We start from the raw sequence: 62,419 nt of genomic DNA, 5'->3' as shown, positions 1-62,419 counted from the left end.
TTTTTTTTTTTTTTTAATACCAAGTGAAGTTTTCAGTTAAACACATTAGGTTCACAAGTAGAGCATGAAACAAGGAAAAAGGTGATGCCTCTCTTCCTTCAGACCCAAACACTGGCACATTTGTGCAATTTTACTCCGAAAGGCATTGAATATGTGGCTTCAGTCACATCTGAAACATGAGAAGATATTTGTCATTTCAGCTGCTACCAGCATACAGAAATAAGTGACTAACTCTTGCTTTTCATTTTAACTAACTCCACTGTTCTATATTTTAAAAGGCACTTCTGGTTTAAGAGAGAAGCCAGGTGGGTTCCATTGTGACTCTGAGATAACTCAGTTGGCCAGAGCATGGTGCTAACCCACACCAGGGCTGTGGGTCCAATCCCCCCAGGGGCCATTCACTTAATTGGACTCACTGGGCCCTTGTGAGTCCCTTCCAACTCAGAGTATTCTGTGATTTGGAAACTGATCTCATTGCTGTGCTCTCCAGTTCACTCACTCCTCTCTCTGTGTGCAACAAAGTGATGTCACTATCCATCTTAACCTGGTATCAGACACCCACTGACACCTGAGCAGCTGCCACATGGCTTGTAAGAACCCATTCCACACACCTTCCTAGCCTGCCACTTGCTCCTCTGCCAGAAAGGAGGATAAAAACCTCCATTATGCTGAACCAGCTTTAGTCAGGACAATGAGACTTTACTGAGGTAACACGACGTTACCTCACTGACACTGATGCGAGCTGCAGTGTCATCAGCAGCTGACCGATTTCATAATCCTTAAAATCACTGGGGATTACTGATGCTTTTCTTTTTCTAAAGCTACAAGTGACCTATAGAATGCCAGACATTCACGTTTTCTAAAATTACCTCCAATGTAAGCAGAGATTATGTTACAGGGCTTCTTTCAAGGTCACTTGCAAGATCTATGCTTGCCATGGCTTTAGTATCCCTCATTTCAGTTTTGTCATCGGCAGCATTCTGTGTTTTGCAAAACATCATCAGCAACCATGCATGCCTGTGAGCTCCAAATAGTAATAAATTCCATTCCCAGAATGGGGTATCGTACTCTTTTTCTCACCTCTGATCAGCATTCTGAAGGGAAGGAAAACAGCCATTGCAATAGAAATTACTTCTTTGTTCTCAGAGTGCTTTGTCAAATACAGTGCACTCCACCTCTCCTCTCAGGCCTCATATCTGAATGCTATGATTCAAGAAATAGCATACACTAGCTGCAGTATTTTCTCTGATGGGGGATGAAGAAAATCAATAAAAGCACATTCTTGAAGGAGACCCAAAACCACAGGGACAAGCAAAATGCAAACCTTCCCCTTCTTAAGAAACTACCTTTACTAATTTTATATGATAGAATCATGCACAGCACTTACCAAAGGTTACAGCTACAATGCTGACTTATTTTACCTATCTGCTGAAGAAATCCCATGGTTTACTACTGCAGACTTGACTGAGTTTCTTCTTGAGCCTGCTAGTCACCATGATCTGCATCCCTCTGCATCCTTATATGGCAGATAATGTTAGCTGTAACCAGCTATATTTAAATGTCTTTATTTTGTGAGAGGTTTGTGTGCAAAGAATTGAAATTAAAACAGAGATTTGGCTTAATTCTTTACATCATTGCAGCCTCTGACCAGCAGCATAGCCCCCTGTTGTAAAAGTAACTGCACCCATACTGACATCCCCACACTTTCTAAAATGCAATTATGTGTACTAATCCAGCATCTTACGGCACTAGCTTAGACTTAAATATAATTTTGAACTCATTATACCCAAATCTGAAGTGGACACAAGAAGTGCCTTATAAAGCCCACACCTCCCTCCCCCATGAAGATGGTGAGTATACAGAATAAAGTTATTCCAAAGGGATAAAAACATATGTTAGTTCATTCCCTTCATCTTTGTATGGAAAACTGCTGGGACTATTCTCATTAAACAGCCAGGAGCATACAGGGATCACAGTACTGTGGAAAACAGTACAAGACTTCTGTTTCAAGGCATTCAGTGACAAAAGGGTAGATCATGCCATTGACATAGAAGTAAGTCATTTCTAATTACTAACAACATTTGCAATACTGCTGATTACAAGGCCACGAAATTTGGAGTAACAATGGACAATGCAATCAACAGCATGCCCGACACCATGCACATGTATTTTCCCAAATATCTTTTGAATAGTGTAGCACGAAAAGGAGGCTGACAAGAGACCCTATTGCTCATTACAACTGCCTGTAAGGAGGTTGTAGCAAGGCGGGGTTGGCCTCTTCTCCAAGGTAACAAGTGACAATGTAAGAGGAAAGGGCCTCAGGGGAGATTTAGATTGGATATGAGGAAAACTTTCTTTGCCAAAATGGTTTCAAGCTTTAGAACAGGCTGCCCAGGGAAGTGGTTAAGTCACCACCCCAGAGATATTTAGAAGATGTATGGAGGTGGCTCCTGGGGACATGGTTTAGTGGTGGACTTGGCAGCGCTGGTTAATGCTTGGACTCAATGACTTTAGGGTTTTTCCAACCTAAACATTCTATGACCATGTGAGTGCAGGGCCTGAGGATGCAATGCTGCACTAGTCCCAGGGCAGCAGCCACCACCTCTGCACTGTACCACACCATTTGCTGCATTACATGCACACCACACATGCACTAAACACGGGATGCCCAAAGTATCAGAAAGGGCCCAGAAACACTCAGCAACTTCTCCATATTCTTCAGCAAATCACTTGGGTTATGGCCTGCACTGTGTAAACTGCAGCTTTATGAAAAGCTTGCCACCTCTTCTGATTACAATACTTGCTTTTTCTGAAAGACTAGAACTTGCAAAGCAGTGAAAAATGTTACATTTAGTTTCCTTTACCATCCTGGTTTGTTACCAGGGTTAGATTCTCCAGCTTCACAGGGGCTGAGTGAGCATCTCCAATTTCATAGTGGAAAACAGCAACTCCCATTCTAGCTGGTGGCATCTACTTTTTATTTTACATGAGACTGGACTATTCAAAACAGCGCATCCACTGTGTCATAAAACTTCATAATAAATTTCACTATCTATAAAATGTTGATTAGTCATGCAGCAATCTGTAATAAAATCCCATAAATGCCACAAAGCTGCACCCTGCTGATTTACATTGCACTTACAGAGAAAAAAGAGCCCAATATACAACTTCATGCTTTATTGTTGCATTATTGCCACATTGACAATTACAGCAAATTTCTTTTGCAGATATTTCAAGGTAACATCTGAACATCTCCTATGCTTATATGCTATTGCAACATATTTTAAAAGTATCAATAACCATCAGTAAGAAATCCAGTTCACCAGTTATGATTATTTTGGAAAAGGTAATGCTTTGGTAAGGACATCTATGTATAAACATGGATACCTCCCAACAATATATAGCTTTCATACAGAGACATTTTCTAATCATATAGGAATTTCTGTGCTCTAAAAGCCACTAAAGCTATCTTAAGAGCCATACCTCATTGTACAAACTTACATATCTATCTAAGTAATCAAAGACAAAAATCAGGTATTATCTATATATGCTGTATATATTGCATAAATAAACAGGAGCAGTAGTTTGCAATTTGAAAGCATCCATGCTCCTAACTTACTGTCAGAATGGAGATGTGGTGTGGCTTTCAAAGCTGTTTTTATCTATTACAAGGCATGGAGCAGAGGTACCCAGCCCCACCTCACCGTGTGCCTCCACGCTGAGGTTTAGTTTCCCACAGCAGTCAGTGGAGCCAGGAGCGATCCAGCTCACCCTGAAACTCTTCCCTTTGGGCAATGGTGCCATGCCTAAGCTCTGCTGACCCTCCTGACTGCACCGGGCTCCAGGCACTGCTCCAGATGCAGGCACAGCAGGAGGCAGAGCTGGATCCCACCCAGCTCCCCTGAGCCAGCAGGTACTTGAGGTGACGGTGACGCTCTGCTCTGCTCCATCGCTGACACAGCCCTCGGACAGCTGCGGCGGCACCACCAACCACCTCCTGTGCCCTGCCTGCAAACATTCCTGCCAGCAAATCCTCTCCTGCACACAGCCCAAGAGGCTCAGCCATGCTGCCCTCATGAATGAGCTGCTCAGGTGTGAATCACCTGTACACTCACAAGCAGCTACAAACAAGGCCTCTGCTGCACCGACATCAGACACAGACAGCAGATTTGAAAAGTTACGCATACTCTAATACAGAATAATTCTTACAAACAACACTCGTTCCTTAGGGCAAGTATGGTTTCCAATCAAATTGAAAATAAGCACTGCATATGTAGATTGTAGATCTTTCCTTGGGTTTAGAATAAGTATGTCCGTGCATATAATTTGTAAAACATCATTTCCATTTCAAGCCTACAAAGAGATGGAAATGTCAGGTCCCTTGCACCTAGACAAAGTGAGTTGTTCCACTTGTGAAATGGGCCATATTTCCCATTATTTGGTTGCTGTTGTTTAAAATCAGCTGCTCAGGAAATAATTATTAAATCTACAGAATGTTTAAAAAATAATAATTTCTAAACTTTCCACACAGTTTTTTAACCACAAATGAACTGCTAAAGCCCCAAGTGACCTTACCATTTCAGTGATTTGCCAGGTGAATGGCTGCAACATTAGCTCCCACTTTTCTGACATCATTAGAAACTTTATAAACCTGGAGGCTTTATAAACCAAAGGCTGTATTGTATTTATAGTCAGTTAAAAACAGAAGGACACTTTAAAATAGGTAGAATGTATAAAACTTTTTTCCTGTTTTTTACAGAGGTGAGTTATGGAAGGAAAATGACAGAGCTAAGTGATTTTGAACTGAGAAATTAAATGATTTGATTATCTGGCAAAAATAAACTGATTGCTCCGTTTGGAAATAACTTTCTTTTTACTCCCTCATATCACTACTGTATTTCAGAATAAGAAGACTAGGAAAAAAAACGATGTACAAAAGAGATTGGATCATAAACATATTTACTAATGGTACCTCTTAGTTTCAAAAGGTGATCTCAAATTCTAAATTAAAAAAAGGAAACTGATTTTTCACCAACTTATTATAAGTTCAACATGGAGGGTCATTAACTCCTTTAGCTTGCTATTGGAATGTGAAATAATCACCTCAAAAATACAGCCCCCAGTGAGACCCATGAGATTACAAATGAGCTGTCTACAGCAGCAGTCTTCTTGTAATTCTGATTTCTCTCTCCTCTCCATTCCCACAGACCACCAGAGGGAAAAATCTCAGCAAGACTGTGTGAGTGCAAAGGGGTGTAAAGAAGATTCAGCTGCATCTCTGCCCACTTGAGAATGTATGGGGGCCCTGCCATCATCTCCCTGGCTGAATCCAGAGGGCACTGGGGTGGAACACTGAGGACACTGAAGGCTGCAAGGGTTCTACAAAATCAAGACAACCACCGACTTCTGTCTCAACACACCCAACAAACTCCCTCCAGACAGTAAAGGTACCAGTACAAAAGGGCTGCTCTTCCTCACTGGCTTAGCATAAAAACTACATTAACTATCTGCTACTCTGAGTCCACAACTAAAAGTACAGATTTTAAGCTGATTAATCATATTATTCATACTGAAGTTTTTATCTTGGCAATAAGAAAATCTTATAAAAAAGCACCCCTGATCAGCAAATACCCAATACAGAATTTTCCATCTGGGATAACAACTGAACAATGTCTTCATTCTTATTAACCCTTGAGAATTAAAGTAAAAGAAACAGCATTTTATTTTAGATGTCAATTTTACAGACTTGACAGTGTGGCTACTAGAGGGTTTTTGTCTTCTCTTGCACACATTCAGTGAAGCAGGCTGGCAGAGGTCCTGGTGGGAGCTCACTTGCGCGGCTGGTGGATGTGCTGTTTGACGTGCTGAGGGTGGGGAAGCTTCTCCACAGAAGGATGTGGCTTCTGATGAGCCACCTGAGCTGCAGCTGGAGGGAAGTCCTTATCACCCTGTTTGAAGAACACAGCAGGAAAAGTTTAAGGAATCTTAAAAGTGTACTTTCCAGTTCAAATTGATGTAAATTCTAAAAACTGTGAAGATCAGATGAAAAACAGTGTTGCATGTCACTTTGAGGTCCCCCTTTACACATTCTATGTTTTTATTCTTACTAGCCAACTTCAAAATTTTTCTTATGCAAGCTTCACTTCTTCCAGTTACACACACTATCCAATAATAAGGTATCTTAATGTGACCCCAGGGGAAAAAAATCTAAATATTCCTATCTTCAGATGTGTTTGGTTTCAAAGAAGCCACTAGAAAGAATAGACTGTTTTAAAAGTAAGTTAAGGCAGCATGAAAAATACCTGCACAAAAAGCCTGCTGCAGGTATCAGAGTTGTGGAATGGCCTGGGTTGGAAGCAATCTTAAAGATCATCCAGTTCCAACATCAATGCCATGGGCAGGGACGCCCTCCACTAGACCAGGTTGTTCAGGACTCCATCCTGAGGGATGCAGTTAAGTCACCCAAGGCCTTCTCTTTCCCAAACTAAACAAAGCCAGTTTCTTTAGGAAGAAAGCAGGATCTAAAACTACTTATGACTCAAATCTTAGGGATGGCTGGCTTTGAAGTTTCACATGCTCTTTTAACCAGGTCTGCTAGTGTTGGCTCTCAGGTGCTGCTGCTGGGCAGCCTCAGTCCAGGTGTAACCCATATGTCACCTACTTACCATTGCCATTTCTAGGCTCAGTCCTGTGGGGCTTTCAAAAAGCAACAGGAAACAAATATATCAGTGCTCAGCCACAAGGGGACAATAGTGAAGGGGGACACAACTTCCCTCTTCAGAAAGGGGGACAAACATCATATGCCAGAAGCTCTGGGCATTCCACTGGCTCACAGGGCAACAACCATACACTGTTTTGTTTTGGTTTCATTTTAATCACTTTGTTAACTTGTTACATTTGGTAATTTTTACTCTTCTCCAACTTGCTTCCAGTGTTCAAAGATCTGCTTTCCTCAGACCTGACATTTTCCGCCTTCCCTCCCCCGATGCTGCCAACTGCCCATTCCTTATGGGCCAAGGAAAATGGCATCAGCTCACTCCTTCCTATGGGATCTGACACAAGCACAGCATCTCACAGTAAAGCACACTGCAACCCCCAGTGATGTAAGGTAGCCACCACACAAAGCCATGATAAAACCCTGCCACAATGCAGGAATTACTGATCACATGATTAATGGCTAGTTAATACTAAGGATTTACAGGTCCTGCCTGCTCCTAAAGTCCAGGGAATAGCACCCTAAATCCCAAGTACCTCAAGGCACATATGGCAGCTGAAACACTCAATCTTCAAGCATGTAACCTCACAGGCAGGAGGGTTGCTCCTCATCACAGATCAAGCTACAGCAGCAGTTTAATATGCAGCTGCCTCCAAAGGAAATGAATACAGTAATATCTAGCTTAGATATAAAAGGATGATCCAATAAACTTAAAGTGCTAAAATTCAAAGAAAAACGGTGGAAATAATTTCAATGAATAATTTCAATTTCACACAAACCCAGAAAGAATGCTCAAAGGGCCTTACATGAATATAGAAAACACAAAGCCTCCTCTCACAAAAGAGGAAGGGGTATGAAAAAGATTAATTTTGCTCTGATTGGAGGTAATTCTGAAAAGCTTACAGTAATTTTGCTATGGCTGAGAGAAATTTACTGATAATCTTACCCTAGCAATGACACCGGAGATGAACACCGCTGGCTTAGGTGGGCTGAAAAAAATAAGAGAGATTATTTGTATCACTTATTTAGAAGGTAAAAATGAAATCACACATACAGTGCAAAAAAGAAATGTGGCGTTTTTGGAAACTGATTAATTTTTCAAACAGACAAGACAAATTTTCTCTTCAAATGACTATTGCCTTAGTAGTACTTACTGCAGCCAAAACCAGACCTTTAGGTTTTTGCTGCTATTACTTCACAATGATTGTGACAGAAGAGGCTAGTCCAACAATATTGCTTCTTAAAGCTGAGTCTTTGTTTGCGCTGGTTTCTTAATCCTCAAATTTTTTACATAAACTGCCAGCAGTACTTTAGACACAGTGTATTTGTACTGCACAATTGAAACTGTAGCTGGACTGAAGTCATTGCTGTGTTAGAGAATAAAAGGAATTTCAAGTTTACATCTGTCAATCGAAAAAATGAGGATTCTGAGCCTCAGAAAGAGCAACAGACTGCACTTTAAATCACAGATTTTCAAGCAGGTAGTCTATTACAATAAAAAGAAACATGTCTGCAATCAAACAGATATTGAAAACATAAAGCAAAGCCTTTCCTGGTTTCTCATTTGCAGCCCCTCCACCCACACCAACAGGAACAGACTCTCCACAGCCAGAGTTCTCTGTAGCTTGGTCAGCACAAGCCATTGGTTTCCCTGGGTCAGCACAAGCCATTGGTTTCCCTGATCTCCTGAAGTGACCACCTCTACCTGGAGGCTACAGCACAGCCACATCCAACTGCTCGCCCTGCTGGCACTGCCAGAGTCTGAATTACAGACACAGCAACCTCAGTGCCTCTGGGGCAGGTAAAACCACACATCTGCATGGAGTCTGCAGAAGGGCTGGGGCCTGGAGCTCCAGAAAATCTCCACAGCAGGGGTAATTCTCCTGTAAGAAATCCAGGTAAGCTGAGGCACTGCAGAGGGAAGCAGAGTGGGGAGCTGAAGGTGTCCCTGCCCTGAGAACACCTGTAACTGAGAACTCAGAGCAGCTCCATTAACCGGGACCACAAGAAGGGTTCTACCCTGAGATGTTACAGCTCACAGGGCTGGAACAACACAAGGCACACACAAATCAAATGACTTATTAGAGGAATGATAATGATTACTATGATGCACTTTACAACTACACAGCTTGTAAAAATTTATTAACATGATGTTGTGTGAAGTTAAGATAACAAGCAGCACAGTATTAGACTAGTTATAATGAACTCATAAATATTGCCTGAGCCCTGTTTAAGTGATGGTATTGCTGCTCAGTCTCTGAACAGCCTGGTTATTTAACAAGGCTCAGAATCCCTCCTAGACATTTTTAAAAAGTCAGAAAGACAAGGTTAGAAAAAAAGGAGAAAGGAAAAGAGTTCTGCTCTAAAATACTTCCATGGAAGAATAACAATGATATTTCCTGCCATGAGAAATAACATTTTAATAGCTGTATTAGACTTTTTCTATCCAATTTTCTGTCAGTACAAGCTAATAACAAGCAAAGATCAATAGCAAAACACTTCCATTTCATTCTAATTATACTGAGCCAATTAGTATGCTACAGTCTGCATGAGACTTACTGGATGCTGAGTAACAAACTCAAAGAAATAACTCTGACTGAGAAAATACAGATGTACTGCAGTGGCTCAAGGTACAATTCACACATTTACACCATGACATTATAAAGGAAATGAACAGTAAATGAAAAAAAAAGTATGATAATTTATTTTTCAACTATACATGGAATCTGGCTTTAGTCACACTCAGAGAAACTGTTTTTTGCTTGACATTATATTATTAACAATACTGGATGGTGAAAAAGTCAAATCAGATGGATTTTTTTTTTTAATATTCTTAACATGACCTTTCAATGTTCATTATGCTTGGATGATGCATGAAATTCAAATCAACATTTCCCCAGCAGAGCCTGTATTTGCTGAATGTGCCATGAGCTGTTCTTCAACTACCACACTGTATTACCTGCTGTGGAGTTCATAATTCTTACTTTAAAAACAAGTTCAATGTTCTATGGCTTTGGCCAAAAATGACAATCAGAAGGAATCTCTTGCATAATGGTCATTTCAAAAACATCTTTTACCACTGCAAATTACAAAAATCTGCTTAGAAACCCCAGCCTCCTGTTAAAATGTCATGCTATTCATGTTCACAGGGCCCAAACTTGCAAGTGTTAAGTCTCCCAAGTACACAATAGAGCTGGATATGGTTAGACTATTTGGCAGATTTCTGTATTTATTCTAATTTGTATTTATTTTAATTGTACGTTCTTTTGTCTCAGGAATTAGGCTGAAGATCCTGTAAAGATCATTGTCATTTTCAGGTAAACTAAAATCCAGTCTGAAGTATATGCTTCAGGTAGTACTTCAAAAGCAGCTAGCACATCTTTATAAAGAAGATGAAAGTCAGCAGTACCATTTTCCTAGTAAAAACTGTATTTTTCAGACACAAAGCATTTGTGTTGAACACTATCACAACACAACCTTGCAGCCTTGTTTGTATGCAGTGGGTTCTGTGACTGCCTTTAGTTACACTGCCTTGGAAACAGGACACTGATTAGGCTCTCCCAAAGGTGAGTGGTAAGCACCAAAACACCTCACTTAGAGTTCATGTGGGACACTCTAGGATAGTGCTGACACACAGACAACAACCTAACAGGAATTTAGAGTTGCAAAAGGTATCTACTCCCTGATGCAGCTGGAACAGTTTTCTCCTTGACTTTCCCCCTTGTTTGTCATCTTCATGGATTTTCTGACTGGACTCCCCCTGCTCCATACTAGATTTCCAGTTTTTAAATGGAAGAACTAATGGGAATGCTGACCAAGCTTCCAGCTCAAGCACCTCTACCTTCCATCCACAAAGATCTTGCAGAAACCCTGGCATTTGTCTCTGGCTGCCCCAGGTTTCCATGATCAGCTGCAGGTGCACACAGTAATGAGGCTTCACCTCTCTATTTAACTTGTTACACAGGAAAAATGCTTCCCTCCTACAAGAGACACACCAGCTTAATAGGAAGCTCATTTCCATGTATTAATTATCCAGTAGCAGGGAAAAGGACCAAAAGGTGGCCAGAAATTGGAATGATTGAGTGTGTTGGTATTTATGTCCCATGTCAAGCCACTGGCTTTCCTTACATTTCTACCAGATTACATTGTTTCAGAAAAAATCTTAAAAAAATTAGTATTATTCATTATCTTTGATGATCTATAGAACCAGAACCAGGCCAGAGCATATATAATCACACATCTGTACTAATGAAGAATTCAACAGATCAGAGAAAGGCCTGGATAATCAGTCACTGATTCATGCTTTAATTTCATTCCTAATGAGAGAAATCTTTCCACAGATGAAGTTTGTCATAATAAATTCAATCTCTACTGCCAGACTCCCAAATCATGGGCTTTTGTGGACTCAGATTAGCTGCCAGGACCATAACTCTCTAATTGCACTCTGAGACATCTACTGGGATTGCAGTGTTGCAACATCGCTCATTATCTTTCCCAAGAACTTCCTGAAAATAGAAACAAAAATGGAGAACAGGCACAGGCTATCATTGCTATATTTATACAACACTTTTAAGTGCTTTAAATTCTATTGGTGTTTTATACAAAGCACAACCTACATTTCCAGTATTTTGTAAGCTGTGATGGTTTTTCTGAGGATATACTTAATCTGATGAAAATCGGTTTGACAGATGTTGTTTTGAAGATGCAGCATTCCTTTGTCTAGGCATCAGTAAACAAGAAAGCAAAAAAAAATTATTTTCTGACAAAACCTGATTTTGTTTATACATATTCGTGCTTTACAGCTATTTAATGCACACATTTATTTAAAGTTAATGAATAGTCACAGCTGATACTGTGTAAGGAACACAGTTTTGTGTTTGCCAAGACTGGTTAGTGTTTGTGTCAATACTTTCAAAGCAAATCCTTATTTTGTTCTAACATATGGAGAAAAAGAACACATCTGTTAAGATCTAAGTGTTCAGAGAACTTACCCTGATTTTACATGTGCGATGCTGCACCTGTTTAACATCAGATTCTCTATTGGATTCATTTCTCCTGACTGTTCAAATAGAATAGATTTCTATTATTCCAAAATACTTAGCTCAAATAGGATCTTTATCTGACATGGAAGGCAAATCACAAAGATGAAATAACTTGCAAAGATCATTAACTAGATGAAACGAGGCATTGATAATACTAAAATCTTGTGCCTTCACCTCAGAGGGATTGGTTGAACTGAAGTATGACAGACATCCTATAAAGACAAACACAGTGACACAGGAGTCACTGTGAAATCTCCTAGAGGCCACAGAACACACATAGAGCAGATGAGCATTTATCCAACTCCACTAAAACAGAGATCCTGACTAAATCAGTTTTGTAACTCAACAGGGAAATTTACAGTTAACTGTATCTCTCTCTAAAAATGCAGTGAAGGTGTGCACATATGTGCAGAGGCTGTGCACGTATGCACACAGAGATGACACAAATTCACAGTTGTTTCACAGCGGGCCCAAATGCAGAACAAAGCCGAGCACATTGCTGTGGGGGGGATGAACACCTGCAGCCACTCTGGGGTTTGGTGCACCCAAATTACCTACAGCATCCCTTACCTGATAGGATGGAATGCATATAATGCTGGCTTCCAGCAGAAGTTTGAAGAGCAAATCCAATCTGGAGGAAGGATTGTGAACACTGCTCACAGTGCAATCCAAACCAAAGGGCTCCATTCAGAGCTGACAAAACCAGGAAACACCCCCAAACATTGCTGCTGTCCACACAAACATAAAAGCTCCTAAAATGGGAAGTGGGTCTCACTGCAGCCACAGTGGAGAAGGTAAGTGCCCCATGTACGCTGGTGATCAGAAAAATCAAAATAACGTACCAAGACAAAGAAAGAATGAGAAAAAGCAATAGTAAAAATAGTAGCTTACAGTATACCTCTATTAAAAGATGGTATTCAGACCAGGAACACCATAGGTGAAGAACAAGAACAAAAATATAGATGGAAAAATAGTTTAGAGAGCACAAAGACAAAGAACCCACATAAGGAGACAGCTAAGAACTCTTAGCATACAGTATACAAAGGAGTAGGCAATAGTGCTCTCATCTACCTCGTTACAGTACAAGTAGAAAGTGACACTTGCAGAAGACTAAATTTAAAATTATTAATAGCAGATACCTTTAAAATAGATTTAAATGTAGACTCTCCTGAAAATAAGGCATCAATCTCAAAATTTCCACTATGCCAACATTCAAAACAGGTTAGCCCACTTTAAAAAGGACAAAACTACATAGATGCAAGGCTTTTATTAGACTGGATGATTTTTTTTGTCAAAATATGTTAGACTAAAGTTAAATCATTAAAACTGCATTAAACTAATCTTCTAGATGGAATTATTCATATTTAGGATTAAAGAATGGGAATGATTCATATTTATCTTTTCATATTCGTGGGAATTAATGGTATGTCTTAAAACTGGTGATCACCTTTTGCTCTTTTAAGTAAGCCTGGCAAACAGATATATGGAATCTATAAATACATGTTTTTCAAAGACTTTGGAACCAGAAATTACATCATCATTTTTAACTACCCAAGAATAATGCAGGAATTTGTGACTTGATGTTTCCTTGTTTTAATCAAATCATCCACTGGCATGTACTGTGACTCACAGTTGGCCTATAGCTGTGGAAAGCAAAGGAGTAATTACTGTGACAGGCAGGGAAAACACAAAGGAGAAATTCCTGCAAACCAAAGAGATTCCAGCACAGCACCTGGGGCTGCACCCAGCTCCCTGACCCTGCAGGTAAAGGCAGCACACAGACAGCATACCCTTGCCCCTCCAGCACCCCAAAACAGCAAGGACTTGAGAAGTGAGCAGAACCTTTCACTGATCAGCTTGCCTTTATTTCCCTGCTCATTTCCAAATAAACACCATTCACTTTCCTGACAATTAACTTCGGCAAGCAAAATGAAAACTATAGATGAAATACTAAGAACTGTAGTTACTCATTGATTCCCCAACTGCTTCCTAATGAGAGCAAGTTTTGTGGGTTTTTACTTTTTTTCCTAGCATGATATCCACTCCATGAACAGGTTCCCCAAGTATTCTGAGCAGAATTTCCTTTTCAGTCAACAAAACATCATACTTTAAACCTGCCCTTCTATTTCTGCAATTGAAAGTATTGTGCCCAGTTGTTCAAATCATTCACCTTAATCTTCAAGGTTGTTTGGGAATTTGTATTTTCTGGTTATGAAACATGAACATTAACTAGTCTTAGTTTCAATCTAATGCTTCTCTAAAGATGTCCAGATATGTCATTACAGGGGTGCTTATTTGAATTTACAGAGTTGCCTTTGATTTTGGCATTGTCTGCAAAAACAAATTCTAAGATGATTAAAACCACACTGAGATGATTAAAATCACACTTCTCAGCAACAGAACAAAACTAACAAGCCTGCTCATCAACTTGCTTGAAATAATTTCCCGTTAGTTGTAATACGTTTAGGTTATCAATTTTATGGACAGAAAAGTAATAATTAGTCTGACTGACTACCAGAGGGAAATGTTTTAGCTGATTGCATTGGGACATACAGTATCTGATATTCTACGATTATTTATTGTGTTGAGGTCATTTATCTGCCAAAGCTTTCAGATCTTTAAGACCATCCACAGGATGGCACTGTTGAACCTCAGAGTCTCCTGCAGACGAAGAAGGGAACAACCTCAAAAACATCCAGGTGCTGCAGAAAATACTAAAACAAGTAAAAAGCAGTACTTCCCCTTGATGACAAATGCTGACAAAACACAGTGCATATACAAATACACACAAAATTCTTACACATACCTAGAGATGCTACTTTGGGATACAACTTTCCTGTCTGCGTGTCTTAGGCTGTGCCCTGACACACCCCAAGAGAATGCAATGCCCTATCAGGAAATTATAATTACTATTTATTTTGCTATTCACACACAAGCAAATCGGGTGTCCTGATCTTTTAATGAGGTGGTAAATGACTGGCCATTACATTTAATAGCAACTGATTGACATTCACTATTCTAAGATTCACTATTAAGGCATTGCAGCATATGGCCTGATTAATCTCACCAGCCTCTCCATTCATCTTTTTAGTTCAAGTATAACCCATAAAAAGAAATTATTTAAGAAAGAGATCCCATCTCTTATCTATATTGTTATACATGATATTGCTATCAGAGAATAAATTTCTCTTTCAAGCTGCCTTCTGATAACAAAATGAAGATTTAAGTATTTCACCTTTTCCATAGACTCAGAGGATTTAGAAATAGTCTGCGATTCTCCAACTGCTGGTTGATTTATAAAGGTTCCATCCTGTTATTGCAGTATCTCCATTAGCTCTTAGTGAACACCCATGATCAACTTCTCACATGCAGCTACTGCAGCATCAGCCCACTTAATAATCTTTAACTACTTGACTGTGGAAAAAAGAGAGCTGTGAAAACTTACATGAAGAAAGCAGTGCTTAAATGGTGATGCAACTCCAAGGAAACTCTAAAATAAGGAAGGAAATAGGGTAGACTTCAAGCATTTGCAAAATTACCAAAGACCATGGTTCAAAAGGGAGAGAAGACCAAATTTTCCACGTGTTTGTCAGGTGCTGAAGTGCATCCCTGTGCACGTTCCCATGACAGCAGTGCACTTCCATGCTGAGAATATCATGAGCATGGGCCTGCACTGCAGTCTTGGCTGCAGAGATGTAGGAGTCAGTTGTGGCACTGTTGAACTCCTCCATCTCTCAGCAGATGAAAGATGGAGTGCAACTGGAAGAACGGCTTGATGCTGTACCAGGAATAGAGGATGTCAGTACAGTGAGAAAAACATAAGAAGATAGAAGCTGAGAAGGTGAAAATCTCATCATTTCTGCCCAGGTGAAGCTGTGTTTGTCTCAGAGCCACACAGCAGTGGCCTGAAATTTCCCAACCTTTCCCGTTAAGAGTTCATAACCTGAATCTTGCTTTCCAATGTTTCACAGTATTAATCATTCAGTAGATGTGCACCTTTCACTCTCCTAGTGCTTTGAGCAATTGCAGTACCATTTGTTATTATCCCCAAAACCAGTGCAGACATGAAGTCAAACGTGCAGGCATTGCACATGCATAAACACTACATCACCTTCCACAGCCATACAACTGTAGTGAGAAGCCTTCTCAACCCAATTTTACACTCTTCATTCTGAATGGTTTCCATTCTACACTCACACCCTACTGTTATGTGAAGCTCTCCAAAGGAAATCTCTGCCCATGGCAAAAGGGACCATAAGGAATTTCCTGTCCATTTCAATAGGCCACTCCTGGGGAAGCTCTGAACATGATAAAGGATGCTGTTGGAAGGTCATGAAGATGCTCTGGTAGTATCAGATGCCAGCTGAAGGTTGTGTAAGCTGACTGTTCTTAGTCAAAAGCTTGCTTTAGTTCAAACCCTGCCAAAGTTATCGACACAATTTTCCCTATTCTCCAGTGGCAAGTGGAGTCATAAATCATGTCATCCAGACATAGAGAACATTCTTTAAATATGCAATTTTATATTCAGAGCTCACACAGGAGCAACAGAAGACGGAATTAAGAAATGTTTTTAACTTAACAGCTTACTTTTAATAGCAAGAAACCCCCTAGTCCCTAATACACTTAGCCCAGATAGGTTTTTACTGTGACACAAGACAAGGAACTAAGTTCTCTCAAAAGGATTCAGACACAGGTGCATCTTCATTTAAATGAACTTGTTGAACTACAATTTCTCCACAGAGAAGCTGCCCTCCACTGCCCTGAGAGGAAGCAACCACTCGATTCCTCCACTACCATTACAGTGCCTGTGCTGAGAGGTGGTGGCTGGAAAGGCATCATCACTTTCCATCCAGAAACATCCAGTCCCCTGAACACTACCAGAACAGGCTGTTTCTTCCTTCCATATTAATCTTATGGGTTTAATCTGGAAGGTCAATATCAGATATTACTACAATCATCTGCAAAACTTCCACTGTCAACGGGACTGGGACTTGGTGCCATGAAAATACACAGAAAATAACCTTCAGGAAATCAACAGCAATGGGATTCAAAGCATTGTAATCTGAAGGATGTCAAGAGGAGTTCTTAGACACTAAGCTTTCACTCCGTGTGAAATAAATGTCTAGCTTTGTAAAGTGATAACAGAAGCCATGACAATTCAAATGGATAACAGATCAATGTGTTGTTAAATCTGAATATAGTACTAAAGTAGTACCCATTCATTTCAATAGGCTGTAGAAATTTTAAAGCAACTACAAACTCCTGAATGTCAATACCACTAGTGATTTTTCTGTTAATCAAAGAAGAATGACTGCTACTTTTCTAGTTCAAACTCTTAGATCTGCCACTTCTTGGTGTTCTATTTGTTTGAATGGCTTTAGTAACAGCAAAAGCAGTTCATTTCCTTAAAGAAGCACCATAGCACCCGCAGGATAGCAGCTGACTACCTGGCAGAATTACCTGCTACCATACAGAGCAGGTTAGACTACATTTTTTCTGTTTGTGGTGCACATCTTTGCTTCTTCACTTTGCTTCTATGGGACATATAGATCAGCCTCTCTGAGGAATGAAAATAAAACATGCATGCACAGTCTCAGCTGAGCTTGCATTTATTAAGCAGCAGCAGTACTAGTGGTACTTCATGCTGCCAGTTTGTACAAGTATTTTATACTGGTCATTTCCACACACAGCACAACAGAAAAGAACGAAGATGCACTAAAAGTTACTAATTTTACTTTATCCACTACCTGGTGGGACAGTTCTGGCTAGAGTACTGTCTAAAGCTGCATTTCCGTCCTTCCAGCTGAAGGATGTCCCCAGCAAGAACACCATTTTTCCAAAATAACTGCCTGGTGGCAGTACCTTTGGCCACTGTCTGGATGTTATAACAAATGACAATATAATAATGGGAACTGACTTAAGAAATCATTACCATACTCACCTTTGAAAAGTGTACCTATCTAAGTATCAGCTTAGATTTGTTTGGATTAGCAAAATTAACAATACCATTCCTCTGTACGCTTCAAAAACCTATTTCTGTAATTCTGTGCATATTTGGACATAGAACCATTTTAATTAACGGCTTTTTATTTACTACTGAATTGCAACATGCTTTGTAAAAGCCTATTAACATGCAAATGCACATTTCCCATGATTCAGGTAATCTTTACTTTTATGTAGTAATGTACCCAGTACATCATGTGAAGATTAATGAAAACATACAACACCACAATCAGATTTTCAGATCATTAAAAAGTGAAATAGCAATTGTCACAATAACTACACTATCTATCATACTCACAGCCAATTTGTAAACACTACTTTTTATAACTTTTCATAATGTGGGGTGACTCATAGCCTATTCTTTTCAAATTTTCCTATTTGGAAGAAACATTTTGTAAATAGGAGCAATTTCTACTACAAAAATGTATTTTTGATTATTTATCTCTTGATTTGATTATATTTCCTTATTTCCCCTCACACCTTTAAGACTCCTCAATATGCTGGGACTCAGGGCTAAATATGTGTGGAATGCTGATTATTTTAAGAGTTCAGTATAAAACACATCCCTGCTGAGTTTTCATTATGAAAGCAAGTGGTTAGAGGGAGCTCAAGATCTGCACGAACAAGTACCAGAGGAAATTTTTCAATGGTACTTTTTTGGCAGAGGGTACAGGGGAGGTAATGATCCTGTCCTTCTCTAACAGCCTTTTAGCCCCCAAGGACTTGATCCCAAACCAGTAGTTTTTGTAGTTGTTTTTAATGGCAAGACATTAACGATGCAACAGTGGCAAGTTAATCACCACTCTCTTTATTTTCTATGATGTGATGACTTTGGATAATGTATTTCCAAAGTCAGTGCTTTCCTGAGAAAGCATCTCTGTAACTTGCAGCATAATCACTTCACATGTAAATACATCAGGAATTTGGAACCTGTAGCAACCAAATTTTGCTACAGGCTGGAGTGTAAGATGATGCACTGCCTGACTCAGCTGAACTCTTCTGGATTCACATGATCTTAGACACAGCTGAAAACCTTTGCAACGAGAAGTCCTAAAAATACTTTAGAGGAACAACAGCACCAATGTAGATCGTACAGTTCTTCCTCTTTTTTTAATCAAAGACTCAGGAAGAGGACAGAAAATATACTGCCCTGGGACTGCTAAGTCAAAGAACACAGGGAAGGATTCAGATGGTTATCCTGCTTTCATTAGAAAAACATCTCATGGAGAGCGTGAGACACGGGAGAAATCATACTGACAGAAATGCATGTATCTGAGAGAGGCCTCAGATTCCATTAAGGCTGTACATTCTGGTTTGATATCCTACAATACAGATAATCTTGAAAAAGTGAGCCCCCCCCAAAAAAATAAAAGTTTTCATTTAACTTAGGTATTATTAAAATAGAGGTATTATTTGAATATTTTATTTAGCAGAGAGCTGCAAAACATAAAATAGCAAAGGTCAGCAGAATGCAACAATGCTAGAAGTAGCAATAATGTATTTTTGGTGTCATTTGTTGTCACTTCTCAGTCTCTGAGTGACTCCCAGAGCACCTACTCATGGCAGGTGCAAATAAGCCATGAGGCCAGACTGCGTTTGAGGCTGCTCAGACACAGAAAGCTGTGGTTCAGTGAAAATGTATTCGCTGAACAGAGGCTGAAAAAAACCCAACGCATGCACTACAACAGGTTTTTGGTAACAACCAGATAGCTGTGACCTCAAAAAGCTCAAACTAAGAATATAAGAAGCCAAAACAGTGTCTGAGATATTTACTGTACTTGTATTTACTTATAAGTCTCCTTTGACATTATATTCTGAGATCACATTTTATAAATTGATACATGTAAATTTTTGACCAACAAACAAGTTTGCACACACCTTTAACATCAAATGCCTACCCATTCCTTATGTGACCACAAAAAAAAAAAAAAAAAGGCAAAAAGAGCAGGTGTAAAGCGAATGTCCTTAATTTATCAAAAGGACAAATAATTTTCTAATTTTCATCCTCCATATTTATGGAAAAAGTTTCCATTAACCAACACGGCATTCCTATTATTAACCTGCACTGTCAAGAGAGGAGACAGATTCTCTTGTGTATTCTTGCTCTGAGTACTTGCTGCTATGACATTAAAATTGACAGAAGGGTATTGGGCTCCTGTCATATTTATTTAAAATCTTCATACAGAAGAAGCCCACAGAGACATACCCTAGGCACCCAGATGACAGCAATGCTATTGCTGCTACATAATAGCCAGCTGCAAACTGAAGTTTAATTTCATTTTTGCCTATCAGAGGGATCTCTTCTAGTGACTTCCAGTTGTGAAGAAAGGTCCATGAATTTTACAGCACCAATCCTCATTCAAAACCGTAGCACATCAAAAGGAGTAGAAAGTAAGGCATGCAGGAGCTTTAGGGGAGAATAGCAAGTTTTGTAGTGAAGCTCTGCTACAGAGAACAGCAACACTTCCTGAGGCAACACAGAGGGGACAGTAGCACAATCCAGAGCTCAGAGGAAACACGGTGCAATCATGCTACTTGATCCGTGAATAAAGCAAGAAGAGAAGGGCCCATTCCTCCTAGGTTCACGAGTTTTTTGAGTATTGGGCAGAGGTACAGTAGGAAAGGAAACTACAAGGAGAGGGAACAGAAAGTGAAAAGAAAGGGAAAGGGGGAGGGGAAGGAAAAAAAGAAAGAAAAAATGAACATCCTCTCCTTTGGCAGCACTGCTGAATATGCATCAGGAAAAATTTCCTAAAACACAGTGGAAGTGTAAGCTCCTATGACAGGCCCCAATAACAGGGCAGGAGAAATACCCAGGGATATGCTCCATGTCAAGCACAAGCTATCTTGTGTTAGTAAGTAAGGCTAGAGAAAGGCCATGAAAAGACAATGCAAGGATGCCACTGACCCGCCTATGAAGTGCCTTATGTAGGCACCCCAGGGTATCAGTGACAAGTTGCCATGGACTTCCCACCTCAGGCAGACAAAGGGCTCAGCACAACCTTGTTACGCACACAAAGGGACACAACACTGGTGCACAAATATTCTTTCCTCTCCCCCTTTTCTGTGTGGGTGGGCTAAGTATAATCACGTGTATGCAATTCTTATCCCCAATCCCCTTCCCCCCCAGTTTTATAGTTGTGACATGGAGAAATGATCCAAGTGTTTTGTAGCCTATGCAGAGATGAGAAACACTGCCATTCCTCTGAAAGACCATCAAAAGGCAGATTTGCCACTCATATGTAAAGCACCAATAAGCTATCAGCAGTAATGAACTACCAGACATTTATTTTGGTACCTCTGCTATTTCCTGAAGCCCAATTTCCATACAGACCACTGGAGAGCCTCAATCTTTTATGAATCAAAACATTACGACTTTCACATGTGAGAGAGGAAGGCCACATCTCTCCTGAACAGAAGAAAAATGAATGGAGAATTTCCCACTCTCTGTATCTGCCTGTGCTGGCATGACAGACCACACTGTGTGACAGAAAGCAGCTACCCAGCATTATGTCAAAGGGAGAGCTATGATCACCCTTGGAAGTGGCAAAGTCATGCTGATTTTAGCCTGCATTCGCTTTGCAGAGCTTCAAGTAACAGTAGGGTGTTAACAACGAATGGAAACACTCCAGAAAACACGAGCTAAGGCAATTCACTATTGCAAAAGTCCAGCCTGAAGTAATTCCTGTCCTTCTCTAGGTATCACAGACTGTAAGCAGCCCCTCGTAACTTTCTCATAAACCACTCAATGCTCAGAAAGTTTCATTTTTTATTTCACCAAATGTTATCTCACTGTCACTCTTGGCACATGAAGCAATTTCATCATCTGTTACCATTTCTTTTAGGTATGGTAATCTTAAGGAACAAATTAATTAAAAGCTTAAACCAGACTGACAGGTGTGACTTCAGTAGCAGTTTTTTAATGAAAATGTGTATTTTAGAACTTCAGGAAGGCTGGTAATTATTTCAGGTAGGTCAGGTTTTAGACCAAATCAAAACATTAACATAACAATGGGAAGATGTAATTTGGTGATGTTTATGTCCTTGGAAAACCTAAGGAAACCCATTCAGCATCTTGGCTATTGTCCACATAACACAACAGTTTCAAATGCAGTTTGTAAACTTGAACTCTGGCTATTTTTATTAGTATACCCTGCTGCATTTTTCAAAGGGCTTGGGCCTTCACAAATGTGACTGATAAAACAGGAGCATCTGTACCTCTGAAAACTGAGTGAAGATTATTAAGTACGGTACTTGCACTTGAGAAACCACTTCTGCATTTTCAGTAGAATGTGTGACTGAGCCTGCAGAACCACTATCACAGAAGCATGAGAGAAGTGAAATATCTGATATAATCCTCAAGGAAAAGATGAAAAGAATTTGAGCACAAATTCTTTGAGAATAAATAGGATAGTGCAAAAGAGCTGGCTGTTCATCTTCTCACGTGCACTTTTTAACGATTAACAATTTGGTTGTAATGACAAAGAAATATAGTATTCTGCAAAATGTGGACTTGACAGCCCAGAAGATCATAATCCTTTTAAGCACAGAACAGGCAATGCAAGCAGAGGCCAACTCAAACATTGTTGCTACTGTGACCTTGTCCCCAGACCTGCACTTCAGTGTCTTCCCTAGTGGTGCATCTGGCTGCAGCTCAGGCTCAGTCAGCAGTGCCCACACACAGATGCCAAGCCACGGATAACAATCCCATCACTGCAGCCTGTGCTGGGTCAGTGCTCAGGGCAGCCTGTCTCTCTGGAGGTTCACATGCTCATGACACCAGCTTTGCTCTGAAGATCACCAGCTTTTTCCTCCTCCATGGAGCATTTCATTGTGAATTTATTATTTTTTTGCACTCATCTGACACTGGCAACCTACTGATCAGAACTCTGGTCACTTTGGACCAACACAACTGTACAGACAACCAAGAGTAGGTTCCACATTGCCCCATCAGATCATTTATAAGATGTGGGGATGGCTGTACAAGGCCACACTCTGAAAAGGCTAGATGGCTCTCCTGGATCATCCAGTCTCCAGTACGTGCTGCTTGGGTGGCTCCTCCTGGACAGCAGCACAAAGGACAAGCTTCCTCTAATATCCCTCTTAGCAGAGATCTGCCACTACACTTCAGATAGAAACTGAAAATCAATCTTAGATTATAACACTTCAACCTAAGAGAGTCTTGGAAACACTCATTCCTAACCTATTCTCTGGACATACACATACAGAGTTCATAAACCAAAACTGCCTTCAATTATTTGAGAAGAGAGTATAGTCTAGACAGTCTAAAAGTCTAAAAGACAAACAACACTGAAAAAAACTAATGAAACAAATTACAGAACTGTAATTACAGAGCACTCCACAAGAGAACCACAGAAGGGCTGAGGTTGGCAGTGACCTCAGGAGATCATGTGATCCAAGCCCCTGCTCAAGCTCAGCAATCAAGAACACAGGCTGCCCAAAACAATGTCCAGGCAGCTTTCTATTATCTCGAAGGATCAAGACTCAAAAATCTCTTTGGGAAATATGTGCCAGTGCTCAGTCCCTCTCACAGGAAACACCTTTTTTTTTGACTGATGTCCAGAGAATTTCAGTTTGTGCCTGTTGTCTCTGGTTCTGTGACAAGGCATCACTGAAAACCACTGTCTCCCTTTTCTTTGTGCCCTACCTGCAGGTATTTATATATATTGAAAAGCTCTCCCTGGCTCCTTCAATCTCTCTTCACAGCAAAGGTGCTCCAATTTCTTCATCCTTTTTGTGGCCCTTCACTGAGTTGACCATCTTCAGTCGCTCCAACTTCCTCTTGTACCAAGGAGCCCAAAACTGAACACAATCCTGTGGCACATCAGCCCTTCCTCACAGTTTTGTGTCGTATGCAAACTTGTTGTGGGCAAGGTCTGCCCCATCACCTGGATCATCAATGAAGATGTTGAAGAGGATTGGACCAGATCCAGTACTGACCCCAGGGATACAGTGCTAATAACTGGTCTCTAACTAGACTTCCTTTAAATGATCAGTTCTCTGGCCATGGCTATTCAAGCAGTTTTCAACTGACCTCACTCTGCTCATCAAGCCCATGCTTCATCAGATCCTCTCCATGGAGTTCTTTCAGCAGAGAGCTTTGAAGGCCTTTCTGAGACCTAGGTAGAAAACATCCAACGCTCTCCCCTTGTCGATCAAGCTGGTATTTTCACTGCAGAAGTTTATTAAGTTTATCAAATATGACTTCCCTTTGATGCATCTATGTGGACTTTTCCATCACTTTCATGTCCTTCTAGTACCTGAAAGTAGTTTCCCTGATTGCCTGCTCTATCAGGAAGTGAGGTAAGGCTGACCAGCCTGTAGCTCCCTAGCTCTTCCTGACTGCCTTTTCTGAAGTGCTTCTAAACACTGGGAAATTTTTTAATATTCCAAGAGTTTCTGTTAGGTACTTCAAGAAAACAAAAAAGCTATTGTAAGGGTGGGACTGAAAAGTCAAAATTATGAATAAGGTATTTGATTCTTCAAAAGATTTTAACTTAGCTGAATCTTTTAACTGTCAAATACAGTTCCATATAAAGCATTCAACACTTTTAAAGTTGAGGCACAGACATCAGATTATGCAGTGATTATTCTGAATTAAATACCAAACATAATTACAGAACTATGAACTCATGAAGTGATCAAGATACTCACATTTGCATTTTATAGTTTAGAATTAACCATGTACATTCCTCTAGGAAATACAGATTGGTGAATTTCAGCTGTATTATTATTGTATTTTGCTATAGACATGGTTATTATCTACCAAAATAGTTTTTTATGTAGTGCTATTGCACAGTTAAATTCAATTTCCTCCTTTCCTGCATTTATGAAGTCAAGTTCTGCATAAAGCAATTCAACAATTCTAATATAATCATCTAACAACTGAGAGACTTCTGGGGTATGGAAACTTCAGGAATTATTATATGAAGACATATTTAAATTAAGCAGAACATGTAACACTAAAAATATACTGTAGCACTGATACAAAGTCTAGACAAATCATGAGCTCCTAAAAATGGAAGATTCATGTAAAATTTCTAGAACGTAGACAATATGGAAAACAATGGGCCTCTGCAGTCAATGCAATTCCTCTTCACAGAAAATGTGTGGATTAAGAGACATTAAAAACTTAACAGAAGACTGGTGAACTTTTGACTCAGCAGCAACTTAGTCAAATCCCATGAAAGTTAACTTGTAAACTGCTTTTTTTCCCCCATTAGCCTTTTTACCCTAAAATAAAGCTGTCCAAAGGTTGGCTGGTTGCTGTTTAATCCCCTTTTGTGTGAGACCAGAATCATGACAGAGGAAGCAAAGTCTCTATCAGAGTTACCACAGTAAAATTTAAGTAAAATGACTTTAAAAGTCCAGTTCTGAGAGCAGAGAATAGGGAACCACTGATAAAAATGACACCCCAAAAATAATTCTCTAACTGCAATATGTAAACAAAGGCAAACAAATGAAATTAGATCCTAGGAACTGCCTTTTATTTTGGTGGGCCTGAGATGCTTCATCCTGTCCAAGCTTGGGCACAAGAACCTACAACATCCCCTTTAAAAGGAATACCTAATACCCTTCACAGCACAGTTGGCTTTGGCTGACGTGAATTCCACAGCCAGGAAGAAATGCACATTTCATATATAAGGCTGATATCAAAACTTCAAGTAACAGGTTTATCTTACTTTAAGACACAGGGCCAATGTTTTTCCTATTGAAAACACAAAGCTTGTAACAAACATTTCTTTCCATTTTACCATGGTATAGATATCTGGACTTTAGGCTTTCCACTTGTCTGTGAGCCCAGGTCTATAAATCTAATTTTAAAAAAATCCAATGCATATCTAGATGGCCATTCCTGTGCTGTAATTTGACAGCATTACTTCATTCATTGCAGACAATTTCAACTATGAGAGCTTCATCCAAGATAATGTCTCTCTCAGTACGAATGAACCCCTTATCCATGGCAAGAAGTGCTCTCCAAATGCTGAGCTGTTTGGTTGCAGCAGACTGATGAGAATCTTACATGTTCTATATTATTATCCTTTGAATTAAAAAAAAAACAAACAGCAAAATTACCTCAGTTTCTCCCAGGATACCTTAAGACCAGCAAGCTGATTAGGTAAGGGTTGTTTTCTGGGATCAACTGGCTCTTGCAATCCAGCTATAAATGCAAATGAAGATCTTGAAGAGATGCACAGCAGAAGTCACAAGGTGGGACTCAGATGACATTACTTACTTGAACAACACCTATATGTAATTCAGAATATATTACCTCTTAGCTTATTAAAAATTCATCCTGATACTTCTTGAAATATTCCTGTGTGATAGATAGCTGAATTAAAACAGTTCCATCCAGGACTTGACTTCCTCCACAGCAACAAGGCTGTCCACCCTCTGCAGGTAGAAGTATCTACTCTCATAAAGTGCAGATCCTCTGGAAAACAGGGATATAGCCTAAGTCTCTGAATAACTATCTTCAAGGAAGATCAGCTGCTCTGCCATACTGAGAATGAAAGCAACTTTAAGAAGATATGGCAATGCCCCGGCTTACCAGGGACTCTCAATTGCCACTTGTTTGTCAGGAACATTCTCTGTGGCATTTGTGCATGTGGCAAAAAATGAGGCATAGAGGACACAGTCCCAATAATGGGACCACACTGTTCCAATGATGTGACACAAGTAAAGCAAGATGTGTAGGAATCTTCAGGCATGAAACAGAAGTCTGAGTATTTCAAATATATAAAGGTTCACAAGACCAAGAGGTCATCCAAATTTTCAGCTCTGTGAGTAGGTCTAATGAGATACACCATCTGTGCTTGCAGATAAGGCATTTCTGCTTGCAGGTATCTGCTCTGCATGGCTAAGGCCAAGAAAATACAGCTTCACCTGCACAAGATTTTCAAAGCTTCATGAGCCAAATGAGACTGTCCTGCAATTTTGGCAGACAGCAATATCCCCAAAAACAACACATAAAACACCAGCTACTCTTTATCACCACTGCTTCTATTTGTTGTCCCTACTATACACAGTTACAAAGGAAAGTCCCAGGAGATCCAAGGGCAGAAAATATGAGCTTCACAGGCCAGGCAGGCACAGATGCAGACAAAAAAGACAAAAGATTGAGATTTGTGAAAACAGAGGTAAATACACCTAAAGCTAATCTGGAGAGAAACTTGACATAGAGTGATAAGTTATGAAACACAGGCTATAGACGATGAGGCTGATGAGATCAGACTAAATTTTACAACTAATATAACTAATTTCTCTCTTGGATTCCTGGTGAACAGCAAGCTGAACATGAGCCAGCAGCATTTTCTAGTAGCCTAAAAGCTGGCTTTATTTTGTGCTGAAGATTAACCCGCTCTGCTGAGTGCTCACTAGACCATGTTTGGAAAAATGTGTCCAGTTCTGGGCTCCCAAAACATCAATAAAGTAGTGTGAGCTCAGGGAGGGCCATCAGGATGCTCCCATGGTTGGATCATTTATCCTCTGAGGAAAGGCTCAGGGAACTGGGTTTGTTCAACCTGCCGGAACAAAGGCTTTGGGAAAACCTAACAGCAGCTTGTCAATGCCTGCAAGGATGTTACCAAGAAGCCAGGCTTTAAACAGTGATGCATGGCTGCAGGATGGGACAGCAGGGAAAAGCTGAAAAAAGGGAGGTTCTGCGCAGACAAAGTTGCCATGAGGACAGTGGAGCAGAAGAACAGGTTGCTTGTAGGGATTTCACAGCCTCCATCTCTGGAGATTTACAAGACCTGGGTCAATAAGGCCACGGGTATTCATTCTGGTCTGAGCTCTGCTCATCCCTGCTTTGAGCCTACACTACAGATCTCTCAGGCCATCTCCACCCTGAGTTATCTCATGATCCAGAGCCTGGACTGTGTCCATAGATGCTATGGCTTATAAGAAGCTCAGAAATTTAACCCAGGCAATCTGCACCTAGCAATTAGTTTCTAATAGTGACCAATTGCAAAAGTTTAGCAAAAGTGCTAATGACTAAATTAAGTTCAAAGTGATCATTTCCCTGCTATTCATCTCATAAACAGCTCATTGTCTTAATCTGCTCCCATCCATTTTGGCAATTGGATGAGAGATTTCCAAAGTCTCACCATGGTCTGCACACATCTGAAATCATCTTCAATTAGTGCACACTCCCATCTAGCATGTAACCAGTAGAAAACAAAATTCTGCTAATGGTATGTAAATTGTTTTAAAATGAAAGAGGCTGAGAAAGCAAAAGAAAAGTAGCATGAAGGTGTGGATGAACCAGATGTTACTTACTGGAATTTAGATGATTCTACACAGTTTGTCTACTAATAAACAGAACTCACAAATTGCACTGAATGCTCCACTAATTTCTTTTACGTTACCCTCACATAAACCCTTTCTTCAGCAAACAGAACAGACCTCTGGTTATCAATGAGGATTACACAAGAGGTGCCCTTGCTGTAACAGCTGGAAAGGATTTAGGAAAAAAGCTAGGGAATGCTCAAGAAAGAAGACATCTAGAACTAAAGGAGTCTAGTAATTTCCCAGAAAATATTCAAAAGCTATACTTAGCAAATCACATAATCACGCTTTTCACAGATTAAACTTTCTTTTTTTTTTTTTTTTTATAGCATCCAACTTGAGATGTTAAATTCAATGCAGGAAAGACCAACGCAAATAAAGGCAATAGGAGCTATAGCTGGAAAATACCAAGTGCTACATGCAAAGTAAGTATTCTAATATGACTGCACCTTAGGGTCAAGCTGGCCAGCCCATTAATTATACTTTAACTTCAAACTTGGCTTCCTTATACCTGAAGAACATTTTAAAAATAAACTCATTCTGAAAGCACCACTTATAAGCACCATCAAAAAGCCCATAAGGAAATTATTCAGAGACTGCTGTGAAAAAAGATTTTTAAAGTGTAATAAATAGGAACTAGACCCACAGGAAATTCAATAGGTATTATAAAAAGTTGGGCAAGCACCTTCTTAATGGCATAAATTCTGGAGAATAAAGTAAGTTCTGAAGAAAACCTGGAGAGTTGATCAGGCAACTAAAGTTTCTCAGTGAATATATAGATGGAACAGATTTGACCCCAATCCTTAGGTTTGAGGGGATTTGTTCGCTTTAATGAAGTCATACTGTTATTTTAAGACAACTATTGCACATATGGAGCTTCTGATTGGTATAATTTCAGTGTGATGGTCTAATAATTAAGAGAAGTTAAATCTGAAACAGTTGTTATTGAATTCTCAAGTCTGAAAGAACTGACAGGTTTTTTGCAGCCCCCATTTCATTTAAAAGAAAACACCAAAACAAAGATCAGTGAAGGTCAAGTTGATTTCTTTTTTTTTAAGCTTGGCTTAGCCTACCCTAGTAATATCATTTAGGCTGAAATCTTTCTTGCAGCGGGGTAAGGAAAAGGGAGAAAGCTTTTTTTGCTCTTCCGAAGATGGCTTTCACAAGGGGTGCAGGGCTGCACACAGCTCATTAGATGGTAAGCCTGCATGGGACTAAATCTCCTAGTCTGTCTTTAACAAGTGAAGTTGGAAAACAGAGTTCATCATGCTAATCATCACACTGATGAAGGTTAGCCACTTAAGCCAGAAGGGTGATAATAGTAATGAGCCCTCTGCACTGGCTAGCACTGCATGAGGTAAGGACACTGCTGACATCTTGTGTCTAGTTCCTGGCCACAAAGGAGAATGAGCAGAAGTATTAGGAGCAAATCCATTTTCCTGCACTGAACTCCCTTCTGTTTCTCAAGTTTAATCCCTTCTGCCATTCTAGTAAGTCTTGATTTTGATCTCTTCCTTCCTCTCCCTCTTTCTATCCAGCTCTTTATTAATTTCAGTAAGCCTATCACTGAGTTTTCTGCCCTATCTAGTACAGTTCAGGGGTCTCTTTCACACTCAAGACAATCACCTTCACATTATCTTTCCAGAAAATAGTAATCTTTTCTTCCAAGAGTCTCCTATTCCTTGACCCTCCCTTCTTTGTCCTAGAAAGATAGTCATCCCCTCAGGATCTTTAATTCCTTTCCCTTATTATCTAGCTCTGATAAATTACTGCTCGGAGACATTAGTCCCTGGATGTTTCTACAGCAAGGATCCTCTGCTGATTTACATCTTGTTGCAGGATCAAAAAGGAACTTCAGAAAACAGAACATTTCCCTGCTGCCACTAACCAGTACCCCTCCAGAGATGACAGCAGACTGCAAAACAAGAGAAAAAACCCAATTCCTTAAGAAAGAAACAAATGCTTACACATATTTAGGAGTCAATTCAACTTGAAAGCTGCGCTGAAAATCTTTCTGGTACTGTTGCACAGTTTTGGCTACTGTCACAAGGCAATGTTAAGTGACTTCTTCAGAAAATCAAAACAACTGCTGGAACAAAGCAAAGAGAAGAAACTGGTGGCAGCAGTAAAGACAGCTGCCTACAAAGACAGTACTTAGCCCAGATTTGTGCCTGAAGTCCTACCTTCCTGACAAACCACTGCCTTTTCTATTTCAAAGCCAGTCTCACAGCAAGCTGCTTTTAATTTTTGAGAGGGAGACTACATTCTGTGTCTGCCCAAAAGGTAATGCCTAATTACACCAGTCTGAAGCCATAACAATAAAACTTTGATGATTCATACAATTGGTTCCAAGTTTATCTATGTGATTTGCCAGGCAGTTATTTTCAGTCTTCACTTTGATCAGAGAAAGTGACCTTGCTGTCCTTTTAATACCAGCTGTAAAATAAGCTTGCAATTAGTTCTTTAAAGTTCAAGTGATTCTAATGAAATCTCTTATGACCAAAAATGCAAATTAATTCTTTAGTTCTACATCTCAGTAGTTTAGGGAATTCAGATTGCTCTCTATCCTGGATATGCTTGAGTAGGGAAGAAAAACAGGATAAACATACTGATGTTACCAGAGCTAGCAATATTTTTATGCCTATGTTAATTAGCAAAGATTATGAAACAAGAGTACAACAGTTTTTAAAAGCATTTGATGAAAAGAGCCCAAAAATCTTGCATTATTTCTACGTAAGCAAAACTTATAGGCAGCTGTTCCTAAAAACATTCATGTTTCAGCTCTTCCTTTCTCATTAAGTCAAACAACAGTTAGATAATAGAGCTGAAAACGATTTTTGGTACCAATGTATTTATCACGTTTCCCAGCACATCAAGCTGTCAGACTAACAATTAGTTTCATTTCAAATTAGACCTGACAGGCAATCCCTTGGTGACAGAACACGCACTAATTTAACTAAAACACATACCTCTTCTCTTTCAAAATACTGCTTCCATCAAGCACACAGCTTTCTTGATACTCCTCCTGCTAGGTGGGACTGCTCTTCCTGTCATTCCACAAATTCTTACAGTGAATACAGCAAACCTCTTAGTTACCCTTAGGTGGTAAACAAAACAGAAGTATTCTCTGCCCCCTAAAGAAGCATACATGAAATCCAGACTTAGGTGTCACCATCATACACTAGTGACCCTGCTGCTAATGTACAGAAAACAAGACAACTGCTCCTGTATTACCCTGTTAAATAAGGATGGCAGCCCCTCTGAGGAACTGACATTCACTAAGCCAAATACCCTCTACACTTCATTGCTTCTCCTCAGACAGATTCTTCATCTGTCCATGCCCTTATCCTTTTGCAGCTGAGGTCTACAAGGTGCCTCCAGGCCTAAGGAACAATAGCCAAAGTCACGCAATGGGAACCCTTGATGTTTAACTACCAGAAACCAAAGGACACTGAAGGACAGCTGTCTTCCCACATCAAATGAAAAGAAATACTCAAAGAAATGCCAGGAAAATCAGCCTTGAAGACTTGGTATTTTTAATTCATTATCAGTCAGTGTTCCCTTTCCTTCACAGCCTCATCTTGCCTCAGGAAGAGGTGTCAGACATACAACAGCAAGCAAACTGTACCAGAATCTGCTTATAAGGAAACTTCTTTCTACTGTATCATATGGAGGCTGGTATTTTTTAACGAAAATGGTTTATACATAAATGAGGCTATAAACATTGCTACTCCAAGTCTTTCTTTTTCAAATCTTCCACAGCTCTTGTTTGCAATAACACCAAATCTCTGCATCAAATGTGCTTCAGTTAAACATTTGTTTTTTGCCTGGACTTTTAAAAATACAGTCATAAGTCAATGTCTGAAATCCCCTCCTCTCAAAATATTAAACAACATAGGCACTACCTGTAGATACAGAACCACCAAATGGTTTGGGTTGTAAGGGTTGTTAGACATGATCTAGTCATGTTTAAACATGACTCTCTGCCATGGGCAGGGACATCTTTAAGGTTGCCTTGAGCAGTCTGCTCAAGGTCCCATCCAACCTGATTTTGAGTACTTCCAACAACAGAGCACCCGCTACTTCCCCGGGGAACCTCTTCCAGCACCTGATGACTCTCACAGTAAAGAATTTCTTCTTAACATCTAATTTAAATCTACCTTCTTTCAGCTTAAACCATTGCCCCTTGTGGTAGTTGGTCCTATTAAAAAGTCTGTCCCCATCTCTCTTGTCAAATCCCTTTAGAAGATGAAAAGCCACAAAGAGGTATCCTGTGAACCTGCTCTTCTCCAGGCTTAATAACCAAAACTCTCTCAGCCTTTCCTCATGGGAGAGGTGCTCCAATCCTCTCACCATTTTTGTGGCCTTCCTCTAGACCAACTCCAACAGGTCCACATCCTTTTTACCTTGAGAGTCCTCAGAGCTGGATAATACTCCAGGTGGGTGCAGACTGAGGTACAGCTTGCCTTCTGGGCAGCAAGTGCACATGTTCAGCCCCTCATCCACCAGAATCCCCACAAGTTTTTCTCTGCAGGGCTGCTCTCAATCCATTGATCACACAGCCTGTGTGATGGCAATTGTCCCAGCCTAGGTGCAGGACTTTGCACCTGGCCATGCCATGCTGCACTTCACCATGTTCACAATGGCTCTCCTCTCCAGCCTGTAAAGCCTGCCAACCAACCTCAACTCCGTCCTTCTGCTCACTCAGGCAGGAAGTGCCAACTTATCTGGCAAAGCTGATTCTTTTTTTAAGAGACTTGGAGCATGTCAGATTTTCATAACCTACTCACAACACTCTTGCAACATGTTTTGCTGAGGAAACTCAAGTTCCAGCAGCTGTGTTTATTGCATGCCAGGTAATGAAGAACAAATAAGAAGGACTTGCATTTAAATCCCAAAACTCCACAACTGATTAATGAACTTCAATAAGAACAAGCAGAGATCTCAGCAGTGGCACAGATGCAGAAGATTATTTCATAAATATTTTAAGGACCTATGCACTGGATACAGCTTCTCAGTGAGTGCTGATAGAGCACACAGCACCACCTGCACCAGGGGTCAAAGATCCCATGTTTAAAGGCAGGTAAAAAAAGGAAGATTTTAAAGCTGATGCCTCCACACCTTTGCTTACCCCAGGAGTGCAACACCAACCTGACTGCCTTGCAGGGCTCCTCAATAATATCTTTTCTTATCTCTGCTGGCCTGAGTACAACCCGGCTTGCAGTCTTTAAAACGTGCCTTAGGCCCTGAAGAATTTTTCCATATATTACCCAGAGCAGGAAACAGATACCCATAGATAGCAGCTCAGGTGGCCTCTAGGGCAAATACTCAATTGCCTGCAATTTCTCTTGGATGATCACAGACAGGTGGGAACACAATCCAACAGTTTCCACAACCATTTGTTTTTTCAGAGATTGCTTACAGAAATGAACACTTATGCGGCATCATTTTTTTACTATGACAAGATCATAAATTTACAGTTTGTAATTTCTAACTCACAATTGGGCTCATATAAAGCAAATCATTCACCTCTACAGAAACGTGAGAGAAGTAGTAGCCAACTTTGTTGCCTCACAAATTTATTTCTCCTCAAGAAGGTATTTCAAATTGAAGTTAGAGGGTTAGCAGTATAGTCTGCAAACCCAAAACCACTACAAGCTTGTTCCTGGCTAAGCTGAAAAGTAAGCACAGAGCTCAAATGCTCTGTAGATAACCTCAGGCAACAGATTATTCCTCCTCGCTGGTGCAATTAGGGGAAGTAGGTTATTTCTCACTCCGGCTGCAGCCTAGACTTCAGATATTTTATTTGTTAACCAGCACAAAACTGTATTAGCCCATGGCCAGGGCTTGCAACAGCAGCAGAGCTCCCACTGCAGAGGAGATGCTTAACTGTTTTACTGTCTGACCTCGCTGACAGCATGCTGCCCCCACCTCCACTCTTCCGTCTCTCCCTACCATCATGCCAGAGACAGGAATCTAGTCAAGATGCAAAGGTGCCACATGAATATTTCAGACAGTAACAAGACTGCCAGCAGCCTGAAAGTGTTCCAATCTGCAAGGCAAAGCAGGGACGACAGTGCAACTGAAGGGATTTTCATCTTCTGTTTCTCATGCTGTTGTGGTACTTGATCATAAAAAAATCCCTCCCTATCCATAACTCCTGGATTAAGACTGGGGGAGATTAGCAAAACCAAAATAATGCAGGTTCTTGCTTATCATGAACCTTATAGGAAAGGGCTCCAAACCAGGGCGCTCCAAGAGTGGAAGTGAACAGGAAGGACAGGTCTTTCTTGAGCTCAGACTGGTCTTCCAGCTTCAAGTTGGGTTTACACTGGGTGCTTGTGACCTTGTTCCCAAAACACAGTACCACCCACAGCCCAGGCACCAATGCCACTCACCAGCCTACCTGACAGCCCTTCAGATAAACGCCCTACCAGTGGAGAGGAATTCCAGAATGGCATCAAACTCTGCAAAAAAGTTTGGATTACAAAGGCCACTGAAAAATTAATAGAAAATGGTTGGTTGAAGGATGCTATATACAGGGATACAAGAAGACTTGTATCATGCTTTCAGAAGACTCCTCTTGCCTCAGGAAATGCTGCTGTTGCTCCAGTTTGAAGAGATTTACTTTTGAATGCTGCTGAAGAAGTGTCTCTGCGCGGGCACGTGACAGATGTCAGTTCTGATCATCTCTGGCTTGCCTGTAATTACCAGCTGATGAGTGCCGCAGACAAGCACCACAAAAGTCAATATTTATGCTGCCAATAGCACTCCCACCAAATGTGAACCCTTCCAGGACATTGTACCTAAAGGAACATCTCCTACGAATGAAATATTTCAAGATGCCTAGCAGCAGATGGACAACAGACTTACATCCAAAATGAAAACCACCAGGGCTGCAGGGGCAGGTGAGTGAAGAGAAGTTTATTACTGAATATGAAAAGTCATGAACATCAAGTACTACACACTGAATTAAAGCAACTCAATTCTGCATAAAGATTTTCCAGGCTTCTTTCCATAAAGCAGTATTTCATATCTTCCAATGGTTTACTTTAGGGAAGTGAAAGTAAAAGATGTATGCACAGAATCAAATTAAACTTTAACATCAAAACCATCCATATCTTGATATTCATCCAAAGATTGATTGATCTTACTAGAACTTATTTGCAGAGACTGTGCTAGTTAGACTAACATGTGGTACTTAAATTTTTCATCTCTATTTACCAGGTTGTTTTCTCAATTTTCATCTGCAGAAACACACACATTTCTCCACAAAAATATCTGCCAAGTTTGTGGTAAAATCCTTTTTTTGTGAGAACACTTATATTTCCTTCCTTTTCCATATTTTGAAAGCTAAAACATGACTTTTGGGTGGGCTATTTTTCCCCTCCTCTTTTAGTCAAGCTTATTTTGGCAGATCATGAATCACCCACTAACACTGCAACTCTTACCTTCCTTAATCTTATGAAAGAAAAAATCAAACTGAAAAATGTATAAATTGAGGCTCTTTTCCTCTCTTCGCTTTTCATTCCTTTCTTGTATCCGCTAGAAAAGCTCAGTGCATATTTACATCTGTGACTACAGTCTGAAGAAACCAGAGAAGAATTACCCATTGAATTTATACCACATGTTAAAGATAATGGATACAAATCTAAGGAAAGCCTAGGAAAATCCAGGTGCTAATTCATACACTGTTATGCCAAAACTGAACCTCTGGAAGCACTTCTTGGCAATGACATCTTAAAAAGAAACCAAAACAAACAAACATATGTATGCCTTGAATTCACCCTCCCCCAAACTAATTCTCAGAGTCTAGCCAGGAGACACGCTCTGAGGTACTCTAAACAGTATCAGTGTTATGTCTGAGCAATTAAGATTTAAATTTTTTTCTAGCCCTTTTCGCCTAGGGAATCTTGCAAGATTAAAGGTATTATTAATATGTGCAGCAGTGGTGAATCCAGAGAGCAACACTGCTTTTGAGTTGTTCTGTGAATTTGCTCTATGTAGAGCCTACAGACAGCGCACACAACATAGGATACAGAGACTCAATCCTCATGTAAGGCTATGGAGGCAGGCCTGTCACTGCCTGAGACTCTAGCCTATTTATCCTACATCCAGCAGGGCTAAGAAAAGCAGCAGGTTATTAGAATAACTTAGAATCAGTTTTAAAATGCCTTCCTAGAAGGTGCTTCTGATTTTTCAAGTCCCTAAAAATCCAGTGCAAATGTTTTGCAGCCCAATACAGCAGTACCAGGTGACCTCTGTAACCAACCAATACCACCACAGCTACTGAGAAGAAATTCCCAAACATTTCCCTTACTCAGTTTAACTACATAAAGCTTTCATGAGATCATCACTTCTTCCCAACACATCTCTCTATTGAAACAGCAACTCATGTTAACATGAACTCAGCCTACAATCAGCGGGACCACATGCTCCCCTCAGTGCCCCTGAGATGAAGATGGAGCATGCAGAAGCGAGCTCCTGAGAGCACTCTCCAGAAATCTGCAACTCAGAACTTCCCAAGCCAGAGGCTGTGTCCTTGTATCGTCCTATAGTACCAACTGCATTCCAAGGATTTTGTAATCCAAAATTGTTTTTTTGCAGACTTTACTGATGCACTTCTGGAGTTCCTCACCATTGGTGTGGCATTTAACTAAGCAAAACAGCTATTTACTATTAGCACACTTGAAGATTCACTGTTTACTTCCAAGGTCACTGACAACAATCAACCCTGCTACTGTTGCATAGATCAAGTAATATGCCCACCATTCCCATAAACACAGCTTTTGTTTATTTATTCAAATCCTAATGCATGACTGTTTGCCCAGAAGCTTGGCTCAGCACTGCCTTCTCTACTGAAAGGTGGGACACACCACGGAATCTCATGGCTGTAAACACTCCCTGAAATTATGGCAGACTAAACATCAACTGTGATGATTCAGTAACTCCAATGTTAGAAAAACATCACTAAAAAGGCTGGGAAAACCCAAGGCGATGTCTGATGGAAATTTTGCTGCTAGGTTCTTTGCACAGACACTTTGTCCCATTTGATGATATTTTCACCACATTTGTAGTAACATAATTAAGTTCAAATAAAAACAAATGATTAAGTTCAAATAAAAACAAATGAATGCCACTTATCTCACAGAAGCTATTTATTTGCCAAGGTTTCTCTCAAGTATGTACATAAAGACAGCTTAGAAAAGGAAATACTAAAAACAAGCAAATAAAGATTTCTTTTTTTTTCAGCAATATGAATGCTATTTTAGATTCAGCAGATGAATCTATTACTTAATAGCTTTGTTTGCATATTTTTGCATGCTATCTAACAATGTAGTAGTATTAGGAAATCTTAGCTGAGGATTTTCTAGCAAGAGAATGAGTGTTTAAGGTAAAGTTACTGTAAAATACCCCCAAACAGAGTTTATATTTGTTGGCTAAATATTTAACAGGATTGGTATTAAAATTTGAATCAATGATCAAGTGAAAAAAAAAAAAGTCAGTCTATTTGGTATGCACAGAATTCCAAAAAATGCAAACAAGGCTCCTCAGTAGATAAACTGAGTTATCGTGGGATATGGCAGAAGACACTCTGGAGAATCACAAACTGAAAATAGAGCAGAGGAATAAATCAAATATCATAATGATGGAGGTTAACAGTGGGATCCTGCAAGAAACTTGAAAACAGGTCTAAATAGATGACAATATATGCTAATGTTAGTGAATTATTCAAGACAAAAAAAGCCTGAATGTAAACAGTTACAAGAGATCTCAGAGGAATGACAGAACAATAAAGGGAAAGAAGAAAGATGGCACCATGATAAATGCAGAAAACACACACTGAGAAAAACAATCTTAACTGAACCTACATGATGATAGCCTCTACCACAGTTATTAAACTCAATAACAAATGTTATCGCCGGGAAAAGATTTTTGAAATCGGCAGTTTAATATCTAAAAGGCATTTAAAAAGACAACTGTAACACAAGAACAATTAAGAGAAGGAAAACAAGCAGAAAAATAGAACTTTTTCAGTGCATATGTCTGGGGCAGGCTTTTACCCTCCACACTGCAGTTCTAGTTATGACCCCAAAAAACCAAACAAACTGATAAAAGAGAACTCAAGAAAAATATACAATAAAGAGGAGAATGTAAATTATTCAGTATTTCTTAGTATGTAATACTTGAGGGACACAGGAAAAAGTTACCAGGCATGCAAAAAGAAAAACTTTTTGCAGCACGCACTACTTGGAGTGTGATCATCAAGGTGAGAAATGTCCATATGGTCGAAAGAGGGATAGAAAAACAGGAACTAGGATGAATGTCAGTACTTTGATTAGCAAGTTCCTCAGGAGTAATTTGGATTGCTAGATGCTGGGGGAATTTATGGGGCTCGTTGTACACAAATTCGCCTTGCACACTGCCCCGAAGGACCATCTGCTGGGGAGTGCTGCACAGGCAGATATTTGTGCTGGCCCTGCAGAGACATCCAAACTCTCTAAAACAGAAGAGAAAGATAGAGACTATAACAAGGTTATTACTCCCTCTTTCCTTCATTGTATTGCTACTTATTTATTGTTTTAGAAGACATGGGAACAGGCAGGGATCCAGTGTCTTAAAAAGTCATTGTGTAATTAACCTACAAAAATTTTTAAAAAGGTAGAAAGAAAGACAAAATCTGGCGCATTAACTGTGAGCAGTTATCTTCCCTTTTCTCCTCCCACAGCAGAGGACAACAATGTGCATTAATTTGGCAAGTTTCTCTTCCCAGTAAAAGGTATTAAAACCTGAGGGGAATTATCAAAGCAAAAAAACACCCAAAAATCTTCTAGCCTACTGGGTATGCAGAGATTTCCAAAAACACCAGTAAGACCTCTCACTAAACTGAGTTAGCATGGGATAAAGCAGAGAGAAATGGCAATAGTCAAATACAGAAATGACACATAAATGGCCTTAAAACATATGACTATTACCATCTAGTTCTGTTAGAACTTCACAGCTCCTAAACAGCAGATTTATTTATTTCTCAGTCTGACACATAAAATTTTAATATAAGAGCCAAGTCCTGATCATCAGACCAGCTAATGTGCTAGCTCTGCATAGGAGGATGAAAAGTATACAGGTCTCTCAACATTAAAACTCTTCTCAGGAGTTAAAACAAAAAGGTGATTTAGGAAAATACAACAGGATGACAATAACTGGTGATCACTAACTAATAAAGAAATCACTTAAAGAGTCAGACACAACACAAAATAAGAATTTGAACTAGGAAACAAGGTGTTATAAAGAGAGATCTTCAAAGGAACTGCAGAAGGAATAGATAATACATTATCAGCAGGAATTCAAATTTTCGCTAATAGCAATTGTTCGTAAGATATGAAGGAAAAATGTAATATTAAACTTCGAAGCCATACAGAGGTAATCCAAACCATCCCAATACAGGGAAGGAACCAAACCAACCAATGTCATCAACCAGAAAGCCTATGCTTGGAGAAAACAGCAGAATACAAAGCTCCACTCCTCTGAAGCTTTTTTTTGTTCTGGACTTTTTTCCCTATTGTAAACTGGAAGGAGAATAAAATCTTTCAAACACACCAGCAGAAACAGAATCGTGTAACCTCTGAAAACAGGAAATTAATTCTACAGCCGTTTTCAAAGAAAAAATAAGAAGGCTAAATTTCATTTAGTCACAAGCCTTCTAAACAGCCTTATGTGGAAGAATTTGTGGTAATGCTATTAGTGTCACTGTTGATATAAAACAGCATACACATGGCTAAATACACTTTTCCTCTAGAATCACTGGGTAGCATGATACCAGAAATAAAGGAAGAATTACAGAAGTGAAAAATACTCAGTTCAACTTAGAATTTCATTCCATCACCACCCATACAAAAGCAACATTTGAACAAGCAAGCCAAATGGGGCTGTCACTTAACTGATTGATTAATTCCTTAGTGCTCCACAAAACAATTTTACATTACAAGCAAAAGAAATTTGCTTATTAGCAACAATAACATGTTGCACATGAGCACATATGTTAATAAGCTGCATGGAAAAATAAAATATTTAAACACAAATAAAAATCTAGCAATTTTTAACTAGCAACCACTAAACAGTAAACACAGTTTACAACTGCATGTTCTAAACACTCATATGAGGTTGCAGTCTCAGGAAAGTGATCATCAGCACTGGAATGCAGTCAAGCTTATTAGCAACATCCAAGGTGTACAAGGATGGACACAGTGAGTAATGAGATTTTGGTTACTGAATTATTTTGCACATTTTTGGTAGTTTAAATACTCTCATAAGAGACACTTCAACTTAAACTGTTCTAGCAAAAAGTCCAGCCTAGCTCTTCCACTGTAACACCCAGAGCTCTGCACTGATTTATTTATTTAAAGTAAAAAAGAAGGCTTTAGAATAGGGTTTGGAAAGCAATGGGCAAACACTCAGCACTCAAAAGTACCTGGATCTCAAGGACTGTTTGATTCAGTACTGCAGTGTGAGGTGCTAGATGAAGCTAGACATAACTGAGAGCTAGCCTAGTATTTAATTATAGCTCTAACAAGCTGGGGGAAAAAAAGAAGAAGAAAACAGTTAAATTTCAAGATTATTAGGGAAAAGAACTAACCACTTTGGTTGTACCCAGCAGCAACAAAGCCAGCTGCCCTGTGAATACAGTACCAGCTCCAGGCACTACATATATTCTAAGGAATAAGTCCCAGAGAAACTGAAATTTTCCAGAACTAAGATTTGTGTGAATGTTGCTAAAGTATTTTTACTAACTGCCATCTATTTAACATGATGTCTGTGACCAAGATGTGGTGATTAAAATGTTACAGTAATATCAGAAGGCTGCAAGCCTACTGCAGTGAACACTCCCCCAACAAGCAACGACAAGCAGCCACAGCAGACTAAATAAAACTCTAATGATGACAATGTAACAAATGTTTTCAGTGTTGTTCTTATCAATCTCCCATGTATCTCTTGCTTCTTTTACCAGTGTTCTGGGAGCAGCTGGGAGTGAAATAAATTCCCTCCTGTTTGGAACAGTGACAGTTAAGAAACGATAATTCAAAGTTTATTTTAATATTAAACTACTTCAAAGTTTGGTGCCTGATGCAGCTGAGGCAGAAGAAACTTAAAGGAGAGAAAGGTGCTACTGGAAAAAGACCCCCCTCCTTGGCACACAGTGACAATCGCACGGACCGCCTACTCATTTTCAGCTCTTGGTGACTTCACTTCAAACACAGGGCTGTGATGCTAAATAAATGAGTAGCATCTGGTCCTCTGCAAGCTTTTGCTAGGAGAAATTAATACCTTTAGCTTTAGAAATACTCTTAGTGTTGTTGAACACTTAAATAATAGAGATTTGGGCTCAGTTAGCATAGTGAAATGGATTTGACTGTACTTCTGGGTTTGAAAATTTTTGTGCTTTATAATACCTGTGCTTTTAGACAGACTGGCATAGTCACCTTCATCCCATGCATTCCAATACTTCAGAAAGATATCAAGAGAAAAGAACTAGAAAATACCACACAAGCTATTAGTTCAAGATCATTGACTTTTCTGTGGTGACATGGAATGCTGTGCTAACTAAGCTGTGCCACAATAAAGACAGTGCTTCTCATCCATTTTCTTCTCATATATGACTAAGCTGTTCTCACCTTTCTCATCACACAGAATACAAATTAAAGACTTTCATTCTTTCAAAATCTTTTTTCTTACACCAGCTTGGCTGACAATTCAACTCAGCTTTCCAGATAATTTCATAAGGCAGCATATGTTTTTCAGGACAGAACCTGGCTCTCGCTGAGCTGGATGGCGTTATCTTCTATTCACTTTGAGGGGGAGAAATATCAGATCTTTTTTAGTTCTTTTACACATGCACACAGTACTTTAGGAATGTGAAAAGAACTATCCATATAATGTCATAACTGGCACTTATACTGATGGATTTATCAACTTACTGCTTCAATCATCAAGAAATACTGGAAGCATAAAACAGTCTTTCAGAAGACTCTCATCTTCCTGTATGAGAATGCTTCATTCATAATCTTGCTTAGCTTTTTCCCCATTTCCTACATTCACAGATATTTTCAGTTCTTAAATGGAGATATTCACAGCCTATTTTCTTGCTTTACAGTAGCTCTGCATTTAAAAATCAGTATTACACATTCTATTCTCTGTACATACACTTAAGTCTGTTACTGCAAAGGCGTTTGATAGAGGTGAACAGAGGTCATAGCAATTACTCTGCTACTTCTCAAAGTAACTGGTCATCTGCAGAAGGTATTGTCCTGAAAAATCACATGAACACAGCTAATATTGTTTTCAGGTTTTATAACTAATCAAATTATGTATGTATAAACTTTAGCAGACTTGAGCATCTGCTAATCATAAAAACCCTAGGCAAAAGATTGAGACACAAAGATGAATAATAAAGTAGAAAAATGCATTGAAGGCAATGCCACTTATGTAAAGGAGAATGGTATAACACTATTAAGAAGCTATTCCCTTAACTGTGAAGTAAATTTAAGTCCAAAATAATAAAGATAAGAATGGGGAAGGGATTAAAAAAAAAGCCAAGCACTAAGCACTGTATTTTTTTTTTTTGAAATAAAGATATTTTGGAAGCTATCTCCCTAACTCTGCTATGTTGCTTAATAATGCTTATTATTATGCTTAATAATATTACAAAATTATAGTTGCAGTTCTTTGACAGCATTTTTCCAGCAGAACCTTCTTTTAACCTTTGGAATATTGAGCCAAGTAAAGAAAGAGTTAGTCACACAAAGCTCTAATATGACCATGGGGTAACACCCAGCATTTGCTGCAATTCCCAGAAACCACAAGTATTCACAGCCAGGCTGCTTTTCCATTGCATCTCCACCAGACATTTCATTTTCAAGGCCAGTTGCCTCCAAAGCTCCATATCTGAGTAACAAGAGTTCAAAAGCCAAAGACAGGAATAAATACCTCTCAGTCATACCCATTATATCCATATGTTTAATCAAATTTCATTTTTTATGTGGTCAAATGTAAAATGACTATACAATCTATGAACATAACCTCTTTTGTGCAACCATATCAGCTCATGGAGGTAACATAATCAGGCCACAAAGATGGGAAAAAAGAGATGGTTAGAAATATGGTGGAAGAAATTGGAATTTTGTCCAAGAAGAGGATGACAGATGCTTTTACAGAGTACTAGTTCACTCCTTCAAGGCTGCCTCCACTGACACAGTAGCCCAAGGGACCTTTGAAGCAAAAGGGGACTCAGTCAGTCCTCTACCCACCAAAGTTGCACATTTCCTCTCCAGAAACTTACACAGAGAGTGTAGCACTCTGTCTGTCCTGACCTGTCTCTTTCTTTTAACCTTAAATATTCACCACACTGAGTCAACGCCTGCTTACATTTCCATAACTTTGGTTTTACAGATACATGAACATAGGTAATGAGGTCTTTTTCAGCTTTACGTCAGTGCACTTCATGGGAGGAACACCAATGGGTTATTCACTCCGAGTATTTATGGAAGTTCATTGCTACCTGTTCACATTTATATGGGTTTGCTTTCCATGTTTAACAAGCTGAAAAGTTTTGGGAGGGATTTTGTTTGTTTACACATAACTATACAATATTTCCCTCTGTCAAACACCTGTTGACTCTACAACAAACTACATCAGAACCACCTGGACTAGGACATCTTCATACATGATGGAAACTACCTCCTAAAAGATGTGCATGCAAGTGGACTGAACACTACACATCATTTCCCAGGTCTCAGCTGTCCTGAATAGCAGTTATTCCCAAGCTAAAGGGTCAGAAATTTGACTCTACACTTTCTACCCCAGCTAAAACAACCAGAACAATAAAGTACAAAGAACAGAAACAGTTCCAAACACTTCCATATTCAGGAAGTAAACAGACATATAGACCTTCTCTAATGGCTTAATTATAAAGCCAATTTATATTTTTTTAATTCTGTCAGAAGTTTGGTCAACGTGGGTCATGATAAGGCAAAAACTAAGAATATTTTAATGACAGGAGAATCTTCAGTGGCAAATAAAAAAACAGAAATGCCTGAGACTTATTTCTTGTCAGTTGCAGCAGAGCAAAGTGAGGAAAAGGAAAAACAAATTTGCTCTTGAATGAAAGTATATACCCACACCCAAGTTTTTGAGATTTTCACTGCACTTCCGAAAGAAAAAAACAGTTTTAGCTCAACTTGCATATTCAGACTTAACAAGTAACACTGAAGGATAACAGGGGCCTTTGACAACTCCTCTCTCACCATGTAACTAAGTTTTGAGAGTACTCTTTGACATACAAACACCCATATGCTTCATTAGCATAATTTTGCTTTTGAGTCAACATTCTAAATTACTCTCTTGGCTTTTTTCCTTTCACCCGATGGATGAAAGGCAAATATCCACAACCTAAAAGTCAGGCATAATGTTGGGTTCACAATCTCCAGGTAGGCTTAAGATACAAAACACATACAATTTAAACATATATAAAGAAACTACACTACTGCATTTATCTTGAGTAATTAAATCATGGTAATTACCCACTTTATTTCACAAATACAACAAAAGAGAAGGCAAGAGTCTTTAAGACATAAAAGCCTTTGCAGTTTACCCTGTTTGTTAAAAACAAGCCAGATACTTTAAATATTTTTTTAAATCCAGATCCTGATAGATAATTACAGTTTCTTTTTCTTGAGATCCCAGAGTGACAATTAAAGAATCTCTTGTGCAAAACTGAACATGCAGCTCTCAATTCAAATTATCTGTCTTTCAGGAGTATTTATTACGTCTAGAGTCAGCTGCTGGCACGGGAATGCACATGATACTGCAAATCTCAGTAAAACAGGCATTAACGGGATTTTAATAAAGACTAGGACTGTGAGTAGCCTATTTATTCCAAATAATTTCTATGATAACATACAGTCCTGAAAAATGATGGTTTTGATTCATATCCATACTTCTATTTATATGGTTCACCCTCCTCTAGCATCACAAAAAAAGCTTCCAGCAGCAATCAGTATGACTGTCAATCAATAAAAACTGCAACCATATCCAAAAAATCAAACCAACACAAATGTTAAGAAATTATACCCAGGGTTATATAACCCTGAGAAAAATCAGTAATTCATCAGTATAGAAGTTCAGCCAGACAGCATCCTAGGTCTAAACAAGTTGATCAAAATAATTCATCTTGAAAAGAATATGGGCCAAGGATCCTACCACACAGCACAGTTTGACATGGACACCCTAACCACGGGGGTGCCACTGGTTTTGATGCCACACATACCTTTAGTTCACCTAAATCAAACTGTGCAACTTTCTTCCATTGAGCCTTCTCCACCATATAATCATATCCAGACATTCCTTTTTTAAGTAAAACTGTATTTATACTAAAGACATGAAATTATTTCTGCTACAACTCAAGGCTGAGATTGGCCCTGCAGGAAAAGTTTAAATTTGTGCAAAACGGTCTTTATCACATATTGTTTTAAGGGATTGCAAATCACCACCCTGACAAGTCTCCCTACAATTTCATGAAATGGGAGGTTGCCATAACAATTTTATTTTATTTTGGGAAACAGAATTGAGTAAAATACTTTGCAGAGTAAATGACAGTAACTGACTTCAAGTAGCTAAACAACTGAGAAAAAGAAACATCAAAGACCTACCTGGTGAATGTTAAAGTCACCTTTATCACAGCACAGTTAGCTATGTCAGGGGTGTTTACCTATGTCAGCTTCGTTTACATTAAGACTAGAAACACTGATCCAATTCTTTTCCTGCAAACTGCAAAAACAATGCCAGCTGTCTCCAAAGCCACAAATAGTTCTATGAACTGAAGCCTTCTTGCTCAGCAACTGCTCAGATCTGTGCCATTATGGGGAGGTCATGTGCTCTCAGAGTTCCCAGAGAACTCTGAATTCTTCTGCTTCCATTTACTGCCAGTTCCACTAATCTGTCTTCAGATATGTTTATAATGGGATTGAAATAATGACTCATCCTAGCCTCCCTCTTCACACACAAATTACTCTTCTCTGTTTTCTTATTTTCTCACCCCATTGTCAGCTGCCCATATCAGCTGACAGAAATTTCCTGAAGGGCTGTTTGCTTCTTTTGACTTCAGATGCAATGGGAGTAGAGATTGCATCATATCAACAATACTGCCTTAAAATGGCAAAGACTAAAACCACGGCTAGTACAAAGTTAAAAACACAGATGTTTCCACACTTGCCTAACAAAGGGACATAAAATACCAGCTAACTAAGCCACAAAAGTACATATATATTGGTGCTGGAGAGCAATGCTCACTTCACCCCTCCTAACAAATCCATGTCCTGATAAACCACCCCTCATGCACAATCAGGAATCCAAGAGTTTTCAAACAGCACCATGAATCATTGGGAGCAGACACAAACTCTGGGGGACTGCACCTTCCAGCACAAAAGCAGCCGATGTACTGCAAACCTAATTTAATTTTGACTAGCTTATTCTGTCTACGGCTAAATACCTTCTTGCTCACATAGATTGTACTGCCACCAGAGCTGTGCAAGTATTCCCAAAGGAGCCTACAACAGACACATTAAATCCTTTCCCTTACATACACAAAAAGCCATCAGTTCTACCAGGAAAACAACTTCTCTTGACTTGTAAACAAACTTATAATTTACATTAATTCCCACCTAATTATGCTTACGTCCTCCTGCTGCTTTCTTTCTCAAGAGGATCAGATCAAAGAAATAAAATAGTTCAACTCAATGCTTTCAGTCTGATACACAGACTCAGAATAACTATATGTACAAGTCCCTAATACGAACCAATAATGTATCCTCCAAATGAAAACCAAAGCAAAGGGCACACTCAAAGTGCATGTTTTGACAATCAGGTCATGATTGTCAAAACATGACGAAGGAATGGATTTTGATGTACCACAGTTAGTTAATAGGATAGCTCTAGAAGTCTTTAAACTTTCTCCTCTGTCTTAAAAGCATTACCTTTGCTCACAGTATTAAAATACAGTTTATTTTTGTTAGCATCTACAGATCAAGAGTTCACCTCTCGCCCAATCATTCCAACCTAGCTGTCTAGGCTTTGTTTCTGGGGGACTGGTCTCAGGTCACCTCACCTAGACTCCCTGAGGTGATGCTAAACTGACACACACATTTCAAGGAGACACCTAACACATGCCAGCTAGGATTGGTCCTTCAGTCCAGATGACCAAACTAATTTATCTCTAAAACAAACACAGTGTGAACATGAAGTCCTCAGCACCCACTGCTTACCTCTATCGATGTGCTTCTACTGTGTCACAGCACCTGCTACAGCAGACACAACCACAAAAATCAAGGTTAAATTTTAACTTTTCCCTGCACCATTTGAGTGAAACAGGGAAAACATAATCTTGTTTGAAGAAGGGAATAAAGCAGGTGCTGTGTTGTAAGAGAGGCTTAGATCTGTGAACAGGCACAAGTAGTCTGGTCATTTGGATCCTAATGAGGCTCCTTGCCACGAGGCTGGCGTGCCAGTGAAAGATAAGCAGATGTACAACACTGTGCAGGGTCTGGCTGAGGTGGTAGATTCTTGCCACAGCAGCCCTCCCAGTGCCCTGCTTGGCACTGGTAGCTAGGAACACCACATGACATAAAACACACCAGCTTTCCCTACTGCCGAGCAGCACTTCCACAGAACCTAAGCTGCTTCTCCAACGTTATCCTCTCACCCTCAGGCAGTGGGTACACAAGATCTTGGGGGGGACACAGCCAGGACAGCTGACCCCAACTGACCAAGGGAATATTCCAGACCACCCACTCAGCAATACAAACTAGGAGAAAGGAGGAGGAGGAGGAGGAGGAGGCAGGGAGAATTCATTACTATGACATTTGTCTTCCAGAGCAATCCCCAACACATACTGAAGCCCTACTTCCCAGGAAGTGATGGACATCATCTGTGGATGGGACATAGTGGATACATATTTTATTTTCCTTTGCTCCCATGCATGGCCTTTGCTTTTCCTTTATTAAACTGCTCTTATCTTGACAGATGTGTTTTTTCATCTTACTTTCTCCCTCCTTGTCCTGCCGAGCAGGGGAATAATAGGGCAGCTTGGTGGACACTGGCTGCCCAGTCAAGGTCAACACACCTCAAATAAAATGAAGTATTCCCCACACAAAGTTTAAATTGACCCCAAGATAAAATTTCTTACTTTAGACAAAACTTGACTGCAATACAGACACTTTCAACTGATGTGTCATAGTGCAGAATTACAAGATGACCAACTTGGCTGATGAAGAAAGGACACAAATTTTAATTCTCCTGACTGGTACTTGAATTTATTAATTAAAATTACTTTTCCCTTCTCAAAAAGGTGTTTCCTATTCAAGTAAATGAACACATTTGGGTTTATTTCTAGACATTTTCACAATGCTTATTTATTACCACTATTTTACGTGTAAAATAAATATCATCTAAGTCAGTCTACTTACCAAAACACAGGAATGGTTCTCTAGTTTGTTTTTTTAACTTAAGCAAATAGCAAGGACAAACCCATGCCCTAAGTTAGTAGATAAACATTTCAGGTAAATATAGTCTTGGCTGGAAAGAAAAACAGCTAGCTGAGGAAAGCAGCACAAAACCAGGTGGCTTTTGTAAGAACAGAAAAACAGCGATAGTCCATCGAACCTCCCTGCTTTCATTTCTAAACAGCAGTAATCCCACAAATCTAGTTAAAACTGCTAAGCAACTGCAGTCTTAGTATCCTCCACCACTAAAACTGATAGATTCCCATCTAAAAATAAAAGCAGATAATATTAGTACCACATATTTTTACTTGTCTATTCAAAAGCACCATACCATCAAAGACCTCACAGACAGAATTAGGGGCCAAGGGGTAAAAGGAAACACCCAGCACACCAAAAGATCACCTCATATACGGACTGCCAGCCTGATACCTGTGTCCAAGTATGCCCAGCCTCTATGCTTCTGCACAGTCTGAACTGAAACATCTTAGGAAAGCTGAGGTTTTACTTCTATTGTACTTTTTTTCTCCAGCCTTGTCTCACATGACAGGATCATTTAAAGAAGGCTCAGCAATATGAAAATTCCCAAATTCCCCAATTGCCTTGAAGGAGTGTCCAACTTGCTACTGCTTTATGATACAAAAACAACTGCATCTTTGGTCTGCTAGTCACAAGGAAAACAAACTGGTGATAAGGTTCAAGGTCATGGAAATTCACTGTACCACATGCACCAAATCAAAGTGCTCACCTGCTAGTTTCCCAGTCTTGGTCATCCTTATCTTTTTCTTCTTTGGCATCTGAATTGTGTGGGTGTTTCTGCACAATCCGCATCCCACCAGCTTTCACTGGAATGAAAATTAAATAGATAACAACAAACCTCAGTCAAATCAATGCTAAGTGAAGAATGTAAGGAATTCCTTACACTCTGCTTCCCTCCTGATACTTTTCATAGCAATTTAACAGTAACCACAGTTTGAAAAAGAGGCACAAAGGGTTAAAAAGTGGCAGGCCTAAAGAACAGCTCCTTCAGGACCACATCTGCCATTCTCCTTCACATGACGCCATCTTTGCTTATCCTGAGAACCTGTAGCTCATTTTACCGCCTGCTTCCAATGACATTTTAGAAAACTCAGTTCTGTTTTAATTCCTCCTTCACCCCACACCAACTTGCAGCAGTCAGAAGAAACTGAGGCAATGACTTGCATAATACTACACAAAAGACCACAAACCAAAGAAACTGACTTGCCATTTCATGTTAAAAGCTACATCTATAATAATGGTATTTATACAAAGAAGTACTTCACAAATGGTGTAATAAAAAGCAAAATTTAGGAGAACCGTTAACTTGGATTTAGAAGAGAGTTTTTTGGTTTGTAAAACATATGAGCATTTACAACATTTCAAATCCTTGCATCATTTAAGTTTTAGAAGTGATGCAAACATGAAAGCAGCCCTCTGAAACACAAAACAAGAAGTGAAAGCAGATCCACTTATGCGCATCACTTATCCACTCCAAAGTGCAATCTAAAACAGGAAGCAAGCCAGGCGTACGTAGCACTGCAGCTACTAAGCAGAGCAACAGACAGGCTGCTCTCGATCTGCTTTCTGGTTCAATAGTGTACTTTTCTTTTTCTTCAACAATTGCTACACATGCTTACAGGACAGCACAGGATAAGATGATGCATCTCATTAGCTAATTGGATAGGTTACACTACCATCAGCAACCACATCAGGAAACCACTGTAGTGGTCAGAAGTCAATAAAACCACTCAGAGACGCGCTGGTGTGTGTCTCACAGTGCCTGACACAGCGTCTGTGGTGAGCCTCGGCAGAGGTGCCACAGCTGGAGCGAGCAGGACGCCAGAGCAGCACTCGGAGAAGCTGAAGCTGGCAGGGACAGGGCGGCTGTGCTTCTGACAGCCCTCCTGTGTCCTGCCACAGAGGGAGCAGGGCACTCACAGCTGCTCCGTGCTACCCCAGAAACCTAGACACAGGTCTAATTCCCAATTCTTAACCAGGACAGCAACGGAAAGGCCACTGCTGTGCATAAATTTTACAGCCTGGGTGAAGGAAAGCAGGAAAGAGAAAGTGACCTGCACCAGGAGAAAGCAAAAGCTTTGGCCCTGTCTTTTAAAAACAATTTTACGTTCTGAGTGATATTTGATTGATAAACTTCTAATTCAATAAAGGTCATTAACTAAAGACAGGCAATCAACAGACAAACTCAAAGAAATATCTTTTAAAACCTGTCAAAACTGTGGCCATGCACTAAAAAAACCCCAACCCCCCCCGAACAAATAATTTGTGTTCCCTCTTCAGTGTAAAACTTAAATCGGTAAGAAATGCTTCACATGGGACAAAGAAAGAAAGACTACATTTCTTTGCAGAAAACTACATTTCTTTGTTGCCTGAAGTGAAGCAAAAATTAAAATTCCAATTAATTTGTCTTGATTCAAGCTCCTTAGAAATTTAAATTTGTTTGCAAAAGCAAACACCGAGTTTTGTCAAGTGCAGACTTCTTTTAACATCTCAGTTAATCACAGTATTGCCATGCTTTATTTACATTTATTTATAAATTATTGATTTATTTTAATTAATTTCTAAATTTAACATCATTGGACAGTCAGGACCTTTTACTTATTTGTTTCAAATGACTCTTCATGGAAGACACTGTCTCCACAGCAACATCTGCCAGGGTTACAAACAACAGTTCTGAGCAATACACACACTTCCATGTCCTTCAACATCTAACAGAAAACTAGAGAAAATGATACCTGAAGATTTGGTGCTAATTTAGATCTAAAATGTCTCTCCTCTCACATTGTATATCATCAGGCCACCAGCCACTCCTTTTCTCTTTATCTGTCACTGGAAAAAATACACAGCTAACACATTCAGATTTGCCTGTATTAAAAAGCAGGGATTAAAAAGCAAATAACCAGACAACTAAAAAGGGTAAGAGTGACTAATGCAGTAACTTAGAATTTTAAATGTGATTTTTTTGAACTAATATCGTCAGGCGTAGTACATACAGCTTAGAGTACTTTGGTGCATAATCAAATTATATTTAGCAATCCAAGGTTACTGTGCAGACACAACCAGCAAACAGCTGCAATAATCCTGTGTATTTGTGAGACCAGAAGTGAAATAAATAGACAGCATTCTGTACATATCTGCCACCCATGACACAGCATGCTCATACCCAACCCAGTTTTAGGAGATTTAGCTTAAGATGATAAATACTCTTGCAGCATAACTCACCTTCCTTTTCAAAAGGTATCAGCTAAGCTACATTACCTCAGGGTGTGACAAGAGAAGAACTGATTACATCCACAAAGCTAATGAAAAACCCACTCAACACTTGGAGATTTTTTTTCTCAGGAATTATGAGGAATCAGCTACTTCCTACTTGCCTAGCATTTACTACATAATTCGACAGATGCTTACCATGGTGATTTTGTCACTTAAAAATTATCCTTAAAAGAGCTCAGATTTCCTTATCCTGCAAACAAAGGATTTAAATAACTGATAAACCACCTTCCAGAACACTGTCAGACAGCCGTGTCCAGAAGTGGATGGTGTCAACGACCCTGTGCTGGGATTAGGAAGAAAACAGCTCCTGAGCTGAAGAGCAAGTGCAGAGCTCAGGTGCTAAGGCAGGAGAGGACAGGAAATGGCTCCCTGGAGAGGTGACAGCCAAGTGGCCCTAAGCCTTTACTAAAGTGTGAAATAAAGAAGGGATCATTTGCCAGCACACTCAGAAGAGCAACAAGTCTATCTGCTTCACTACTGAATACAAGTTTTGGATTTTAATTATCACACATCATGTTTCCCCCCCTTGAGAGGTAGACAGGACTACCTTGTCAGTCCTGTGAATGCCAGCCTGTGTTCCTCATAAGGGAATGGCTACTCCTTCTGGAAATGTATTAAATAACTGTGTTAATCAATTACCACTCAAGCTGATCTGCAGTCAGGAAGCATGCTACTTTTTCCTCCCTGCCCCCACTGCTGGACTGCTCTCTGTTTCTGAGACTGAATTCTGAAATAAACCCCAGTGAGTTGGAGCAAGTACCGAGAGCCTAGAGAAGCACCACAGGTCAGGGACAGGGCTGGCCCCATCTGGCTCAGGGTGCAGACCATAGCAGCTTTCCTATTCCTTGAGGTTGTATTCCATATGAACATAAAACTTTATTTCTTATGTAGTGTGTAGTAACAGATTCCATTACAATGATAAGATGTATGAAAAGGGAAACACAAAATATGCCGTTGTACATTATATTAAGGGAGCATACATTAGTGTTCAGCAAAGTAAGGAGTTATTATGGCTTCATTTCACAGAAATCTCAGCTCAGAGCTGTTTGTTTCAATGTACAAAAAAAGCATATAACTATTTTCGCAAATCTATCATAAAACTTCATAAATACACTATTAACACAATCACCTTCCTTTATCCCTCCATAGCATGTACCAGATGAACAGCTAAAGCATAATTACACAGATCTCTTCAGAGGAACTGTACAAACCTACTCAGCAATGTATTATGGGCACACTTGAGCTCAATGACAGGTGGATATTTAATAAAGATTAAGTTAGGGCCCTCTTAAATTTCAGAGGGGAGGTCAAAGTCACTTCCTGCACTGAGGTCTTGAGGTTTCTTTCCATTTCATTATCCTTTGTCTTTTCAAGAGCCTTTTCTTTTCCCCCTATGTGAAAGATCAGTGCAGAGGAATGCAATGCAGTCAGTAAGCAAGGGCAAACGGAGCACTTGAAACACAACAGATTTGTCAATTTTGCTTTTAATTTGATGACCCAAATCCTTCTAAACTTACATGTCCAACATACTCAGTAGGGTAAGACACATCTGTAATTACAGGTAGAGCTCTTTATAGAACTGTATGCAGCAAAACCTGGGCTTTTAAGCCATTTATCAAAAAAGATCACACCTTTTCTTTGAAAGAAATTTGCCTTGTTATTTATGAGTAAAATTCCACCTGTATTAACTTTTTAAAAGAATTTCTTACTTTCATTTTATTAAAACTTGTTTGCAGACTGATCTATTGCGCTATTCTAATATTCAGGGATCTAAACAAGCTTGAGATAGAGGATTAAAACCTATCTTCAACTACTAGAGTAAATATATACTCTTGCTAGTCATAACACTTCTTGTGGGTTTTCCAAGTCGTAAATGACCAAAGGGCCAAACAGTTTAGAAAAATCTTCTTAACAAAGTGACCTGGAGATATGGTAAAGCATTAGGGTTTTTTTTGCCTCAAAGACAGGCTGAGTGATTACCTTTCTTCCAAAGATAAATTTTGTGCGCATGTTCACAAAGATAGAAAAAAAACCAAAACAGGTATGCCTTAGATGGCACATAGGTGAAGGTGCTCTTCAATTCATGTGTGGGCCCATGTTTTAAAAAGTCAAAAGCTCAAACTGAAACATTCTGACGGCAAAGGAAACCTGTACTGTACTCCAGCTGAGCTTTTACATTGTGCATTGCTAGTTTCTCATGTGGCCTAGAGAGGCTCACTTCAGGTCTTTAAAATTTTTTCGCCAGTTTCAAAAGACAGGTTTTGAAGCAAAACCTTCAAACAAGGAACAACACCAGAAAATACAGCTGCAAAGCATATTTGTTTCCTCAATGTTGTAGCTGGAAGACAGAGCTAAACCAATGTAAGATCTTAATGATCCCTGCACTCTGAAGCTGACATATACCTCAAGACAAGCCAGCTCCAGGAGCTAGGGCAACAAAAGCTGTCAGCACTGGAAGATGATGCTTTGGTTTGCTCCCTGAAGCAGCTCAGCAAGAAGCCAGGTAAGAGCTAATGCCATGACAAGGGAGGCTGCAGGACTGGAATGACTGCTCAGCCAAGAGACTGACTTACCTGCACTGCTGAACTGTACCTGCCATGCAAAAAGCAAAGCCATTATTTCTCACTTCTATTTCGAGGAATTTCAGGTCCTCATTATAAAGAGCACAGAATTCAATTACGGTTCAACAGCTGTTTACAAATTTAGCTTTAAATCTCACTAACTGATTTGAATGTAAAACCAGCGACCTTGGGATTTTTTACTGAAATACTTAAAATAAAAAGCTCACCAACTACTCCACAGGGAAACATTAGATGACATATGTAAAGCTGCTGATGCAGGGACCAAAGTTCCCCTTTCTAAGAAAACTGTAAGAAGCAAAACTAACAGTACTTGACACAACACAACTTCGATATTGTAAGGAATTGAACCCCACTTGCGCATAGAGAGGCGCTACCGTCTATGGACACTGGCAGGTGAGTTTCCCATTGGAGGTGACACACAGCTCCTGCCATGACTGTCCACTGGCATACAGCAGCAGGACGGAAGGCGATGGAGCTCCTTTGCTGGGCACTTTTCAAGCAGCTTTACCTGTTTCCTATCCTGCCAGGCTCCAGAATCGCAGCCAGGAGCGCGCAGGATGCTCTGGCACTCACTCCTTGATGCCCACAGGCAAAATGGATGCACAGAGCACTCCTGGTCTGCAGTGTCTGTTCACACTCAGCGTACACTCTGCTGGAACAGCCCCGCAAGCTGCGTGGGGCCGAGACCGCTCCGCTCCCCTCCCCACCCCACCACCAGCCCCAGGCGGGGTTCCGGAGGCCTCCGCCGCCTTTCGAGGGCGGGATGCCGGAGCAGACAACGCAGCTCGGCTGCCGGGTGGGAGCCTGGAGATGCCAAGCTGCGCACACCCGAGGAGGGTTTGGCCATAAGCGGAGCTCTCCTCGGGGCGAGGCAGGGTACGGAGCGTGGCCCGTCACCGGGAGAGGCTGCCGGAGGGCAGAGAGCGCCGCGGGCGCCCAGGGCTCAGGCGGGGATCCCAGCGCACCTCCCGCGCCCGGAGCGCAGTGGAGAGCGAGGAAACCCACCGGGGCTCGCACCCTCGGGGTCTCGGACCTACCGGGGCTCACACCCCCGGGCTCGCATCCCCGGCAGTGGCGGGAACCGCCCGAGGCCGCCCTGGCCCTCCTCAGCCCCGGCGCGCACAGGAGGGGACCTGGCGGGGAACCGGCGCCCGGCCCCGCCGGCCCGAGGCCGCCCCGGCCCCCCCGCCCCGTCCCCCGGCGTGGCAAGAGAAAGAGCGGAGAGACGGGAACCGGCGGCCGTACCAGCAGGAGGGTGTCCGGCCCGCGTCTCTGCTTTCTCTTTGGGAGGCGAAGACATTTTTACTGTGGCAGCTGCCCCGCTCCCGCACCGGCTACCCCGACACGGCCCGGCGAACACGGCCCACGCCCGCCCTGTCAACGTGGCCGCCGGGGGGGCGGCGCCGCGCCGGGCGCCGGGCCCTGCCCCGGCCGGGCGGGCGGGGACGTGGCGCCTGCAACAGGCGGCGTCTGCCGTGCCGTGCCGTGCCGGGCTGTGCCGTGAGGGCAGCGCACGCAGCTCCTACGGCCTGATCCGCCCTGCTGGTTTTATGTGCTGAGGGGAAACGGCGCGGGCAGTTAACGGCGTGGTTTTGAATCGTCTGCCCTTCTAATAGTACTTGTAATTAGTGACTAATTGGCAGTGCGCGCCTTGCGCTTGGTTGTGTTCTGCCAAACCGCGTTGTGCGAAGCGGCATAAAGAGCTGTGCAGTTTTTGGCTGAGGTGGAGTTAATTTTCTTCGAGATTGCCGGTATGGACCATATTTTGGAATCGTGCTGGAGACCCTGTTAATAACTCGGAGCAATAAGTGCCCACCTTGCCTTTGCTTCAGACCTTACTGCCTTGCTGTTTCAAATTACAGACCTGATTCACATAGTTTTAAACATTTTTTAAACACTTGAGTTAGCTTTTCCAAGTCATGTGGAAAGGCACAGAGCATAGTATCTGAATGAATTATATTTGCAGCAAGGTGTAAACCATGCAGGCCATTCTTATTTTCTTTTACAGTTTGAAATAAGAAAGACAGTGCCCCAAAAGATGAGTGTATGATGTTTGAAAGTTGACCCTCCCTGCCTCCAAAGTGGTATAGAAATATTTCATCACACATTTGTTATAGAGAAATTAGTGTAATAATATTTTATTTATTTGCTATAATTTTATGTAACAATCATATTATCATTGCAAAAATACATGTGATGTGTAAATCAAAATACATTTTGGGGTTTTATTTTGCAACAGTCCAAAATATATTCACGTCATGGCATCCTTAACAGCTTGAATGAACACATGTAAAAATACTGTAACTAAGTTCTTACATTTTGCTGCTGGGTTATTTCAATTTCTTACACATGCAGCGTGTTAGAGTCTGAGATTAAATTTTCAGCTCTGTCACCTTCCGTGTAGCCTAACACAAATTACTCCAATTTCCTTTCTAGTCTCTGTCAAAGTCTATCCAGATTATAATTTTTTTCTGGAGTAGTATTATGAGATTTTAATGCTTTTTTGTCTACTGTCCTCTGAATTTGAATTCATTTTCACTTTTTCTTGGTTTTCCCAGGTTTATTTGCCTTGGATTTCCCTATGCTGATTACCAAAGTTGATAGAAATTTTTGCCATCACAGATTTAATCTAAGCCAGCTGTTATAGAAATGAGATTAAAGAAAAATGTGCTATATTAAATTGAAACATCTGCAAGTTAATGATTTTTCTCTAAGAAAAAATTTAATAATTTCCTATTTAAGCACAAAGTTTTAGTACATGAAGGTGCACTGGGTGGAATTATTACATCAAAGATGTGCTTTGGCTGTTCTTGCTACAGCCAGCAACATTTCTTTATGTTATGAGAATTCATGTTGCCATTAACACAAGTATTTGTGTGAAGGCTTGCTGTGGCTTTGCAGCTAAACTACAACGTCCACCCTGAATATTTCTCAGAGACACAGGGCTGAAATTTCCTGAAAGCGCAGCTGTGGGTGAGGTTTGGAAGCTGGGATCTCAAGGCAAACCATAATAGTGCAGAAGGAGCAAGAACTGCAAGAGGGGAAGACAGATTGAAACAGAATGAAATGAGGGACAGGAGGACTTAGCCTTAGTGGACCAGGAGACAAGGTCAAAAAGTTGAGTAGGGGGTGCTGGAGGGGTAACATGAGAATTGTGAAGCAGGGTAAACACCATGGCAGAAGGAAAGACGTTTTCCTCAAACAATGAAGTAGGAGCTAGAGCTGGTTGAGTGAGATGAGGATGAGGACCCCAGGGAGGAGGGAAAGAGGACTGAAGGTAGGTCAGGCAGGAGCAAGCACGCAGAGCATCAGGCTTGTGGGAGGCAGAGGGGAGGATCTCTGCTGCTTTCCATGGTCTGGGGCTTCTCAGACCGACCTCTCTGTAGCTGTCAGTGCACATAATTACTGCTTTGCTCAAGAGACGGGACTGTGCCAATGCTAAGTTTCTATGCTTGCAGAAGAGTTATAGAGGTGTCAGTATGATACCATAGGATAGAATTTAATTTTCAGATATTGTTCTTAAATTGTTGCAAGAAAAGCAACAAGAAGACAAAAATCCAAAATTAAAACAAATGCATAAGTAAATAAATTGAGACTTGTAGAATCAAGCACCTAAATGAGGAGATGCCATAAAGTTTTTAAGTGGTACTTCTGTTTTGTGAAACACTGTGATGGTTTCTTTGGCAAATGTAAGGCAACATGCATTTTTCCAGCTATGGTAGTGCCATAATATTAGTAACAATCACAGTATCAGAGAGTCATTAGGGATGGAAAAGACCCTGAAGATCATCAAGTCCGACCATCAACTTGGAAGTGTTCAAACGTGTGGATATGGCAATTGAGGACACGGTTTAATAGTTTGCCCTGAGCAGTCTGTTCCAGTCCTTTACAACCCCTTCCATGAAGACACTTTTCCTAATATCCAATGTAAACCCCCACCCTGGCAGAACTTGAGGCCATTTCCTCTCATCCTGTTAGTTGTTACCTGGGAGAAGAGACTGGCACACACCTGGCTACAGCCTCCCTTCACAGGTACCTGTAGAGAGCAGTAAGGTCTGCCTCCTTTTCCCGAGGCTAAACAATGTCCTGCTCAATTATGCCGACCTACAAGAAACAGAGAGGCATTCTTAGTGACTGGCAGTGAAATGCCAGGATTTTTCACTCACTTAGTCATTTCCAGCAGGCCGGTTGTTTGTACCAGCACGCACAAATGGCAGCAACAGTGGGAAACTTTGTCGGAAAACAGGCAGAGTTTTTACAAAAAGCTGGCTGTGGAGTCGCTTCCTTTGCCAATTCAGCCACGCCTGGTGCTGACACACTTTCCCCAGAGACTGTAGCAAAGTCAAGTCTCTACTGGAAAATGAGTGAATGACAGCATTACAGGGCACTGAAATGTAGCAGCACACTGAGGGAAGAGTAAATAAAACATGTTGTTTAGGATATTTCATGTTTTGACGTGTTTTGAAGACTGCTGGATGTTTTAGAGTATAAGTGTTTTTGTACAGGAATCCACCACTTACCTCTTCAGTTCATGGGTAAGAGCTGCTAATAGACATCTTAAATCCCTGTGACATTATCCAGCACAATCAAGAAAGAGAACCCTCCAGTTGCTACAAATTTTAACTAAAATAGAGAGCAGAAAGAAGCTATGTCTCTATGTCTTTTGTGGTGATGGTGCAGGCAAAAAAAAAAAAAAAAAAAAAGCCAGCCAAAAATAGGAAAAAGTCCTTTACAAATTCCAAAGGCTAAGTTAAAAAAACAACCTGAAGAGAATAGTTAGGGAAGTTTGCAAAAGCATGTATGTAGCAGCTATTTGTAGTGGCAGTTGGGCATTCACAGCACTTTTGACAGTAATACCAGGTTCTTATTTTTGGTCCTATATAGCCTAAAGTATGTTCAGTAAGCAGTCTTTTTTAAACATAAACAGTCTGTTGAACTATGATTAGGACACCATTTTTTGTCAGTTTTGAAAATGCTCACCAGTACTAAACAGATGGCTGTAGTTTTGGTGCTTTTGCTTGGGCCCTGCAGCAGAATTTTGTGTTCTTTCTGAAAATACTGCCACGCATAGAAAAGCAATTTTTGGGTTCAAGTCAATGGGAAATTATAATAGTGCAACCTAGGGTCACTCAGCATTTAAAAGGCAGCTAACTGCTTTGCCACACGACTTCTGCTGTCATTTCCAGCACACATATGCACATACATGCTGTAAATCTGGGAAGTACAATAATCTGCTCTGTTTGGCTACAGGGTATGCAAAAATCTCTCAGTGAACAGGGTTTTGCCCAAGCTATAGACAGACATCAAGTCAATGAAAACTATCAGCTGATTTTGATAATCCACCCAAGATAGTTTTGCCTCAAAGCAGTTAGTTGTTTTGAAATTTTGTTTTATTTCAACAATATGTTTTAAAATTTTGCTATTTTTAAACCTGAAAAACCATGGGGAAATAAAATAATTTTCTCTTTTATCTTCTTATTTTTCTTTTTTCTCCCCTGCTAGTTCATAAAAATATCAGTTATCCATAGAGTTCCAATCCTTTGTGACATTTTTAGGGTGCCTTAATTTCTGAGAAATTATAAAACAAACTTAAAGGTTTACTTAGAAATTTGATCCTTCACTTAGACTTTCTGAGTTTGCAGATCTTTATTTGTATATGTTGCCGCCCACTACTTAAGAGAATGGGCTTAGTTTGATGCAGCCGGTTGGGAAAATTCCTTCTTTTTTTACCTATGTGGAAAAATGTAAAGCCTTTAGCAAAAGCCAAATAATGCCATTTCAGTTCTGTCTCACTTTTATGCCAGCCTGAGAAAAGGGTGCTGGGTTTAGGATTGTGCTTTGTTAGGAAATTTTCAGAGTTGTGTGGGATGCACCCAAAAAGGTGATTTTATTTTAATGTGCAGACTTGGGAAAATCATTTGTGTAAGTGAATAAGCAAATAAATTTGGAGCAAGGAGTAATTTGCTTTAGAAATTATTTTCTACCCTTCCCTTACCAATTGTCATTGCATTGACTCATTAAAGTCACTTGGGTTGCAGTGTTTGCTGGTTTCTCTGTATCTGGATGATCTGATTAATTCCATTTTGTTACTCTAACTGTACTCTTATTCTGACAAGGAACTCAAATTTATTTGCTTTTTTTAATTACTAATTCAATTTTCCAGGAAAACCTATATAATTAATTTTTTTTCTTTAGGGTTTGAATAAGTTTCCATTGGGTCAAACATAAATTTGTTGAGTGTTAAAAGTTTCTGAATTGAATCACAATGTAATTGTAAGACTCAAATACTCTTTTTTCTTAGTGTTTTACTAGATTTCCTTGGACATATTTCTGATAAAAAGTATGCTATGGGTCTTTCTCATGAGAAAGGTAGAATGATGATGTTTTCAGAAAGAAATGTTGCAATCTTACATTGCCACTCTTATATTATATTGCCATGAAGTTCAGACTTCTAAGCTGTTATCAAATATTAAATCAGCATGAAAAGCAATTTCTCAATATGATGGATTACTACTGAGATATGAATCAAATTCAGGAGACTTGTAGCAAATTAAGAAATTGTTCTGTATGCCTTTTTCAGAAAAACAGTCTGTTACTCTGCTAATATCGATCTTAGCTATGACTGGTTTTTACATTTGCTTCTCCCCACTCTACAATATTATTTTAACCATTAAGTTTTAGACATGGTGCATGCTAGAGTGACACAATTTGTTGTAGGTTTCTTTTCTTTCAAGAACAGGTTGCTGGTTGCCATACAGCTGAAGTAAAAATTTATATTGAGTTCACATGAGAATCCTGCCTTTAAGGAATACCCAAATGGAAACTGCTATCACCATACATCCTCACATTAAGCTAAAATTTATTGCTTTTCATTAAATGAAAATAAAATTATATAAAAATGGCTTTACCGCTATATACTGAAAGGAAAATAAAGAGAATAAATGTGTGTGAGTTTCCAGAGTCTTTGCCTTGCAAAATATTAATTCTTCCTCCAATGCAGTGCACTGCAGTTCTGCTTTAAAATGCTACTCATTGTGATGCTGCCATAGAAGTATTCTGATATGGAAGATTACCAAAGCAATTTATAGATTCAATGGAAGAAAGGTAGAAAGGGGGAAGGAGGAAGAAGGAAGAAGAAAGAGAGCGGGGAAGAGAAAAAAAGAAGGAAAGTAGGGAGGAATATGTCTCTTCAACAGAGAAAGTAAATTTCATCTTTTGGAGGTTTTTTATCCAAAAAGACCAATGTTCTGTGTAAAGGCCATAATTTCCTTTGTCCACTGCCTTAGAATGGATAAGCAGAAATACAGAAAATTAAGTTGCCAAGACTGAACTAGTGGTGGAGATGAAAACAGAAGGCTCTGCTAGTGCCCCTTGGGGCACGGTTCTCTCTCGATTGTCTCATTAATCTGGGACTTACTGAAGAAACAGTGTATTTTATCATGATAGAAAATGGGCTCATCAGTGCTGCCCACTTAGAGAGGTCTTGTTGTTCTAGCTCTGTAGAAGACAAGGCCTCCCTCCGCTTGAGATAAATGTGCAAAACCTCTTGCAATTATGGACTTCCATCACAGCCTCAGGATCAGTGTGAGTGGGGGCTGTGATTGCTCCTGGGAGTTAGTGGTGTTCATACCAAATGAGACTCAAGAGAATTAGATTTTGCGCTCAGCAAGTGAGTCTTACCCACTCCTTTCTTCCTTTCTTTGCCATCCCATTCTCTCTTACTGATTTGTACCTGTGCAAGCTGTGCTTTTTCATAAAAAGGAAGGAATTAATGTTGGCTCAAAAGTGAAAATGAAAAAAGTCAAGCTGATTTAACTTCTTAGTGTTTACAAACACGTTGGATTTGGTGGGGGTTTTTTCTACATTTTTTTTCTGAAAACAGTTATCATCTATGTGGGGGTTTTGTGG

General features: G+C 40.0%; 1 protein-coding gene across 1 annotated transcript; it reads right to left on the bottom strand.

Annotated features, from left to right (window-relative positions):
* Positions 1–3,162: 3,162 nt before the first annotated feature.
* DAP (death associated protein) lies at positions 3,163–55,885 on the bottom strand. Its single transcript, XM_058024620.1, has 4 exons — positions 55,757–55,885; positions 49,366–49,462; positions 7,662–7,704; positions 3,163–5,948 (listed from the first exon to the last, which is right to left on the bottom strand). The coding sequence occupies exons 1-4, from the start codon at positions 55,809–55,811 to the stop codon at positions 5,829–5,831; spliced, it is 315 nt and encodes a 104-aa protein (XP_057880603.1). The 5' UTR covers positions 55,812–55,885; the 3' UTR covers positions 3,163–5,828.
* Between the last annotated feature and the right edge of the window lie 6,534 nt (positions 55,886–62,419).

Source organism: Melospiza georgiana, chromosome 1, assembly GCF_028018845.1.
Source record: "Melospiza georgiana isolate bMelGeo1 chromosome 1, bMelGeo1.pri, whole genome shotgun sequence".
Lineage (NCBI taxonomy): Eukaryota > Metazoa > Chordata > Aves > Passeriformes > Passerellidae > Melospiza > Melospiza georgiana.
The sequence above is the reverse complement of the archived record's forward strand: the minus strand, read 5'-3'. Positions and strand labels throughout refer to the sequence as shown.

Coding starts and splice junctions, on each gene's coding strand:
- DAP (XM_058024620.1), bottom strand. CDS start 55,811: ATGTCTTCGCCTCCCAAAGAGAAAGCAGAGACGCGGGCCGGACACCCT. Junction 49,463..55,756: donor GGCCGGACACCCTCCTGCTG/GTACGGCCGCCG, acceptor TTTTCATTCCAG/TGAAAGCTGGTGGGATGCGG. Junction 5,949..7,661: donor TCTCCGGTGTCATTGCTAGG/GTAAGATTATCA, acceptor TTCTTCAAACAG/GGTGATAAGGACTTCCCTCC.